The sequence below is a fragment of the Pelobates fuscus genome, chromosome 6 (assembly GCF_036172605.1).
Source record: "Pelobates fuscus isolate aPelFus1 chromosome 6, aPelFus1.pri, whole genome shotgun sequence".
NCBI lineage: Eukaryota > Metazoa > Chordata > Amphibia > Anura > Pelobatidae > Pelobates > Pelobates fuscus.
The window spans coordinates 157,344,713-157,416,801 of record NC_086322.1 but is presented as its reverse complement, the minus strand read 5'-3'; positions in this window follow the sequence as shown (position 1 = coordinate 157,416,801).

The window sequence follows — 72,089 nt, the reverse complement described above, 5'->3', positions numbered from 1 at the left end:
AGATTTCCGCACATGCCCAGTGAAACACCTGGACATGCGAATGGGAATTTCATCCATTCATTCATCAGACAAACGAATGAATGAATAGAAAAAATCAAACGAACAAACAAACACTGAATATCAGTGTTCGTTTGCTCGTTCGGTTTATTACAAGGAGGAAGCTACCGGCACGCAGCTCCCTCCTTGTAATATGTAAAGACAGAAGCGGCAGGGAGCTGTGCTCCCCAAAACTTCATAAGCCCCCATAATAGCATAAGGTAGATTAAAATCTCCCCAATACCCCTACTCGCTATTCCGCGAGTAGGGGCATGTCCACTAAACAGTGAGCAGACTGTGGCTGCTCACTGTAAAAAAAAATGGTAATAAGGGGGGGGGACCTACTGTCCTCCCCCCTGGCCCCCACCCCTGGGCGGCGGGTGGGGGCCATAATGGTAATGAGGGGGGGAACCTACTGTCCTCCCCCCGGGCCCCACAACTGGGCGGCGGGTGGGGGCCATAATGGTAATGAGGGGGGACCTACTGTCCTCCCCCCCGGCCCCCACCCCTGGGTGGCGGGTGGGGGCCATAATGGTAATGAGGGGGGGACCTACTGTCCTCCCCCCGGCCCCCACCCCTGGGAAGTGGGTGGGGGCCTTAATAATAATGAGGTGGGGACCTGCTGTCCTCCCCCCAGGCCACCGCCCCTGGGCGGCGGGTGGGGGCCATAATGGTAATGAGGGGGGGAACCTACTGTCCTCCCCCCGGGCCCCACCACTGGGCGGCGGGTGGGGGCCATAATGGTAATGAGGGGGGGAACCTACTGTCCTCCCCCCGGGCCCCACCACTGGGAGGCGGGTGGGGGCCATAATGGTAATGAGGGGGGGAGGACCTACTGTCCTCCCCCCTGGCCCCCACCCCTGGGCGGCGGGTGGGGGTCATAATGGTAATGAGGGGGGGACCTACTGTCCTCCTCCCCGGCCCCCACTCCTGGGTGGCTGGTGGGGGCCATAATGGTAATGAGGGGGGGACCTACTGTCCTCCCCCCGGCCCCCACTCCTGGGCGGCTTGTGGGGGCCATAATGGTAATGAGGGGGGGACCTACTGTCCTCCCCCCGGCCCCCACCCCTGGGCGGCGGGTGGGGGCCATAATGATAATAAGGGGGGGACCTACTTTCCTCCCCCCCAGGCTCCCACCCCTGAGCGGCGGATGGGGGCCATAATGGTAATAAGGGGGGACCTACTGTCCTCCCCCCGGCCCCCACCCCTGGGCGGCGGGTGGGGGCACTAAGTCAATTCCCCCCACCCATCAAGGTGACTAGGGGTCCCCAAGCCCCTAGTCATCCACCCCCCACCCAAATAAAAATGCCCCTACCTACCCCCCTCACCCTAAAAAATTGTGAGGGGGGAATAAAATTGCTAACCTGTAAAGTAAAATTAAACTTACCATTCGACGTCTTCTTCTTTCTAAAATCTTCATTTTTCAGCCCCAAAAAAGGCCAAATAAAAAACCATCATACCCGTCGAACTAAAAATAAAATAAAAAACCCGAGCGCAAAAAAAAAGGACGAAAAAGAAAAAACCCGAGCGTGAAAAAAATAATCCATCTTCACCCATGGAGGGCTCCGCGCAGACTGATCTCCGCAGGGCGGGGGAAGGCTTATAAAGCCTTGCCCCACCCTGCAATTAGGCTAAGAACAACTTCATAAGCCCCCATAATAGCATAAGGTAGATTAAAATCTCCCCAATACCCCTACTCGCTATTCCGCGAGTAGGGGCATGTCCACTAAACAGTGAGCAGACTGTGGCTGCTCACTGTAAAAAAAAATGGTAATAAGGGGGGGACCTACTGTCCTCCCCCCTGGCCCCCACCCCTGGGCGGCGGGTGGGGGCCATAATGGTAATGAGGGGGGGGAACCTACTGTCCTCCCCCCGGGCCCCACCACTGGGCGGTGGGTGGGGGCCATAATGGTAATGAGGGGGGGAACCTACTGTCCTCCCCCCGGGCCCCACAACTGGGCGGCGGGTGGGGGCCATAATAGTAATGAGGGGGGGAGGACCTACTGTCCTCCCCCTGGCCCCCACCCCTGGGTGGCGGGTGGGGGCCATAATGGTAATGAGGGGGGACCTACTGTCCTCCCCCCGGCCCCCACCCCTGGGAAGTGGGTGGGGGCCTTAATAATAATGAGGTGGGGACCTGCTGTCCTCCCCCAGGCCACCGCCCCTGGGCGGCGGGTGGGGGCCATAATGGTAATGAGGGGGGGAACCTACTGTCCTCCCCCCGGGCCCCACCACTGGGCAGCGGGTGGGGGCCATAATGGTAATGAGGGGGGGAACCTACTGTCCTCCCCCCGGGCCCCACCACTGGGAGGCGGGTGGGGGCCATAATGGTAATGAGGGGGGGAGGACCTACTGTCCTCCCCCCTGGCCCCCACCCCTGGGCGGCGGGTGGGGGCCATAATGGTAATGAGGGGGGGACCTACTGTCCTCCCCCCGTCCCCCACTCCTGGGCGGCTGGTGGGGGCCATAATGGTAATGAGGGGGGGACCTACTGTCCTCCCCCCGGCCCCCACCCCTGGGCGGCGGGTGGGGGCCATAATGATAATAAGGGGGGGACCTACTGTCCTCCCCCCCAGGCTCCCACCCCTGAGCAGCGGGTGGGGGCCATAATGGTAATAAGGGGGGACCTACTGTCCTCCCCCCCGGCCCCCACCCCTGGGCGGCGGGTGGGGGCACTAAGTCAATTCCCCCCACCCATCAAGGTGACTAGGAGTCCCCAAGCCCCTAGTCATCCACCCCCCACCCAAATAAAAATGCCCCTACCTACCCCCCTCACCCTAAAAAATTGTGAGGGGGGAATAAAATTGCTAACCTGTAAAGTAAAATTAAACTAACATTCGACGTCTTCTTTTTTCTAAAATCTTCATTTTTCAGCCCCAAAAAAGGCCAAATAAAAAACCATCATACCCGTCGAACTAAAAATAAAATAAAAAACCCGAGCGCAAAAAAAAAAGGACGAAAAAGAAAAAACCAGAGCGCGAAAAAAATAATCCATCTTCACCCATGGAGGGATCCGCGCAGACTGATCTCCGCAGGGCGGGGGAAGGCTTATAAAGCCTTGCCCCACCCTGCAATTAGGCTAAGAACACTCTGATTGGTGGGTTTAAGCCAATCAGAGTGCTCTTTGTCATTTTACACAGCGTGGGAAAATTCCAAAGAACTTTCCCACGCTGTGTAAAATGACACAGAGCACTGTGATTGGATGGATTTCAAGCCATCCAATCACAGTGCTCTGTGTCATTTTACAAGCGTGGGAAAATTCCAAAGAACTTTCCCACGCTTGTAAAATGACACAGAGCACTGTGATTGGATGGCTTGAAATCCATCCAATCACAGTGCTCTGTGTCATTTTACACAGTGTGGGAAAGTTCCAAAGAACCAACCAATCAAAGTGTTCTAAGCCTAATTGCAGGGCGGGGCAAGGCTTTATAAGCCTTGACCCGCCCTGCGGAGCTCAGTACGCGGTGTGCCCTCGAAGGGCGAACAAAGATTACATTTTTTTTGCGTTTTTTTTTAAAGTGCGACGGGTATGATGGATTTTTAATTGCCCTTTTTGGGGGCTGAAGAAAGAAGATTTTAGAAAAAAGAAGACGTCAAATGGTAAGTTTAATTTTTTTTTTACAGGTTAGTTATTTTATTCCCCCTCTCACTATTTTTAGGGTGAGGGGGTAGGTAGGGGATAGTTTGTTTTGGGTGGGAAGGGGGGGTGTTTCATTTAGGGTCCCCACCCATCGCTCAGGGGTGGGAGCCGGGGGGAGGACAGTAGGTCCCCCCTTATTGTTTTATTAGGGCCTCCACTCACCGCTCAGGGGTGGGGACCGGGGAGGAGGACAGTAGGTCCCCCATCTGTATTTAGGGCCCCCACCCACCGCTCAGGGGTGGGGGCCAGGGGGAGGACAGTAGATCCACCCCCTTATTGTTTTATTAGGGCCCCCACCCACCGCGCAGGGGTGGGTGCCAGGGGGAGGACAGTAGGTCCCCCCATTATTGTTTTATTAGGGCCCCCACCCACCGCGCAGGGGTGGGGGCCAGAGGGGAGGACAGTAGGTCCCCCCCTTATTGTTTTATTTGGGCCCCCAACCACCGCGCAGGGGTGGGGGCCGGGGGGGAGGACAGGAGGTCTCCCCTTATTGTTTTATTAGGGCCCCCACCCACCGCGCAGGGGTGGGGGCCAGGGGGAGGACAGTAGGTCCCCCCATATCCTTTTATTAGGGCCCCCACCCACCACGCAGGGGTGGGGGCCAGGGGGGGAGGACAGTAGGTCCCCCCCCCTTATTGTTTTATTAGGGCCCCACAGGGGTGGGGGCAGGACACCAGCTGCGCGGGGGGAGGGGTTATAAGATTTTTTGTTTTTTACACTGCTTACTACACTGCTTACTACACATGCACCTACTCACGAGATAGCGAGTAGGGGCATATTATTTACTAATACTAAGTAATCTTTACTTAGTATTAGTATATTTGTCTGAAAGACCAATTTAGGTCTTTCAACCTTTTACTAGATAGCTTCCTGATACCGTGGTAATTAGGGAGTTATCTACTAAGCGGCTGCAAGATGCAGCCACAGCAATGAATAGGATCGGAGTTTCATTCATTAGAATGAAATTCCGATACGAACAAAGTACCGAATTGCATCCTAACATAAATGGAGAAACTCTTCTCATTCTGTTAGGATGCAATTCAGCAGTTTTGCCGGCGTTCTGTCTAAGTGACAGGACGTTCGGCAATACTGACAGGAAGCAATACTGATTGCCCTGGACAGCCTTTACTCTGCATTGGGTACGGCTTCTAACCACACACTGGTCTTTTTTTTTTTCACATTTGCTGTTGAGTTTTTTTTTTGGGTTACGTTTATCCTATATCCTGTATGGGGGGCATGGGTGTACTCAGGAGGCCTTACAGAAAACAACCTGGTGTGTTTTCTTGCAATAACCAAGATCAGGCTCTTCTAAATCACAGTCAAAAATCTATATGTGTGTAAAAATGAAAATTAAAAAGTTACCACCACACACTTTCTCCAATTTTTGGGCTCAAATGGTTGTATTACATGCATCAAATACAATACCTCGTGGTGTCTACGTTTCAAATATATACACTTTCATGGCAATAAATAAAACCGGGGTATGTGATAATCCCCACACTAAAGATAGGCCTATCAGAAGAAATACTCTTAATTTCAACTCAAATTATAAGTCATACAATTTTAACAACCTGGAGTGTTTTCTTTCAATAACCAACAACAGACTCTCCTAAAGTCGAAAAGCAATGTGTGTGTAAAAATGAAAATTGAAAAATTACTACCACAAATTTTCTCCAAACAATTTTCTAAAACAATTGCATCAAATGCATCAAAACACTCCATATACAATACCGCGGTGTGCCAACTTTTCAAATATATGCACGCTCATGGCAAGAAAATAAATTGGGATATCTAAAAAGGCCTCCACAAAGAAGATAGGCAAGGAAGATGTCACATTTGAAAAACACATGTCAGAAGTTTGGCATTGCGACCCCAAACAACCCAGCAAACCTATGCATAGGTGGTATCACTGTACTCAGGAGGTGTTCCTGAACACATATTGGGGTGTTCTTAGGCAGTAACACCAAGACTGGTGGTAGAATTAGTGCATGTAAAGTGTCCACCATTTGAAATACCCTAGGGTATCTACTTTTCAAATATATATGGCCGGCTTCAAAAATGTCCCAAACGGGACATGGGTGCATGATGACCAGCTGTGAAAATTCCAAGTACTCAGGAGATGTCGCTGAACACATATTGGGGTATTCTTTTGCAGTAACACCCAACAGGAGCTGAGAATCCATGCCTAAAGTAGAATGTGTGTGAAAAATAACACAAACAAATTACTACCCAAAAGTTTGACAAAGACTGGTGGCAGAATTAATGCATGGAAAGTGTTAAAATACCACCATTTGAAATACTCCAGGGTGTCTACTTTAACCCCTTAAGGACACATGACATGCGTGACATGTCATGATTCCCTTTTATTCCAGAAGTTTGGTCCTTAAGGGGTTAAAAAAGTTTATGGTGGGGGAGGGGCCGGGCCACCGAGCTGAGCGGTCGCAGGGGTGACCAGCTCTCACACAACATGACCCAATGGACCTATTTATCGGCTTTTTTTGGGATAAAATATACTCACCACCTGCGGCCCTTGATACAACGGGCTACCGGAGCCGAGGAGAGGCTTGCCGCGAGGGTTTTAGTCCCTCGGAGGAGGGGCCCCTGCTGCACCAGGCGGGGGCCTGCCTGGCAGTGAGTGGAGTGGACGGCCGCCACTCCACTATTCTGCCCAATGGAGCCTGCACGGAACACCGGCGGACTCGGTCCTGATCCCCCCCCCTCTGGACCGGGGGGGTGATCCCAGTCCTGGCCACAAGCCATACTTGGAGACTCTGCCCGATCACCGAGCAGGCCCAGAGCTCAACCTAAGATGGCGGAGGGAGAGAGAGCGGGAACCAGATTGCAGAGTACGCTGCAGTATATATGCACCATCTGGCCTGGCACACGCGACACACCAAGCAACCCAGTCCTTGCAACCCAGCAATACACCAAGAGACAACCACCCCGAGACACAGCGCAATGCCCCGATGAGTATAAGGCAGGCCTACACACCAGCCTGGGGCAAGAGGGACACCCCCACCCCTGCCAGAGCGGCAGCACCTTGGCTTACTTCTGCATGCTCCCACACCCAGCGACGCTCAGGAATTGGATGACAAGCCCGGAGGGGAGGCAGTGGCAGTCTGGAGATGGAGCCTCACTCAGGAGAACTACACTGCTTAAGAGTTGCATGGACTTGCTTCCACTTTTTGGGACTATCTGTAATGTATTGTCACACCATACACCAACTCCCATCACACCACTATGCAACACGTTAGCATCTTACAATACTGAAAGTGCACCCATCTAGAAACACACACGTGCTAGTTACTTTCAGAGCACTCATTCCTCCTGAGTCCTGCTATTGCTTTACTACAAGGCAACTTAGAGCTCTATGTCTATACACTCTGGCACTCAGTGGCTTTGTACTCCTACTCCTACGACCTACTCTAAAGCAATAGGCACACTTAATCTGCCATGTTCATATTTTACCTGTGTATCCTTTAACTGTTTAAACTTGTACTATACATTTGATATGCAACACATTAGGACAGCTCCTAGATAAGCAATGGTTCGACTAGCATATTTTAGCAAGCCTCTAATGTGCATCCGTGTTTAAAACTGTTAAACCTAATTAGCTCCTGACTTTCACCACATTGTCTATCATACCCTTACGCAACTGTAAACTTGACTGAAACTAAGGTTGGAGACATGTTTATTTAGCCTGATTCATTTTAAAAATTGTGCTGTCAATGCTCGCCATGAAACTGTTTACTCTCTGTTATGCCATCACCTTGTATCTGCTGTCGTGGCGATATAAGAATGTTTGTCAATCTAAGCACTACAAAAATAAAGAATTAAAAAAAAAAAAAAAGTTTATGGTCTGATGGGGGTAAATTACATTGGCCAGCTTAAAAAATGTACCAAATAGGACATGGGTGCATGATGACCAGCTGTGAAAATTCCAAGTTGGAAAACTGGAATGCACACCCTCCAAAAAAGATCTTTTAGCCCCCAGAGGACCAGACACACCTATACATGGGTGGTATCACTGTACTCAGGAGATGTTGCTGAACACATATTTGGCAGTAACCCTTAAAGTTCTCAGTACATGTATTCTTAAATTGCTATGTGTGTCAAAAAAATCACCAATATTTTTTTTTGGCATAGGTTGGTGGTAAAATGGGTGCATGAAAAGAGTCAAAATACCCCAGGTTTAATACCTTAGGTTGTCTTCTATGTCTTCTTTTAAAAAAATATATACATGTAAAGGGTTATTCAGAGATCCCTGACAGATATCAGTGTTACAAAAAAAATGATTTGGAAATAGCAAAGTGCTACTTGTACTTATAGCCCTATAACTTGCAAAACAAAGCTAAAAACCTGTTAACATTGGGTATTTCTAAACTCAGGACAAAATTTAGAAATTTAGAAACTATTTAGCAAGAGCGTTTTTTTGGCGGTTGTAGATGCATAACAGATTTTCTTTTAGTAAATTATATGATATGATGAAAATAATGGTATCTTTAGAAAGTCTATTTTTCTAGTTTACCTAAGTCATTTGCCATTTGGCTTATCCCTTCTGGAACATCAACCCTTTTACATATCTTAGTATCATCAGCAAAAAGACATATCTTACCATCAAGACCTTCTGCAATATCACTAATAAAAATATTAAAGAGCGTGGGAAAGATATTTTGAATTTTCCCATGCTTTGTAATTTGACTCATAACACTCCGATTGGTTACTTAATCCACCAATCAGAGGCTCTGTGTCATTTTACACAGCGTGGGAAAGCTGAATAAATGGCACACTCACAGGACTCTATACAGGATTATTAAGCCATAATCATCGCACCTATGATAAATTATGGCTTGAACTATCTTGCATGTAATACATCTATCTCATATATTAGTTTCCCCTTTTTTGTTGCATTACTGAAATAAATGAACTTTTGCATGATATTCTAATTTTTCGAGTATCACCTGTGTATATATATATATATATATATATATATATATATATATATATATTCTTGTTGTATTACTGTTTTGCTTTTTTTTACATTTATACAATTTAAGGAGATAAACACATAAAAGATATACAACATATACAATCAAAATGCTGCACATAAAAAAACTCTGGGCATTATTAACATTTCAAATTTCTAAACTGTCCATGTTGCTTGGAGTATTCCTTTAAGACATTTGAAAATTGAATGTCTTCACATTTGGTGTCATGCACAGCAAGATGGCCCACAGCGCCATTAAACCATCCTATCCAATTACTGAATTGGCTATATTATAGCTGGATTATTAACTCTGATTGTTTCTACTCTGATTGTAAACTATACATTCTAAGCTATTTGTCTGCAAATGTTTAGGGTAATACAAATTTGTTGTTTTTTTCAGTTAATTTTTGTTCTGTTATTTTGAAAAACATCAAATTGTGTTCCGAAGAATTACTGTCATGAAGGCTATTCCCCAGCAACTGCTACTCAGGAGTACACAAGCAGCTGCTGGTCAGAAGTTTAACAACTGTTTTTATCATGAGATTAAGACTTTCACAAAACAAGGCCAATTGTACATTATTCCTATTACTTGACAAATTGTGAATGCTAAACATCACCATTCTTGCACTACAGGATCCCTCTGGCTTGTTCTGTGCATCCTTGTACTACGGACATGAAATTATCTTACTAACTTCATTACCACTAAGTGAGAAGAAGATATTAAGAAATGTTATTGTTTGTAATTTGGAACCTGCAACATTGAAATGTAGCAATTGTTACGTTCAAATAATATCTTTTTAATGGATATATAAAATATGATTAATAGATATTATATATTTAACAGTATACATTTGAACTAAGATTATATACTTTGAGATGGATACCCTCTCTCTTACTTTACCCTTGTTTATTAATATTATCTTCTTTTTTTATATATATAAAATGTTTTGAAAATTCTTTAATAAAAAAACTATTTGAAAATACATCACACGACATCAAATTATCAACTGACCATTGGAGTCATGGCCATAATATGCATTATTTATGTCTGGGGCAACTGCAATGGCAGATTATCATTTAATTAAGAGTATACAATAATTCTGTATATAATTTATACTTGCATCAGGATGTTTAGAGCATAAACTGAGAAACACTGACCAGATAAATAGAACATGTATGTTTAAAGAAGAAATATTGAAGAAATATTGCACAAATCATTATTTATTTTTGTTACTCAAATGCATAGTATAAGGTATTTGGAGTGTTCCTTTAATATATTCACAAGTGCAGACATGATAGCAATCCATTGTTCCCTATCTGTTGACAAAGTCTTTACACACCTCATTCTTCAGATACTGCACATTTCATAGTTTTACTAAATTACTTACTATTTCTGCAATTATACTGAGTATTCTAATAGCTCTGTAGTATTGTAAATATAATGCGGTAGATGATAACAGAAATGAATGAAAGGAACAATACTGTCGGCAGAGCTGTATAAGCAAGGAATTTTAACATAATTAAAGGAATTGTCCCAATAATATTAAAGCAATTTGCCAGCTAAACAGTAAAACAATTTACTGTTCAACTCTGTTTAAAATGCTAATACAATCCTATTGAATATTATAATTGTTGACTTCTTCTGATTTGAAACAAATCTTTAGATTCACTATTCTTTTATCCAAAAATCTATTTTATCTTTATAAATATTGTCTCTTCTTTTCCATTCACAACTTGTTTCAAAACTACCAAAAGCCCTTTGTTAATCTAAAAAAATCATTCAATACATGCCATTACAGTACAAAGCAATGCATTTTTTTCCTATTATACAATGTACAATGGGAAATATTAAATCTGTACTTTCTGTGTAAGCCATTCTTCTGCAGCTGGGGAACAAACAATCTACCATTAGGCATCACAACCTCTCTCAGTTTTGTTATTCTTTTGCCCTATTCATTTGTTGTTACTTTCTCTGTATACTAAGTCTGCACTGTATTCGACTTCAAGAGGTTTATTTATTTACTGAAAATGATTACCATCTCTTCCTTTTCACTTTAACCTTGCATTTCAAATATTTTTCTTTCCAACTCATTCTCCTAACACTCATAAATGGAAAGTGCTTTCAAAAGACAAAACAGACATGTTTTGAATTGTGTGCTGGTCATACCAGTGTCCACTCTAACCGGTATATTTTTAAATAGTATTTCATAGTTTATATCCATAGATAGTATGTCATAGGTTGTAGTTCTTAAAAGCAAGCAATATGTTTGTTTTGTTTAGATTTTTTTCTCCTTTTGATTTTTACAGGTTTTCAAGTTTATAGTTACATTGCTCAGACTTGTTTTTGTTTTTTTGTATTTTTTCTGAAATCTGCTATGAGACAGATGCATATTTCTCTGTAAAGTATATGTCATCCATGTATTTCTAACAAACAGAAATACTGAAGGTTATTTAGATAAATAAGATGTCATTCAGTCAAGGCTCAAATAGTTAAAATACATAACACAGCAACTGACATACTGTAATATAACAGTTTTGCCCCAATATCCATTTAACCCCTTAAGAACCAAATTTCTGGAATAAAATGGAATTGTGACATGTCACACATGTCATGTGTCCTTAAGGGGTTAAGGGGTTAACCATGTAAATACTAATGGATTTGCAAATAAGTGACCAACAGAATGTATTAGAAGCTAAGGGCACTGTGCCAGAATCATCTGTAGACAGTTAGCACAACAGGACATTTTGAACAGCACAAAGGCAAAACCTAAATACCTGGAAATCTATATTGGCAATCAACAACACTATCCATGTCCTTATCCAGTGCTTAAATTTATTTTATTTCTTTATTTATAAAATATTTTACCAGGATGGATACATTGAGATTTCTCTGTTTTTCAAGTATGTCCTGTTTGTCCACAAAACATTGCATTGTTACAATAGGATACAATATTACAAAAATACAATATACACACACATTTGTGTGAGAGCAAAAAGACCGTATATGGAGTAAGAGATAAGTATAAGAGTAGTTGTGGTATGCCAAACTGACGATGCGGTAGGGCCTGTAAATAAAAAGAGGGCCCACCCGAGGGTAAAGGGAGAAAAAAGGAGGATATGTTGAGTAGTGGGAGTGGAGGGAGGGCCATGCAAATTGCTAGACCATGGACGTGTGGAATAAGGTAAGGGTTCCCTTTAAGTAGGGAAAATACATGCCCCTCCCACAAGTACAGGCCAAAAAGTCTTGATATTTGTGTTAGGGGCAAAAAGACCAAAAATGAAGTAAGAGATAAGTATAAGAGTAGTTAGAATATAAGGGCGGTTGAGGTATGTCGGAACCTGCGATGCGGTAGGGCCTGTAAATAAAAAGAGGGCAAAAATAGATTTGTGCAATTTACTACAGTCAACAATATACATGTATCTTATCCAGACATTTCTTTAAAGGCATTGCATATTTCTTGAACTGGTTTCGGATAAACCTGCTTGAACCCATGGAAGCCGCCCCTAAAGAGTGATCAGAATAATGGAAGGGTTAAGGCCTGGTCTTCTTGATTAATGTTCTGACACAATTTATGAATGAGATATATTTTGTGGTTGTGTAATAATTAACTTTAAGGTGGCAAAAGTAAACAGTAGTAAAGAAATTATAGCAAATGTTATTAATATGCTGTACTAATACTTTGCCAGAGAATACGTAAACAAAAGGGGTGTAGATGAGCCTTTATCGTAATTGAAGGAAAACTGTAGAATGTATATGTAGGGTGGACTGTGCATGGGTGAAACATAAAGAGTCTAGCCTCTTGTTGGCCCATGTATCATTAAATAAGCGAGGAAAACGTAGGTTTTGTGTGCCCCGATAGGAGTTATAAGGCAGAGTGTTTCCTGTTGACTAAACTGTCGTGGTAAACATAGAAGCAACAAAGGACCACTTACCTGTGACCTGAAATTAGTAATGAGTGGCGAGACTTAGGTTACAGCAATCACTGGGAGACCACTAAGGGTCCAAACTTGAAATACCTTATAACATGGAGGAGGAATATCGTACAATTGATAATCTGGTAACTGCCATACATGTGAGCCATACAATGATTAAGGTAATGTAGTAAATATATAAACCAATATATACCTTGCAAACATTGAGGGGTTAATACCGTAGATGACTGGGGGAAAGCCGTAGAAAAAGATTAATATAAGCAATTAGACTAAACCAGTTGGCCTGAGCAACGGAAGAGTAGCAATATGGGATAAGCAGAAATTGTAAGTAACTAGAATCAGTATCAACCAAAATATTTGATGAACAGTGTTTACATAGAAAATAAAAAATTGGACAGATAAATTCAGTATATATGTAATTGAGCTAACAAGTGTTTTGGAAGCCAACCATCAGCTGAATATATCAGTAGTGAAATTTGCCCTGAATGATCAAACATGGTTTGTAGAAACAGTTACAAAGTCACATAGTTACATAGCTTAAAAGAGACTTGCGTCCATCAAGTTCAGCCTTCCTCACATTTGTTTTTTTGCTGTTGATCCAAAAGAAGGCAAAAAAACCCAGTTTGAAGCACTTCCTATTTTGCAACAAGTTAGGGGAAAAAATCCTTCTTGATCCTATAATGGCAGTCAGATTTATCATTGGATCAAGCAGTTATTACCCTACATTGAAAATGTATATCCATGAATATTCTGTTTTTGCAAGTATGCATCTAGTTGCTGTTTGAACATCTGTATGGACTCTGATAAAACCACGTCTTCAGGCAGAGAATACCACATCCTTATTGTTCTTACTGTAAAAAAACCTTTCATTTGCCTTAGACTAAATCTTCTTTCTTCCAGTCTAAACGCATGACCTTGTGTCCTATGTAAAGTCTGGTTTGTGAATAGATTTCCACACAATGGTTTGTATTGGCCTCAAATATATTTGTATAATGTTATCATATCCCCTCTCAGGCAACGTTTTTCTAAACTAAAGAGGTTTAAATTGGTTAACCTTTCTTCATAGCTGATATGTTCCATTCCTTTTATTAATTTTGTAGCCCGCCTCTGTACTTTTTCTAGTGCCATAATATCCTTCTTTGGAACAGATGCCCAAAATTGAACAGTATATTCAATATGTGGTCTTACCAGTGATTTAGAAAGAGGCAAAATTATTTTCTCATCCCGAGATTGAATGCCCTTTTTCAAGCATGATAATACCTTACTGGCCTTAGCCACTGCTTATTGACATTGCAAATCGTTACATCGTTTGTTGTCTATAACAATTGCCAAGTCCTTTTCGGGTGTTGTTATCCCTAATTCGCTTCCATTAAGGGTATACGTTGATTGTGCATTCTTTACGCCGAAGTGCATAACTTTGCATTTTTCAACATTAAATGTCATCTGCCATTTGAGTGCCCAGTCCCACAGTCTATCTAAATCCCTGTGCAGCAAAGTAATATCTTGCTCACATTTTTTTACCTTACAGAGTTTTGTGTCATCTGCAAACAATGAAACATGACTTTCAATGCTTTTTTTCAAGATCATTTATAAACATGTTAAATAGAAGTATTCCCAGAACAGAGCCCCGAGAGACACCAATTGCCTCCTCTGTCCAGCTTCAAAATTTACCATTAATGACAACTCTTTGTACTTTATTTTTAAGCCAATGTTCTACCCAAAAACAAGCATTTTCATCTAGACCGATTTCCTTGAGTTTGAACACTAATCTATTGTGTGGAACTGTGACGGACCACATGGCAGCGCGACCGGGTACCTCCATCAATCGCTGCTCCTAGTGCTCACTGAGGACTTACAGCCCTCCACCAGACACCATAAGCACTGTAGACCCCACGAGCCGCCGCAGCCTGGTTGGGATCTCGCTGTCCTCCAACCACCCTAGACACTCCCACACATTACACACAATCCCTCCCTTCATCCTGGGAGATAATTGAGTCAAGTCCTGTATATAACTCAATTATCTCCAGGCAGAAAAGCTCACATTTTTACAAAGTATGAAAAAAATGCTACTAATACAAGATCGTATAAATGACTTATTACTAGAAGAGAAAAAGAGTAATCTACAATCTCTAAAGATTAATTGGTATTATAAAGGAAACAGGGCAGATAGGTTGCTTACTAACAAATTGAAAAATAAAAAACAAATGAGGAGGATTCATAAAATCGAAACAGAAAAGGAAACATTATTATGCCCGAAAAAAATCGGGGCAGCTTTTAATGATTATTACAGTCGATTATATATTTTAGACACTGTAGGACAACAAACTTCCTCAGCAGAATTTTTCAAAAATAATAAAATGCCTAAATTAACAAGAGAACAACGGAATGAGATTAATAAACCAATAACTTCAGAAGAAGTCAAAGTAGCCATAAATAAGTTACAGATAAGTAAAGCGCCTGGTCCAGACGGTTATTCAAATAAATTTTATAAGATATACAGAGACACCCTTTCGGCACGATTAGCCAGGATATTCAATAAAATAGTGGAAAAAGCTGTTTTCCCAAGGGAGATGCTTCAGGCGAACATAGTTCCAATTTTGAAGCCGGGTAAAGACCCAGCTAAACTAGCGAATTATCGTCCAATATCTCTCCTCAATGGAGACGTTAAGATCTACGCCTCGATTATAGCAAATCGGTTAAAAATTTATATTCCTGCTTTAATACATCAAGATCAGACCGGATTTATTCATCGTAGAGTAGCTGCGGGAGGCCTTAGAAGAATATTGGACATACATGATGTTGCGATTAGGACAAAGGCACCCCTTCTGACCCTGTCACTGGATGCCGAAAAAGCGTTTGACAGGGTCAGATGGGACTTTTTGGGAAACGCTCTGAAGTCGTTTGGCTTAGTAGGAGCGGTCTGGGACGCCATTATGGCATTATATACTGTTCCCTCGGCCAGGACCATAGGCCCAGGGATAGAAGCAGACTGGTTTAGTATCAGAAACGGCACAAGGCAAGGATGCCCTCTTTCCCCGATGCTTTACGTTTTAACTATTGAGTTTCTTGCAGAGACTATAAGGCAAAATGGGAAAGTTAAGGGCTTCCTGTTTAATAATTTTGAGCATAAGATTAATTTATATGCTGACGACGTAATACTTATGTTGCAGAATCCAAGATCATCCTTGCCGGAACTGATGTGAATATTGAGCTATTATAGTGAACTCTCAAACTATAAAATAAATACCAACAAAACCACAATAATGACAACTAACTTATCTAGGGAAGAAAGAGACTTCATTAAAAAGTCCTATGATTTTGTTTGGGCAAAGGAATACATTTCGTTCCTTGGCATTAAAATACCAAGAGACATAAAACAAATTATTGAGGTTAATTTTCTTCCTCTCATAAAAGAAACGAACAAGATTCTAAAAGAATGGGCAGGCAGAGAGATCTCCTGGACAGGCCGCATAAATACCATCCGTTCATATATTCTGCCTAAATGGAATTATCTTTTTAGAATGATCCCTATACAAGTCCCAAACCCATGGTTAAAAATGATACAGGCAGCCTTCTCCAAATTTATTTGGAAGGGTAAGAAACCGAGAATAAGTTTACAATTACTATCTAAGAAAAGAAAGGATGGGGGCCTCGCTGCCCCAAATATAATAGAGTATCACAATGCACGTATGTTGGCACACACTGTGAATACGTTAAGCACGGACCAAAAAGATCAAGCTTGGTATCAAATAGAGCAAGCAATGGTAGAGATACACAGCTTATCTGCTTTTTTCTGGACAACAAGGAAGAAAGATAATAAAAATAGTTTAGTCTATCCAGAAAACTCGACAGTGATTGACAGCCTATGGAGATACTGGAATAAAATTAAGAAAAATTAATAAAATAGAATACAGATTATTTCCCTTTATATCTATAGAGGTGATTAATAATAATATTGACGATATCAATATTAGTGGCTGGACACATAAGGGTATCGCGTATATTCAACAGATTATCGACATAGAGGGAATTAAGCCATTTAACCAATTACAGTTAGAGTTTGGGATTGACAATAGGGAGATATTTACCTATTTGAGAATTAAGTCTTATTTGATGAAATTTCTGGATATCAAATTTAATAAAAATATAAGTAATCTTAAGAAAATTATTGAAACATACAGAGTCAAAGGCCATAATTCCAGATGCTACGAGTTTTTAAAGACCCCCCAGAAGTCCCCTCTTTGGAGATCTAAGATTAAGTGGGAAAAAGATCTACAAACTATAATTCCTGAGCAAGATCTGATAAATGCGATAGTTAAAGTAAATAAATTGATTCATTGCTTAAATATAGTAGAACATTTTTATAAACTCCTAAACAGATGGTACATGGTCCCAGATAAATTGGCAAAAATATACCCAGATCAGAATTCCGTCGGTTGGAGATGTGGAGAAGAGACAGGAGACTATCTCCACATTTGGTGGCATTGCAGATACCTAAAAAATATATGGCAGAATGTATATAGGCAGATCCACAATGTGTGTCAGCTATATATACCTTTCACACCACAAAGTTTTCTGTTACATTTGGGGTGGTCTCCCATGCCAGTTGAGAAAGGCATGATGATAATTCACATTTTAATGGCAGTTAAGATGGTTTTGGCTAGACACTGGAAGAGTAATAAAACATTAGAGTGGAGTGAAATAAAAAAACAAGTAATTTATCAATGTAGAATGGAAATGGGAATAATTTTAGGTAATTCGGTTGGTTTAAAGAAACTCAGCAGATGGGAAACCATTGTTGACAACTTCATTGCCAATAAAGATGACAATTTGTGAATATGGAGTGTTTGGGTTCCCCCGTAGTGTGCCTGCTTCTGGATGTATACCAATAAAACTGTTCCCACTCTGCAGGAATAGGTAGAATGGATCATCCGGAAGGTATGTTTCTGTGAATGGAAGTAACATAGTTTTAATATACCACTATGGTAATACATGGAACAAATGGGGTATATGGATATGCTCATCTAAATGTGAAAGACAGTTGTAATATTGTTTTGATGCATGCCCCTAGCTGAACTGGTATTACAGTGGTAATGTATGTAATTGCATGTAATTATATGTAAAATTCGAAGAAATAAAATAAAGAAAAAAATATATAAGCAATTAGACTAAACCAGTTGGCCTGAGCAATGGAAGAGTAGCAATATGGGATAACCAGAAATTGTAAGTAACTAGAATCAGTATCAACCAAAATATTTGATGAACAGTGTTTACATATAAAATAAAAAATTGGACAGATAAATTCAGTATATATGTAATTGAGCTAACAAGTGTTTTGGAAACCAACCATCAGCTGAATATATCAGTAGTGAAATTTGCCCTGAATGATCAAACATAGTTTGTAGAAACAGTTACAAAGTCACATAGTTACATAGCTTAAAAGAGACTTGCGTCCATCAAGTTCAGCCTTCCTCACATTTGTTTTTTGCTGTTGATCCAAAAGAAGGCAAAAAAAAACCCAGTTTGAAGCACTTCCTATTTTGCAACAAGTTAGGGGAAAAAATCCTTCTTGATCCTATAATGGCAGTCAGATTTATCATTGGATCAAGCAGTTATTACCCTACATTGAAAATGTATATCCATGAATATTCTGTTTTTGCAAGTATGCATCTAGTTGCTGTTTGAACATCTGTATGGACTCTGATAAAACCACGTCTTCAGGCAGAGAATACCACATCCTTATTGTTCTTACTGTAAAAAAACCTTTCATTTGCCTTAGACTAAATCTTCTTTCTTCCAGTCTAAACGCATGACCTTGTGTCCTATGTAAAGTCTGGTTTGTGAATAGATTTCCACACAATGGTTTGTATTGGCCTCAAATATATTTGTATAATGTTATCATATCCCCTCTCAGGCAACGTTTTTCTAAACTAAAGAGGTTTAAATTGGTTAACCTTTCTTCATAGCTGATATGTTCCATTCCTTTTATTAATTTTGTAGCCCGCCTCTGTACTTTTTCTAGTGCCATAATATCCTTCTTTGGAACAGATGCCCAAAATTGAACAGTATATTCAATATGTGGTCTTATCAGTGATTTAGAAAGAGGCAAAATTATTTTCTCATCCCGAGAATGAATGCCCTTTTTCATGCATGATAATACCTTACTGGCCTTAGCCACTGCTTATTGACATTGCAAATCGTTACATCGTTTGTTGTCTATAACAATTGCCAAGTCCTTTTCGGGTGTTGTTATCCCTAATTCGCTTCCATTAAGGGTATACGTTGATTGTGCATTCTTTATGCCGAAGTGCATAACTTTGCATTTTTCAACATTAAATGTCATCTGCCATTTGAGTGCCCAGTCCCACAGTCTATCTAAATCCCTGTGCAGCAAAGTAATATCTTGCTCACATTTTTTTACCTTACAGAGTTTTGTGTCATCTGCAAACAATGAAACATGACTTTCAATGCTTTTTTCAAGATCATTTATAAACATGTTAAATAGAAGTATTCCCAGAACAGAGCCCCGAGAGACACCAATTGCCTCCTCTGTCTAGCTTCAAAATTTACCATTAATGACAACTCTTTGTACTTTATTTTTAAGCCAATGTTCTACCCAAAAACAAGCATTTTCATCTAGACCGATTTCCTTGAGTTTGAACACTAATCTATTGTGTGGAACTGTGACGGACCACATGGCAGCGTGACCGGGTACCTCCATCAATCGCTGCTCCTAGTGCTCCTAGCTGCTCCTAGTGCTCACTGAGGACTTCCAGCCCTCCACCAGACACCATAAGCACTGTAGACCCCACGAGCCGCTGCAGCCTGGTTGGGATCTCGCTGTCCTCCAACCACCCTAGACACTCCCACACATTACACACAATCCCTCCCTTCATCCTGGGAGATAATTGAGTCAAGTCCTGTATATAACTCAATTATCTCCAGGCTGAAAAGCTCACATTTTTACAAAGTATGAAAAATACCCCAAAACACAACATACCCCCACATCACCTGATAGCCCTGATCTGGGTGACCAACATATCCAAAAATCACCCAGATCAGTTCAGGGGTTCAGAAATTTAATGGAAGTCATGTATTTGACCGTCCTCAGGCATGGTCCTATGCCCAAAACAGTTCCAGAGAATTAGGGCTTGTGGTCGGTCTAGTTTGGTAGTTGTTCCCTTTATTCAGATGAATGATCTCACCGAACAGTGCCCTCCTAAGCTGAATAGAAACTAATGCAGGTGATGCTGGAAGTCCAGCGGTGTTCGGGAGTTTCTGTATCCGATTTTAGTTCCAGGAGATACATGCCCAAACACCGCTGCCTACGTTCATGCAAACAAGATGGCCGCCACCTCGTGGTTGTCTATAGGAATTGTGGCCACCCAGATGAACAATTAGAACACTGCGGTGAGAAGCGTTCCAAGTTGTTAATAGGTGTTAACAAGCTCCAGTTTGGTCTCTGGTTTGTGCAGCTGTTCATAATTCGAAGTGCCGCTTTGAAAGTTCGAAATGTGGCCATATAAGTCCAAAAAGGCACACACAGAGATTTCAACATTATATTTCACCAGGTCCATAGTCTGTGGGCAGAAGTCTGGCAAGCAGGCTCCTCCAGGAGCTCATGGCAAACTCCTGTATAAAGGGGAGATTGTCACAGGAACTATATCAAATGCCTTGGCAAACTCCAAAGAGATCAAATCCACTGCAACACCCTGATCTATACTTCAATTTACTTCTTCATAGAATGAAATCAAGTTAGTTTGACATGACCTGTGCTTCATACAACCATGCTGATTTTTTTTCTGATAACCATGTTCTTCTCAAGGAATTCTTGAATATTATCCCTTAATAACCTTTGAAATATTTTTGCAGCCACAGAAGTTAAGCTCACAAGTCTATATAGCTTGGTTGCTTCATCTAAGTGCTGCTTCTAAGTGTGTGGTTGGAGATATTCTGAAGAGTTGTACAGAAGCTTCAACTGTCTAAGATTTGTGCTAAGAGTTTTATTTTTTACTGTTACAGGTAAGATTCATCTGTAGGAAAAAGTTACTGATTGCACAAGGTTTGATTTCCTGTTGGTAATTATAAGGCATTTTATTTGATTAGTTAGCTACTTGCTATTGATTGCTGTTTAATTAGCTATTGTTTGCAAATAAGCAGAGGCCTACCCAGGTGTTAGATATTCCTAATGGGTGGTGATTTTAGGAGTTATATAAGGGTTGTTGTCATTAGCTTGGATAATATAGCTTGGTTGCTTCATCTAAATGCTGCTTCTAAGTGTGTGATTGGAGATATTCTGGAGAGTTGTACAGAAGCTTCAACTGTCTAAGATTTGTGCTAAGAGTTTTCTTTTTTACTGTTACAGGTAAGATTAATCTGTAAGAAAAGGTTACTGATTGCACAAGGTTTGATTTCCTGTTGGTAATTGTAAGGCATTTGATTTGATTAGTTAGCTACTTGCTATTGATTGCTGTTTAATTAGCTATTGTTTGCAAATAAACATTACTAGTGGGTGGTGATTTTAGGAGTTATATAAGGTTGTTGTCATTTGCTTGGCTAATATAGCTTGGTTGCCTCATCTAAGTGCTGCTTCTAAGTGTGTGGTTGGAGATATTCTGGAGAGTGCTGCTTCTAAGTGTGTGGTTGGAGATATTCTGGAGAGTGCTGCTTCTAAGTGTGTGGGTGGAGATATTCGGGAGATAAACTGGAGGTAATCTGAGGTATTCAGGAGGATAAATAAAAAGTTAAGATTTGTTTGATTTAAATTATTCACCCCATTGGAATGGCAGACTTAGTTCAGTGTAATAGTTGCTATGCATTTGTTTCACATTCCACTTTTTGGAGGTTTGGTTGTTGTCTAATCTGTAGACAGTTCTCTATCTTGCAGCAGGAGATTGTATTTTTGAAGTCTGAGATTTGTAAATTATCAGGCTGGAACTGCTGCAATGCCACTGCCGCAGAGGCATACTAGGAATGGCAGATGGATTACTGTAGGATCTGGTAGACTTAGAGTTGTGGATAAAAGGCATATTGCACAGTCTGTTGCTCTACATAATTCATTTTCTGCACTTTCAGAGTGTAATTGTGTTATGGAGACAGGCACTGAGGGTAGTGGTGTTGTGGAGAAAAGCTCAGGCACTGAGGCTAGTGGTGTTGTGGAAACAGGCTTGGAGACTATGGTGAGGCCTAATAGAAAGCAGTTGTTGTTGGGGGATTCCATCATAAGAGGTGTGGAGATGGACAATGGTGGTCTTGTGAGGTGTCTTCCCGGAGCTACTGCTCACAGAGACAGGAGACATATCTGTAATATTGTTAAGCGGGCAAAGCAGGAAGGGGAATTGGATGTACTTGTCCATCTAGGGACAAATGACTTGGCTTGCAATGAGGTTTCAGTGGTTAAGGAAGTTGTTCGTTTTTTTGCCAATGATATACGGCAGGTTGCTTCCACACTGTCATTCTCGGAAGTTCTGCCTGTGCATAACACTCAGAACGATAGGCGGATGCGTATTAGGGACTTTAACTTGTGGCTTGGTGAATGGTGTTGGGAGCAAGGATTTGGCTTTATTTCTCATGGTAGCTCTGTTTGGAATGGAAATAAACTGTACAAAAAAAGATAGTTTGCATCTTTCTCAAAAGGGAACAAATGTTCTCAGTAAGCAGTTCAGAGGTTTTGCTAGGATGTATTTAAACTAGGAGGGGGGGGGAAAGGGTGATAAAACATCAATCCAATTGCCCCCCAAAACAAGGAGAGAAGGTGCCTGTAGCAAATGTGTTAAAAAATGATAAGCTTAGAGTCATGTCTACAAATGCTCGCAGTTTAGGGAATAAGATCCATGAACTTGTGGCAATATGGCAACTATGGCAACTGATAGTGTAGATTTAGTCGCTGTTACTGAGACATGGTATAATAAGAAAAATGACTGGGACATAGCAATACCAGGGTACTCTTTATATAGAAAAGACAGGGAAGGCAAGAAAGGGGGAGGGGTGGCCCTGTATGTGAAGGATAGCATAAAATCTAGCCTAATAAAAGTTAGTGAGGCGAACATATAGTACGTTTTGGTTACGTTAGAATTTGGTAATCACACAGTAACTCGTGTAGGTGTGATTTATAGGCCCCCAGGACACATTGAAGAGTTATATAATCTACTAGTTGAGGAAATAGCTAAAATGACAATGAAGGAGGAAGTTATCATCATGGATAACTTTAATCTTCTTGATGTGAATTGGAAAACAAAAATAGCTGCTTGTGCCAGGAGCACACATATTCTAAACTCCCTACTGGGATTGTCTCTAAAACAAGTCGTTGAGGAGCCAACTCGTAAAGAGGCCATACTAGATTTAGTGTTAACAAATGGAGATTTGGTATCAGATATTACTGTAGGTGAAAGTTTAGGATCCAGTGATCATCAGTCAGTCTGGTTTAATATAAGAACAGTGACTGAGTCACACCACACACAAAAAAAGTTTTAGACTTTAGAAAAACAGACTTTTCTAAAATTAGAATATGTGTAAAGGAATCATTAGCAGACTGGAGCAATTTAAATGGAATCCAAGAGAAATGGGATTATTTAAAAGTTGCACTGCTGAAGGCAACAGCAAATTGCATTAGGCTTGTCAGTAAAAGCAAAAATTTCAACAAACCACTGTGGTACTCCGCAGATGTGGTCAAAATAATAAAAAACAAAAAGTTAGCATTTAGTAATTATAAAGAAAAACAGAGTGAGGAAGAAAGAATGATCTATAAGATTAGGCAGAAAGAGGCTAAGCAAGTTTTAAGAGCTTCCAAATCACACACAGAAGAGAAAATAGCACAGTCAGTAAAAAGGGGGGCCAAAACATTTTTTAGATACATAAATGAGAAAAGAAAAGTAAAACAAGGATTAGTTAGATTAAAAACAAAAGAAGGAAGGTATGTAGACGAGGATAAAGGTCTAGCTGACTGCCTCAATTAATATTTTTGTTCGGTATTTACAGATGAAAATGAAGGAAAGGGACCTCTGTTAAAAAAAGGATAAATTAGTCATTTATTACACGTGAGTTTACAGAGGAAGAGGTTCTATTTTAACTGTCAAAAGTAATGACAAATAAGTCAATGGGACCTGATGAAATACACCCAAAGCTATTAAAAGAGCTTAGTGGTGTACTAGTAAAACCATTAACAGATTTATTTAACCATGTTAAAGGATAGGATTGTTGAACATCTAAAAACACATGGATTTCAAGATCAGAGACAACATGGGTTTACTTCAGGGAGATCATGCCAAACTAATCTTATACATTTTTTTGATTGGGTAACTAAAATTATAGATCAGGGTGGTGCAGTAGACATTGCTTACCTAGATTTCAGTAAGGCTTTTGACACTGTTGCACATAGAAGGCTTATCAATAAACTGCAATCTTTAAGTTTGGATTCCAATATTGTTGAATGGGTAAGGCAGTGGCTGAGTGACAGGCAAGAGAGGGTTGTAGTCAATGGAGTATATTCAAAGCTTGGGCTTGTCACCAGTGGGGTACCTCAGGGATCTGTACTTGGACCCATTCTCTTTAATATTTTTATTAGTGATATTGCAGAAGGTCTTGATGGTAAGGTATGTCTTTTTGCTGATGATACTAAGATATGTAACAGGGTTGATGTTCCAGGACGTATAAGCCAAATGGCAAGTGATTTAGGTAAACTAGAAAAATGGTCAGAGTTGTGGCAACTGACATTTAATGTGGATAAGTGCAAGATTATGCATCTTGGATGTAAAAACCCAAGGGCAGAGTACAGAATATTTTATAGAGTCCTAACCTCAACATCTGAGGAAAGGGATTTAGGGGTGATTATTTCTGATGACTTAAAGGTATACAGACAATGTAATAGAGCAGCAGGAAATGCTAGCAGAATGCTTGGTTGTATAGGGAGAGGTATTAGCAGTAGAAAGAGGGAAGTGCTCATGCCATTGTAAAGAACACTGGTGAGACCTCACTTGGAGTATTGTACACAGTACTGGAGACCGTATCTTCAGAAGGATATTGATACTTTAGAGAGAGTTCAGAGAAGGGCTACTAAACTGGTTCATGGATTGCAGGATAAAACTAACCAGGAAACGTTAAATTGATGTAGATTAATTTAGAAATAAACAAATATGTTTAAATGTCTATCTGTTCCTGTCCAAATCTGAGATGATTAAATTGCGTATACGCAGAAGTAAGTTCACACTGACACATGGAGTTCAGGTTAAAAGCACTTCGAGAAAATGTAATGGCATCTGGCAAAAAACAGGCTTGCAAGCCCTTATAAGAGCAAAATTACATCATCATTGAATATCAAGATTACAGTAAATAAACATCATTAATTGGATTAAGTGTTAAGTGGTTAGTTAAATGCCCTCCCATCTGTATTAGTAATTGGCTCAGGGATTTGAGTGACTAGTGGGGCATCCTCCCATCATGGGATGTCGTAATTTCTGACCAGGATTCAGTCGCCATTGCTCTTTAGCATGAGGCTCTTCTCGATGGGAGGGGGAATCTGGCAGCTAGCCATTTTGAGTACTTGGCACCGTTTTTGGGTAGTTAGTGATGTCAGACTCGTGGTCAGATTCAGTGTTCTTTTTATGAATAGGACATTTCATTAGGCCAGCTTTCTCATGGCCTTGGCTATACTTTGTTGCATGTTACAGGAGCTCAATAATTCCGGTGTTAGTCATATCTTTCTAGAAAATACAGTCTCTATTCATTATACTAAATGCTGTTAGGAAATCATGTCATGTAATGTAGTTAAAATGGAGAATCTGTCATGAAATGAAGTTAAAATGGAGTTAGTACAATAATTCAATACAGGTTTAATAAAGATTTTTTAATAATTCTACATCAGTCCCCCCTATGAAATGTTAGATTCTAAAAAAGATAAACTTTATTGGTTAGTTCCAGAAGACATGTTAGCCCAAAGGCACAAAACCCTATGAAGTAACGGTTCTTAAAGTCTTCTTAGTTCTTCAGAGGGACATCATAAAATAGACAAGCTTACATTACCATATGGACCTGTGTTATCTGGAGTATAGGCACAACAAGTCATGGTGACAGGTAAACGTTATTGGTTGCAATAGATATAATAAATGCAAATCAAAATATTATTAGCAGTGACGGTTGGGAAAATGGACTCAAACTTTTCTTTAACTGCAAAATCATCTGGTACCCCCCTTGGCACACCTATGGCATCAATATATATGTATATATGTGTCAAACTTCCCTTTAGAGGGGTGCTCCTCTTTGTGTTCTGAAGCATGAATGTGGTGTGTCAAGAGTACCTTGTCATGTTGTATGTGTATGGACATAATAACCTTGGCTAGGGCACATTTGCTTATTCATCATAGTATTAAACCTGTCCCACGCTACATCAGTGTAGGTGGACTAGGATCATTTAGTCAATATTAATATCACCACAAACTCAGGATGGGCAAATAATCCTGAGGAAGCTTGGCGTTTGGATCTCTTTAGCTTCACGAGGTCTCCTTTTGGGGTCCTCGGATTTCCATCGATGGCAGGTGGTCAGGCATTATTATGGCCATCAAACACCTACTTGTTGGTATCTTTTTGTTTTTTTTAACAAGTCATTTTTCCTTTAGAGTCAAAAGTTTGTCAAAATCAACAAATGTTACTTCCCATGTTGCAGAGAGAGTCTTGAATCTGGAGCAGTGAATCCACTGGGTGATCTATGCAACTTTCACAATGCACTATTGGGTATATGGTCTTGGTTGTCACATTGATGACCGGCTAGGCTTCTGGCCATCCTGGCAAAATGTCTATTATAACTAGTGCATATTTGACCCAGCAGCTCTTTGGCACCTGGATATAGTCACTTGGATTCTTGAAAGGGATAGTGAGAGTTAGCTAGGTGCTTAGGATTCTCCTCCTCTTCTGCCGGAGCTGTCCTTGGCACAAATGACACAGGATCGACAGTAACTGATGATTAGAGGAGTAAGTCTAAGCGCTTCAGAGTATTTAGAGATCAAAGAGTTCATGAGGGTCTTGGATAGGTATAAAGTTCCATGGGCCCACTGCCCAGTACATGTTTTGGGGTAAACAGAACTTGAGAGTGTTGGAGTACAGCCCGTCTTCAAGGGTTGCCCCTTTCTGTTTTCCAGCTTTGTATTTCTTCAGGATGAGCAGCTGCTTGTCATTCTTTCAGAAGCTTGAGATCTGTGGATAGGATCTACATGGTGAGTATAGAAGTTTCTTCAGCGGACACCCTTCTGTCTACTTCCCTTGGTGCACTTGTGGCTTGGTTGGCAGCTTGGTCAGCTGAGTGGTGCTTCTTATCTTCCAGATTGATCCAAAATAATGTGCCGCACCCAGGGTATATCTTGAGTGTAGGTATTGGCATGTCTTTCTTCAGGCATTTTGCATGCCACTGAGAAGGCTGTCAATTCAGCGTCTTGAGCAGATGTGGGTGAGGAAAGTGAAGATGCTTGACGTACCTGATCTTCTGTAGCAACAGCAAATCCAGTATGGTACCTTTCCTCTTTATCCGCAAACAGAGTGGAGTCAGGATCTGGTAAAGCTACTGCATGCCTTGTTGAGAGGTGTCCTGTTTCTTCTTTCATCTGTTCAAAGCAACCATGAGGAGCAGTAGAAGAGGTTTCCTCACCTATTTCTGTGTGAGATTGGGGGTATTTGTCTTTCTATTTACAGTTCTCTTGCTGGCCCCCCTCTGTAGAGAGCTGATATTGATTATTAGTGTTTCAAGTTTTTTGTTCTAATGAGTCAGGTTCCTTTCATGAGATTTCTGGGGACTTAGTGAAGAAAACATGAGGGACAGCCACCTCCCAGTGATGATACAGGTGTCTTACTTCCATGGGAATCTGGGTCAGGACCGCACTATTTCCTTGAGAGTGCCCAAAACAGGTCTTTCATGATGAAGTGCACCTCCACCAGTCTGAATAATTTTTCGTTAGTGTGGTATTCCCCCCTGGGAAGTGGCGGAAGAGTGGCCAGAGCAACTTTTCTTCAAAATATAATGTTGTCAGGTAGAGGCAGAGTTGTCTATGGGCGGAGGAAATTGGTAAGGAATAAGAAGGGAGGAAGCATATAAAGGATATAGATATGGTGGTGGGGAGATGGAGGAATGAGTAGTGGATAGAGCGAGAGGGGAAGAAGGTGGAGTAGGAAGGACAGGGGAAGTAGGAAGAGGAGAAGGTGGAGTAGGAGGAGGAGAAGGTGGAGTAGAGGGAGGAGTAGGAGGAGGAGGAAGGAGTAGAAGGAGGAGAAGGTGGAGTAGGAGGAGGAGTAGAGGAGAAGTAGGAGGAGAGAGGAGAAGGTGGAGTAGAGGGAGGAGTAGGAGGAGTAGGAGGAGAAAGTGGAGTAGAGGGAGGAGTAGAAAGAGGAGGGAGGAGTAGAGGAGAAGTAGGAGGAGAGAGGAGAAGGTGGAGTAGAGGCAGAGTTGTCTATGGGCGGAGGAAATTGGTAAGGAATAAGAAGGGAGGAAGCATATAAAGGATATAGATATGGTGGTGGGGAGATGGAGGAATGAGTAGTGGATAGAGCGAGAGGGGAAGAAGGTGGAGTAGGAAGGACAGGGGAAGTAGGAAGAGGAGAAGGTGGAGTAGGAGGAGGAGAAGGTGGAGTAGAAGGAGTAGAAGGAGGAGAAGGTGGAGTAGGAGGAGGAGTAGAGGAGAAGTAGGAGGAGAGAGGAGAAGGTGGAGTAGAGGGAGGAGTAGGAGGAGTAGGAGGAGAAAGTGGAGTAGAGGGAGGAGTAGAAAGAGGAGGGAGGAGTAGGAGGAGGAGTAGAGGAGAGGAAGGAGTAGGAGGAGGAGTAGAGGAGAAGTAGGAGGAGAGAGGAGAAGGTGGAGTAGAGGGAGGAGTAGGAGGAGAAAGTGGAGTAGAGGGAGGAGTAGAAAGAGGAGGGAGGAGTAAGAGCAGGAAGAAGGAGTAGGAGGAGGAGAAGGTGGAGTAGAGGGAGGAGTAGGAGGAGGAGGGAGGAGTAAGAGCAGGAGGAAGGAGTAGGAGGAGGAGAAGGAGGAGTAGAGGAGAAGTAGGAGGAGAGAGGGGAAGGTGGAGTAGAGGGAGGAGTAGGAGGAGAAAGTGGAGTAGAGAGAGGAGTAAGAGCAGGAGGAAGGAGTAGGAGGAGGAGTAGGTGGAGTAGAGGGAGGAGTAGGAGGAGGAGTAGAGGAGAAGTAGGAGGAGAGAGGAGAAGGTGGAGTAGAGGGAGGAGTAGGAGGAGAAAGTGGAGTAGAGGGAGGAGTAGAAAGAGGAGGGAGGAGTAAGAGCAGGAAGAAGGAGTAGGAGGAGGAGAAGGTGGAGTAGAGGGAGGAGTAGGAGGAGGAGTAGAGGAGAAGTAGGAGGAGAGAGGAGAAGGTGGAGTAGAGGGAGGAGTAGGAGGAGAAAGTGGGGGACTGTAGATGAAGGGGAGGGATTGGTGGAAGGAGTAAGCGGGGGTGGGCAGGTAAGGGAGCAGACAGGTGATGTAGCAATGGAGGATACATCAGAAATCAAGACTAGGTAGAAATGCAATGGAGGCTGCAAATAGCCCATGTACAACAACTATTAACTGGCCCTATGCTTTCCCTAGAGAAAAAAATTAAAAGGCTAACATTCTCATCTTGTCTGCACAGGCCTCGAACGCTTCACTCCGTGGGTGCCCCGCAGTGGCTAGCCCACTACTTCTCCCACACCAGACTTGTGCCCGTGGAGACAGACGCTATCCCTGACTCTCGTTCTTTATTTTATTTTATTTATATCTAACCTCTCAAAATGTAATTCCTACTTATATCACAAATATACATTATCACAATTTTATGTCTTGCAAATGGGATAAAATTTATTCTACTCTTCACTGATAATGTATTTTTAAAACATACAAAATAGACAAATAACATTGTCTTCTGCGAAATAAATGAAAAAGATATTGGAGATTTTGTTAGGCTTATAAATAGCTATACATTAATTCACATTTCTTGTTTTCCAGTTTCTGGCTGTTAATGACAATGTACAATGTAATAGAGCAGCAGGAAATGCTAGCAGAGTGCTTGGTTGCATAGGGAGAGGTATTAGCAGTAGAAAGAGGGAAATGCTCATGCCATTGTACAGAACACTGGTGAGACCTCACTTAGAGTACTGTATACAGTACTGGAGACCATATCTTCAGAAGGATATGGATACCTTAGAGAGAGTTCAAAGAAGGGCTACTAAACTGGTTCATGGATTGTAGGATAAAACTTACCAGGAAAGGTTAAAGGATCTTAACAGGTATAGCTTGGTGGAAAGACGAGACAGGGGAAATATGATAAAAGCATTTTAAATACATAAAGGGAAACAACACAGTAAAAGTGGAGACTATATTTAAAAGAAGGAAAACTACCACAACAAGAGGACATAGTCTTAAATTAGAGGAACAAAGGTTTAAAAGTAATATCAGGAAGTATTACTTTACTGAGAGGGTAGTGGATGCATGGAATAGCCTTCCAACTGGAGTGGTAGAGGTTAACACGGTAAAAGTGTTTAAGCATGCGTGGGATAGGCATAAGGCCAAGCACTTGCTGCTAATAACAGATCTAGAATCAATACACTATAATGCCCAAAGTCTCAACTTCTATGCATATGCAATAATAAAATATCTGGGCTTACAACAAAAAAAATTATGTTAGTCAGTCTTTAATCTTGGAGGCAATCATTATCCAATAAAGACAGATTGGAGCACACTCCCCCCTTATCCATTTGTTAATAGTTAGGCTTATAATGTTTACTGGTTCTTTTTCAATTAGATCAAAACATTTTTAGACCAATCCTTAATTGTATCACCATTTGTTCAAGAAATCTTTGTTTATTAGAAATTTCTTTTAGTAAATATTCTTTAGGATAACCCTTCTTCCAGCATGTTATCAATTTTTGTACACAAAGGTAAAACACATTTGTTACTTACGCGTGAATCGATATATATATATATATATATATATATATATATATATATATATATATATTCTATCTACATATTAACCATCACTTGTCACAGACACTTTTCTGATATAGGGAAACTAATAGTAGGATTATTTTAGTAATTGTAACTTTCTTGTTCATAATATGCGGGAATTTAAGGAAAACAGCATGTCTTAAGATAGGATGAGCATGACACGATATATGGGCGGATATGACCTCACTGATATGGTAAGGGCAGAGTGAGGGCAGGAGCCAGGACTGACATGTCACTTAAGGACAACCTTCTTTTGTTCTAGGGGCCATTTTCTTTTAGGGCATTTCAGCTTTACACTAAATTATAGCTTAATAAAATAAATCAGAGAAGCAACGTTCTGTTCAGCAAAAATGAAATACCAAATATGGACAGACTTGACGGATTAAATAAGACAAATTCCATTGCTAACACTGGAAAGACAAAAACTGAACCGCAAGAATGCCACCCCCCTCACCCCTCCCCCTCACCCCCGCACGGAAACCAGAAGCGAGAGAGAGAGAGCAAGCATGCCTGCCCCCCCCCCCCCCCCGGCCAGAAGCCAGAGAGAGAGAGAGAAGGAGGGGGGAAAAGGGGAAGAGTGAGACAGGCAAGAGAATTTACAGGCATAAGATTTAACCATGTCACTGCTGGAAGGACAGTAACAAAACAGAAGGATTACATTACAATTATTGCAAAAGCAAAGAGACACAACAACACAACATTTAGTAATACTCTCAGTGAAACTGGGCTTTTACCATCTAATGGCTAACACAAAATACAAAAACCCCACAACATTTAAGATTGGGGACCAGGGATGGTGACCGTCATTACTGACGGGATGATGGGAGTGGTCACCTCCTGGACGCCATGACAGGGCTCTGGCTGGGAGAGCTTCCCAGTAACACAATTATTATGATATACATACATTCTTAACCCTTTGTGATCTAGTTCTTCCTCAACCCAACCTTCCTGTTGAATAGCTCTTGCTACTCTGTACCAGTAAAGCATTATCTGTAAGCTTGTTTTCTTCTCTGTCAGTAATCTACGCCAGCTTTCTGGCTGTAATCTACCACATGAAGGCACAGCAATCTTACACACCTTAGCAATCTCTTCACCCTCTCTGTCTTCAACTAGATCACACGCTAGCCAGCCCTTACCGGGCTTTCCAAATCCCTGTCCCATACCCCCTATAAAAGGCGTCCCAGATATAGGGGAAAGAAGATGAAACAGAGTGTCTACAATGGTCGACTGCCACTCAGAAGGGTGGGTCCCCCCAAGTGCGTCTTCCCAAAACGTAGACTAATCACTAATTCCGCCTAGGAGCGAGGTGAGAAGTGTGTGACCAATCACTTCTCTCACAAGAGAAATAGGAGTGGATAGTGTAAATAACACAGGAAGTAGAGTAAAAAGTTAAAGTGAAGTGAAAGTAGAGACAGACACAGGAGTTTGAATGACTCCCAAATAAAACAACAATTCAATTGAAATACAGTGCATGCATCACAGTTCAAATAAAATCAACAGTAATCCCTTTCCTTTACTCATGTGGCCAAAGCCACCTCCCTCAACCTCGTAGTGTCCCCGCTCGGAGAACAACTTTCGTAAGTCTCACTACCAGCGGCCAAGGATAACAGCTAACACCGGCCCGAAATCCATATGCCTCCCTCGTTACAGCGGTCCGATACTCGTGACCACCACTATCCTCACCCTCGTAGCGCCCCTATGAACCCACTCATAAGTCTCACTACCCCGTGGTGATGGAGACAGCAATGCCTGCCCGAATCCACGCACCACAAATAAAAATTGGAATGCCACCAGCCTCAGCGCTCGAAGCTGGAGGGTACCACCTCTCTGCAAGCAGAGCTATGTGCACAATGAGGCTAACTAGGCTATCAAAGTGACACCATGGGGAATCCCCAGGAAGCAATGAGTCTACACCCCTCCACAGATCCCCCCAACCTCTTTTTCCTTACTGCTGCAGCTACCCAGCACCTAAAAGAGGTAAACAGGCAAAGAAGACCCCCAGGAAAACTTCCACAGGTCCACCCCCCTTTTTCCCTACAGCCACAGCCACGCGGCTCCTAAAAGGAGTAAACAGGCAACAGAGGACCCCCAGGAAAACTACCACAGGTCCACCCCCCTTTATCCCAAAAGGGGTAAACAGACAAACAGAGGACCCCCAGGCAAACTACCACAGGTCCACCCCCCCTTCATCCCAAAAGGGGTACACAGATAAACACTCTACCCGGGCACTTAAGCTAAAGACAGACCAATACAAACACACCCAGACAACAGATAGACTAAATGCAGGTAAACAAGTGAGTAACAAGACACCGGGCAAGATATTACCTGTCTTTGATGTCCTCCCGGTAGCAGTCACAGACACCTGGACGGGTCAATCAAAGGGGCTGGAACATACCGGCTAGGCTCTGCAGAAGTCTCTACCGTGTACAGGGAGGTGATCAGTCTCCTTTCCTTCCCCCAGGATTCCCCCGTCCAACAGCATCTTCCTTAGGACGGCTTACCGGCCAGAGGCCATAGCCCGGTGCCCCACGTTCTGGACGCCAAATTGATGTAGATTAATTTAGAAATAAACAAATATGTTTAAATGTCTATCTGTTCCTGTCCAAATCTGAGATGATTAAATTGCGTATACGCAGAAGTAAGTTCACACTGACACACGGAGTTCAGGTTAAAAGCACTTCGAGAAAATGTAATGGCATCTGGCAAAAAACAGGCTTGCAAGCCCTTATAAGAGCAAAATTACATCATCATTGAATATCAAGATTACAGTAAATAAACATCATTAATTGGATTAAGTGTTAAGTGGTTAGTTAAATGCCCTCCCATCTGTATTAGTAATTGGCTCAGGGATTTGAGTGACTAGTGGGGCATCCTCCCATCATGGGATGTCGTAATTTCTGACCAGGATTCAGTCGCCATTGCTCTTTAGCACGAGGCTCTTCTCGATGGGAGGGGGAATCTGGCAGCTAGCCATTTTGAGTACATGGCACCGTTTTTGGGTAGTTAGTGATGTCAGACTCGTGGTCAGATTCAGTGTTCTTTTTATGAATAGGACATTTCATTAGGCCAGCTTTCTCATGGCCTTGGCTATACTTTGTTGCATGTTACAGGAGCTCAATAATTCCGGTGTTAGTCATATCTTTCTAGAAAATACAGTCTCTATTCATTATACTAAATGCTGTTAGGAAATTATGTCATGTAATGTAGTTAAAATGGAGAATCTGTCATGAAATGAAGTTAAAATGGAGTTAGTACAATAATTCAATACAGGTTTAATAAAGATTTTTTAATAAATCTACATCAAAAGTATCTTAACATGTATAGCTTGGAGGAAAGACGAGACAGGGGGATATGATAGAAACATTTAAATACATAAAGGGAATCAACACAGTAAAGGAGGAGACTATATTTAAAAGAAGAAAAACTACCACAACAAGAGGACATAGTCTTAAATTAGAGGGACAAAGTTTAAAAATAATATCAGCAAGTATTACTTAACTGAGAGGGTAGTGGATGCATGGAATAGCCTTCCAGCTGAAGTGGTAGAGGTTAACACAGTAAAGGAGTTTAAGCATGCGTGGGATAGGTATAAGGCTATCACTTAAGATAAGGACATGGAATAATTAAGAGTAGCATTAAAGTAAGCAGTGTGGAAGCTGCCAGCAGGTGATTTAGGATAAGGAGCCTAACCTTAGTAATTAATGAGGATATACACCAAGTCGAGAATTTAGATAATGTTACTATACCGAAATAGTGATAGCATCTAATCACTAGTCAAGTGTCCAAGACCCGGACTACCCTGAATATAGAAACATATACAAGAAACAGTATTCCTATATAAGAAATGGAATAGTAGAACATAAGTGCAAAGTGCATAGAACATACAGTGTTGACCCTGGTGAAGCAGTATGGGAAATTTGCCTGCAGGTGATTTAGGTTAAAGAGCCGAGACTTAGTAGCATGAGTATAGGAATACACCAGGTGAGCATTAGAGGTGTAATTTTATGAAATCTTCATATAGAAATCACGTTTATCTAAGTGAACGTATTAGGAGAATAATGAGTCATGTAATGGATAGTGAAATTGAGGCCCCAAACGAATGAGTGGGACCAATACGAGAAGGACAATTCCTAGCATCGGGAATATGTGTATCATATAAGAGAAAAATGTTACATGGCATTCAAGCCTAAACCCGGGGTGAGGTAGTATAGAATTGAGAGTGTAAGTGATTTATGAAACCGTCATTTATTTATAGGATAGGCTTACACTAGAAGAGTGTTTTAGAGGCTTATTTGAAAACCTGGTAGCTAAATATTGAAAACAAAACAGCGTGCATTTATTGCACTATCTGTTTCCTTACTGTAGGACTTAGGCAGGATTTGTTTCTGTACAGGGTACCTAGTTTTGGGTAAAGTTTTGAAGAGATTTTTTTCAATGTGAAGGCCAAAAGATAGATTGAGGTCTAGCAACATACCTAGATATTTAAAAGAGCAGACTGCTGTCAGTGTGCTATTTGAATTTGTTCTGATACACAATTGTTGATTTTGTAGTAATTTAGGTACAGTTCCAAAGATCATTGTAACGGTTTTGGAAGTGTTTAGGAAGAGTTTGTTATCCGCTATCCACTTTTCTACCTCTGTGAATTAGTTTTGGAGCACAGCCTCAAGCTATGGTAGCTTGTATTCACTAGCGTAGATTACAGTGTCGTCTGCATACATGTGTAAAGTTGAGGATTTGCAGACGTTAGGCAGATCATTTATAAATAATGTGAATAGCAGGGGGGCGAGTATAGAGCCTTGGGGAACAGTGATTTGGACGAAAGCTGGATTGATCAGGGGTCAGATAATTTTATCGTTGATAATATTCACATACTTGCACGTGGACACATTTTTCCAAGATTTTTAACAATACAGGAAGCAATGATATCGGGCGATAGTTAGCTACCAAAGCATTGTCACCACTTTTATGGATAGGTTCAACTTTTGCAGTCTTCCAAAGTTTGTGTGTGTATCCTGACACCATGGATTCATTGATAAGGAAAGGGACAGGTTTAGCAATTGCTGGCGCACTGAGCTTTAGCAACATTGCTGGGATTTGATCTGGTCCACACTGGTTTTTCATTTTTAAATTATTAAGATGTTTATTAATGACACTAACAGCACAGGTCTAAAATGTAATTTCTCTATATGAGGATTTTAAAGATTTGGCAGGGCCTGGTCTTTATTTGCGGTCTGAAAATGAGTGTCATTTGTTATCTTAGCAACCAGGGTGGTAGCACATCCAACAAAATAATTATTAAATGCATTTACTACATCTAGGGGGTGTTGCAGTGTTTGGTTGTCCATTTTGACAGTGGAGTGTTGGGAGTGGATTGTGGGGGTTTGCATGCTATTTATGCTTCTCCAGAAGTTTATTGGGTTTGATAGGTTGTTGTTCAAATTTTCACTGAAATATTGGGCTTTTGTCATTTTTGTTTGTTTTGTGCATGCATTTCGCCAATGTCTGTAAGTACAGGGATCGTTCATGGAGCCAGAACGCTTGACCTGTGACCACAGTGAATCTCTAAACTGGTACATTTGAATGAGGTCAGCTGTAACCCAGGGCAGGTGTGTCCCTTTTAGTCACACTTATATGGTTTCAATTGATCCCAATATGGCAGCTAGATCACTCCATCGATACTGCACAAGGAGCAACACCACTCTTTTATCTGATGTTTCTTCCTCTTGGACACAGTTATGCAAAAAACATTTAATTTTTATTTTGTTTTAAATAAAAAAACTTTTTTCCTAAATAGCATTTTTTTTTTTTAATGGCATTATTTTATTTTATAAATATATATTTTTTAAACACAGAAGACATTTATATTCCTTTTTATTATTAAGTAATTTAATATGCATGTTTATACAAAAGCACATGGATTGAAAGTGCAGCAGTGCTCCAGATGCCAATCTGACTTTGCTGTTGCTACTTTGTTAAGGCTCCAACATTCCAATGATGCATTTCACACGTAGTGCTTCCTCAGATCAATAAGAAGACCACAATCCTTCCTTTCTTTATATACTAAAATAATGAGAAATTATCATCCTCTTAATCGGAAATATTGAGTTATTTTATTTAATCCTGAAGGGGCACAATAAAACTATCACACATCAGTGTAGTTATTCATATTAAGGAAATCATATTTAGTATCACTTTTCATGCAATGTTTAAAGAAAGTGACAAGAATGATATGCAATCACAAAAATCCAAACTAAAGGGAGGAGCAGGATATATATATATATATATATATATATGTCCAAAAGTTATAGAGGATTAAGAGCATTACATACACTCAATATTGCACAAAAAGTTGTAGATATTACATAAAAGACATAAGTTTAAACTGCAATGTACGGTTTGTTGTGACACCTTTCTGTCATGACCAGCATTACGTTTTTCAGCAATTTGAGATATAGTAGCTTTTCAGTGTGATTGGACCAGACGAGCTAGTCTTTGCTCCCCATATGCATCAAAGAGCCTTGGGCTCCCATGACCCTGATGCCAGGTCACTGGTAGACCTTCCTTGCACTACACTTGATAGTTACTAACCACTGCGTACTGGCAATACCTTACAAGACTTGCCATTTTGGAGATGCTCTGGCCCACTCATCTAGCCATCACTATCTGGCCCTTGTCAAAGTCACTTAGATCTTGGTGCTTGCCCATTTTCCCTGCTTTAACACATGAAAACAACTGACTTTTCACTTGCTGCTTAATATATCCCACAATTATTTAATGTTATTCACTTCAGCTGTTAGTGGTTTTAATGTTGTGGCTGATAAGTATAAACTTTACTCTAAAGAGACAGAAAGCCATACCATGTTACCTTGTTATATATAAATATATTAAATAAAAAAGAAACAATGTTTACACAAAAAAAAAAAAAAAACTGCAAAATTGTTCTGGATATATATATATATATATATATATATATATATATATATATATATATATATATATATATATATATATATATATATATATATATATATATATATATATATATATATATATATATATATATAAATAAAAGAAACCAAGAGGGCTGCACTCGCCTAAACATGCATACATTATAGGGTGCTGCCGGGGCCAAAATAAACAAAATACAGAATCCAGCGCACTCGCTTATTAACTAAACAGTGATTTCAAATCTTAGATATTGTAATAGTTTTATTTAAAAACACCTCAGCTAGGCAAAAAATGATGGGGGTTTAGTTACATTATATGATCATACATTGCATATATGATCATATAATGTAACTAAAATCCCATCATTTTTTGCCTAGCTGAGGTGTTTTTAAATAAAACTATTACAATCTCTAAGATTTTAAATCATTGTTTAGTTAATAAGCGAGTGCGCTGGATTCTGTATTTTGTGTATATATATATATATATATATCATGGCTTGTGATAGTCTTGTGATAGATAAGCATTAAGCAAAATTTCTGAAAGTGAAAAACAAGCAAGGTTATAACCATCCCTATCTACATCACGCTAAAGCACTGTGAATTCATCATCATTGTTATGTTTTGAGAGAATGTAACGAAACACTTTTATTAAACCACTCAATTCCAATGCTAAGGCTGGAATATAAGTAAGGTGACAACATCTGTAGTTTTAATATAAAGTTGCAGTTTGTATTATTCATTTCTGATGGACAATACTGAGATAAAAAAAAATCTACATTCTCTGTATTAACTACGCTGAGCATTATTAACGACTTTACACAGTACTATGCAATTAATGCTATTACAAAAGCTGCTTCTTGCGAGATTAAACATATGATTGGTCTATTATGCTGTATTTTAGTATTATTTCAAATAACTATCAGTATGCCATTAAATATAATGATGTGAGCAATGATGATTATACATTTTTAAATGATATTTATTTTCATGTAACATTTGAAGAAGAATTTCATTTTGATAATTTTAAAATGTATACAATTATTACAATCTGCATATGCAAGTTAAATATTAGCAATTTCCGTTTTTTTAATCTATGATTCAGACATAAAACTACAACTTTAATAACTTAACTAAATACAGTTATTGGTATAAATAATAACTAGCATTATACTGTAACTGTATGTAGTCAGAAAGTTTTTTTTTTTTCCCAGAAGTCTTCCATATTTTATGTCTCCACTAGGAATCTTCACATTTTTGAACATTTTTGTCAATACATTACCTTGCTTTCCTGTAACTACATTTTTGGCTGCCAGTAATAATCCAAGGTTGTACTTTCAATGATAGAATGGACAACTTTGCATATTGAATCTCCTGGTCTCCTTGAAAATGTTCAGACATCAGAGCCATTTATTTATATTGTCAAGGCAAGGTCCTCAATGAAAGCATATTCATCTTTAGCTGATGTTGAACTGCACAAAAACAGTTTTTTTCCATTTTCTTTGAATCAAGTTTTGCTTGGGTATTGTACATGGAATATAATTTAAAATACTGGCTATTTTTGATTTGAGAACTTATCTAATTCCTACTACCTGTGCTGTAATAATTTAAAATGAAATTGTGATATATATAGTGTAGATTGGATTAGCCGTATTAGTTCAGTAGATTTGACTAGCTGCATTAGTCCAGTAGACAAGATTTAAAAATACCAGAACAATATGCAATGATACCTTTTTATTGAAATAAAATAATACTTAAAAGAAAAGCTTTCAAGAGTTGTCCTCTTTTCCTCATGCTTAAGCAATACTGATCAATATGATAGAGTTTAACTCTTAAAACAACTGATGTTCTCAAATAACATCAGTTGTTTTTACAAGAACCAAGTTTAGTTAATCCATGCTTAGTGCTTACCTTGGTGCAGTAACCAGCTGCAGTTATTTCAAACAAGGAGAAGCACATTCTTAAGATTTGTTTACACTTTTCACTGCTTTATGAAGTCACTTATCAGACAGTCACAGCATATCAACAATTCAATCTCAACAGGAGACTTGTCTCAAGACATTGTATTGCACACAGAACAAATGTAAGCACCTTCCCAGATATCCATAGAGGCTGTCCATGAAAAGATGGCAGACAGGGCTAGCGGGGTGAAGAGACACAGAGTGGGCAAATTAAGAAGAGGCACACAGAGGGCTGAGGGGGCAAAGAGGTGCACAGAAGGGCCGTGGGTATAAAGAGACACACAGAGGGGCTGGGGAGAGGAAAACAATGCACAAGGGTGCTAGGGGAGAGAAAGAGACCCACTAAGGTGCTAGGGGTGGGGGGGGGGGTGGAGGGGGGTAAAGAAGCATACAGAAGGGGTGAGTAAGACAAATAAGAGAAACAAAATAGTAGGAGAAATAGAAACAAAAAGTTGGCAATTTAAAAAACAAATATGGAGGGGGGCACAAGAAGCTGGTCTTGACTACGGTGCAAAGTAGTCTTGCTCCAGCCATGAAGACAGATCCCAAGTAGACTGTACCCCAGACATATATACTAAGGAATTAAGAAATCTAGACAGATATCTCCTGCACATTTTTAGTTTTCTTCTAGAGTGCAGAAGGTGTTATCTAGATATCTTAATTCATTTTTGTGGTCTGTAGAACAAGTAACATAGTGTTGAACAGGAATACATTGGCCACTGTGGAAATTTAAAAACATGGTACCACTGGATACGTGGCTGCATGTGACATAGCCACTAAATTTTATTTAACATATCCCTTCTTGATGGATACATAGGGTATCTTGTAACATTGTACAGAATCACTGCATACCATTAGATTTTTTATATTCCTATTTGTTCTGTAACTTACAAAGTGATGTTCCAGAAATACTCTGGGTAAACTTTTAGCATATTGTAATAATCCCCAAAATATATTCATGAATGTCCTTATTTTTGGTCTCCTATAGTGACATGTTAGAGGCAGAAACATCATCTTTTGTTGTGAATTCTCAACTTGTTATTCTTTTTGTGTTACTACAGACCATAATTTAGCCACTCTTCTTTTGGCTGACTCCAGGATTTGTAGATAATATCCTCATTCAAGAAATCTACTCATCACATCTTGTATTGTATTTACATGGTGGTTCGATCACTATAATATCTCATAACTCTCATGAATTTTGATATGGGTAGAGAGTCTCTATGTTGTTGAGGCTAAATGTATGGATTCCAATCTGTCTGTTTATGATGATATATGTTAATAGCTCCTGACTGATTCCTCTTCTGCAACTGTCACTAGTCTAATACTATCCTTACCTTTTGTGTCATTTTACCCCACTCCCTCTAGCATGTAAGCTCATTGAGCAGGGTCCTCAACCCCTCTGTTCCTGTGTGTCCAACTTGTCTGGTTACAACTACATGTCTGTTCGCCCACCCATTGTAAAGCACTGCAGAATTTGATGGTGCTATATAAATATCATAATAATAATAATAATAATAATAATATATATATATCCATCTATCAAATCTTGTTTTGTGTTTTAAAGACTGTGACAAATACCACGAGAGCCATATTAAAACTCCCACAAAAGACTATATCACTCCCCTGGTTCCCGGTTCCCCCTCCACATAACCTAGCTAAGCGCCCCACTCTACCAGTCCACAAATCATTACAGAGAGCCAGAGTATCTCAATACCTTCAGCAGGACTTGTCTTTGATTCCTCAGGAACTCTTGCCTGGCCGCGAGCACCACCCGGCCCTGTCATATTGCTTCCCAGTTTTCATCCCTTTCCCAATGGACTGGGAGAGCTTTTTAGAGGAGAGCTACAATTCATCAAGGTGGACAATCAGTACCTATAAGCCAGGGTGAGCTCCCTTGATTTAACCCACCATAGGCTCTGGTAAATGACTGTCCATATGCAGCAAATGCCTGGAACTGATTTTGGCTAGAACTTGTGTAACGGTCAGTCAGAACTTTTTACATGTGGCAATTCTCAAATTCTCCATGGATCTGGGTGCTACTTTCACAGAATGGGCACTCGGATCAGACATATCCAGAGATGTATAATGTTTATGGATTTGGAAATGATTCAGTAATGTTTTGGGGAAATACTTTTCTCCCTTAAGCCATTTATATTGAATTGTTTGTATCAATAAAGATACTGTTTAAGCTCCCTAGAAGATCATGTAATTTTACTAAATTTGTTTTTTTCTTTGACACTTGCAATGTCAATTCTAAACACCATCCCTTAATAGGATCTCATAATTTGGAATCCCTCAATGATGGCAAACTAATTTCATCTAGCACTGGAGGAGTTAATTTCATCTGGCACTGGAGGAGTTAATTTCATCTGGCCCTGGAGGAGTTAATTTCATCTGGCACTGGAGGAGTTAATTTCATCTGGCACTGGAGGAGTTAATTTCATCTGGCACTGGAGGAGTTAATTTCATCTGGCACTGGAGGAGTTAATTTCATCTGGCACTGGAGGAGTTAATTTTTTTTCTCCTTACTTTATTCATTCAAGCCAATTGAAAAAAGAACCCCCCCCCCCGATGTGATTTGAGGTTAACACTGACATAATTAATGGGGCGGGCTCTCATGACCATACAACATAGTGGCCAGTTGAGTCTCACTCCAACTCTTGAGAAAGGCGCAAGTAAGCACCGAAGTGCGCGTTGAGTTAGAGATCACACTTGTGGATATTACTTTTTAGGACATCTTTTGATGTCTTGACATTCTTATACTTAGACATATTTGTTCATAGGTATACTGGAGTTTTGCAGCCTAGTCAGTTAGAATAGGGGTTGCCTTGAAGCAACGAGCAGATTAGTATCAGGCTTTACTCGTAGTATCAGGTATTTGTACCAACATATTTTCAGATTTAACTCCAGCTACAATGATTGATGGTGGTCTCTCTGCTTTTTTTTAACTTAGAAGGATTATACAGAATGCTCTCCTTATAGGTAGCACTTTGATGGGATTTTTCTCGCTTGGAATTCATAATACAACAGCGATAAGGGGAATTTGCCTATATTTATCATACTTTTATCATCTTTTGGTTTTTGCTGTTATATCTAACTAAGTGCTACATCACCCATGGCTCTCTATATTAGCATAGTAGAGTGCTGTCAGGATCTGCCATTTTTCTAAACAGCTAACACCAGGAAAAACAAATAGCTTGAGGGCTGGTTGGTGTTTCCACCTTCCAATCCTCTAGCTTGAGTGCAGTGCTATACAGATTTTAAATGGATATATATGACTTACCCCTCTCAATTTGTCTTGTTTAGGGGGTATACATAGAAAACAAAAGAATATATACAAAATAATTGTGCAGTATTATATATAGTCCGTGATTGATTATTTATGTGAGATTAAAATTACTCACAATTTTTAGAGCCTTTTTAGATTTTAGGCTCTAAACTTCCAGGCTTCCCTGTCTTTAAGGTAGACAACTTAAACCCCTTTTGTTGTTATGAACTTCTTGCCTCTATTTTTCTCCAAAATGTGGGTATAAGAAGATAAAAAAGGAACCCTGGTTGTAGTATTTTAAAACCTTCTTAAGTAAATGTGTAAGTGGTTGAAATGGTGCTCACCTTTTCTAGAGCCTTAAATCACTGGCTCTGAGTTTGCAGGCTTAGTGTCATTTGGGGTGACACTTCCCCTAGATACCTTGAACTCATGAATCCTGCACTCCTTCCGGTAAGGGGAAGTGTCACCCCAAATGACACTAAGCCTGCAAACTCAGAGCCAGTGATTTAAGGCTCTAGAAAAGGTGTGTGATTTCTTTACTCGTATAGGGATTCAATTAAGTTTGTGTTTTTAATTATGACACCTAGCCTAATACCTGTTTAGTTAATTTAAACAAGGGTAATAAAACTAGTATGGGTCTTGTTTTTTGCAAGTCTAGTCTAATCATTGTCTGCATCTTCATTTTGGGTTATTCCCTAATTACCCTACAATCAATACAAACTTGGTGTCAGATTTCCTCTCGCTAAGTCTATCTTCGGTGTGTGAAATGAACCTATTATTGCCAATTTAACCTGTGTTTGTCACATTGTGTGTCTGTAACAAGGCCAAACATTCAAGGGTGTGTAAACATTTGATCAGGGCCAACTGAGCCAACGATAAAAATAGTTTTTAAAAGTTAAGAAAACTTTTAAAAAGTAAAAAAAAATTGGAAAAAATGTGTATTACCTCTACACTTGGTACAGGCTAGTGAAAATATTATACCATGCTAAGGTTTAAAATATACCTTTTGAAACACCCTGGGGTGTCTTCTTTAGGAAATGCTATGCCTCTATCAAGTATTTGGAAAATATAACCTACTAAAAAAATTCTGAAGTGGGGCATGGACCAGCGTAAAAATTCAAACTTAGATGGCTGTGTCTCAAATGTGCCCCTTCAACATTGTCATATACCTAGTAAAGGTACATATGGGGGTTTTACTGTACTCAGATGACATAGCTGAGCAACATATTATGTATTATACTGCCGCAGCACACATTAGGTTTGCAAAATATATATTACAAACACATTGTGTGTGTCAATAAGGCATAACAAATGCTTATTACCACTACACTTGGTACAAGCTAGCGAAATAATGATTTCACGCTAAGGTTCAAAATATACCTTTTAAAATACCCTTGGTTGTCAACTTTAAAAAATGGTATGCCTTTGCAGGGTAGTTGGAATAATCAACCTACTAAAAAAAAAAATCAAAGTGGGGTATGGACACAGTGTATAAATTCAAAGTTTGAAAAAACTTAAATGGCTGTGTCTCCAATGTGCCCCTTCAACGTCTACATATACCTGGCAAAGGTACATATGGGGGTATTGCTGTGCTCAGACGACATAGCTGAGCAACATAGGAAGAATTATAGACCCATAGCACACTCGAGGTTTGCAAAATATACAGTACAAACTCACTGTGTGTGTTAAAAAGGCAGAAAAATGCTTATTACCACTACATTTGGTACAAGTTAGCGGAAAATTTATTTCAGGCTAAGATTCAAAATATGCCTTTTGAATTACCCTGGGATGTCTTCTTTAAGATATGGTATGCTTTTATGGGGTAGTTGGAATATGTAGCCTGTTATAAAAACTCCAAAGTGGGGTTTGGACACAGCGTAAAAGTTGAAAGTTTGAAAAAAACTGCAATGGCTTTGTCTGTAATGTGCCCCTTCAACATCCACATGTACCTGGCAAAGGTACATATGGGGGTATTGTTGCACTCAGACAACATAGCTGAGCAGCATATGAAGTATTATAAAGCCGTAGCACACATAAGGTTTGCAAAATATACAGTACAAACTCACTGTGTGTGTTTAAAAAGGCAGAAAAAAATCGTATTACCACTACACTTGATACAAGCTAGCAGAAAAATGATCCCACACTAAGGTTCAAAATCTGCATTTTTAAATACCCTTGGGTGTCTTCCTTAAGAAATAGTATGCCTTTTTGGGGTAGTTGTAAAATATTTTAAAATAGAATACGGACCCATCAAAACCATGTATGAAATTTACACTTGAAAATCTGAAATTGACAGGTCTTTTTTACAGCACTGTAACTTCACAAAATAGTGTCTAGGTCATACATTGGGCATATTGTTTTTCTAAGAAGAGGTAACTGAGCATACTTAGTGTGGATTTCTGACAGTGGAACTTATCAAATGTACAAAGTACCCAGCAAAAATGCAAGATGTATGTAAAAAAAAAAAAAAAAAAAAAATTCTCACCACTAAATTTGAAATAAATTGGTGAACACATAGTGGCAAGTTAAGGTATATTATATAGCTAATAAGATACCGTGGAGTGTCTGCTTTCTCAAATGGAAGAGCTTTCTGGGGTTATTTGAAAAGTAAAATGGCAATAATGCCACAAAATCAGACACAGGACCATATATGAAAATTCCAACTATAGAAACTGAAATAGCATGGTCTCCTATATGGCATTGTAGCTTCACAAAATAATGGCAAAGGCATACAATTGGAGAATTGTTGTACTCAGCAGATGTAGCTGAACACAATATGGGGTTCTGTACAGTGATAGCACACACCAGCTTTACGAAATACGATTTACAAAACCCTTGTTATATGTGTATATGTCAAAATAGAAAAAAAACACAATTTTACTCAAATATTTAGAGGAGATTGGCAGTGAAATGGCTATGTAAAAAGGGTCAAAATTACCTTAGGTAAATAGCCTGAGATGTCTAATTTATATAAATACCGTATATACTCGAGTATAAGCCGAGTTTTTTAGCACATTTTTTGTGCTAAAAAAACCCAACTCGGCTTATACTCGAGTCAATTGTCTGTATTATGGCAATTTGCATTGCCATAATACAGACAGGGGGAGAGGGGGGCTGGCAGAGCTGTAACTTACCTCTCCTGCAGCTCCTGTCAGCTCTCTCCTCCTCCGCGCCGTCCGTTCAGCACCTCGGTCAGCTCCCAGTGTAAGTCTCGCGAGAGCCGCGGCTCTCGCGAGACTTACACTGTGAGCTGATAGAGGGAGCTGCATGGACGGCGCGGAGGAGGAGAGAGCTGACAGGAGCTGCAGGACAGGTAAGTTACAGCTCTGCCAGCCCCCCTCTCCCCCCACTGAACTGCCAATGCTGGACCACCAGGGTAGGAGCCCCCCTCCCTGCCATGTATCAAGCAGGGAGGGGGGACGAAAAAAAAATAATGAATAATAATAAAAAAAAATAATATTTAAATAATAAAAAATAATACAATAATAATAATAATTAAATAAATACAAATAATAATTAATAATAATAACAAAAAAATTTAAATAATAAAAAAGTAAATAATAAAAAAAACACCCACCCCCCACCAAGGCTCTGCAACTCTCACACTCTCACACTCTCACACTCTCACACTCTCACACACTCACACACTCACGCTGCACTCACACACTCACGCTGCACTCACACACTCACGCTGCACTCACACACTCACGCTGCACTCACACACACGCTGCACTCACACACACGCTGCACTCATACACACGCTGCACTCATACACACGCTGCACTCATACACACGCTGCACTCATACACTCACACTGCACTCATACACTCGCACTGTAAATAAATATTCAATTAATATATTTTTTTTAGGATCTAATTTTATTTAGAAATTTACCAGTAGCTGCTGCATTTCTCACCCTAGTCTTATACTCGAGTCAATAAGTTTTCCCAGTTTTTTTGGGTAAAATTAGGGGCCTCGGCTTATATTCGGGTCGGCTTATACTCGAGTATATACGGTATATACTTTTGTGTGGCAATTTTGTTTTCTGTGATTATTATTAAACTTCCAAGACAAACATACCAACTTCTAAAATAGTTTCACATTGAAATTTTATTTTAGACCTTGTAGTATGCGACCTGTAACTTTCAAAATAAACTGAAATCCTACACATATTATGTACTCTGTAAATCAAGACAGATAAACTAATTTATTTTGAATTACTTTTCCCAAGCTGGACATATTATGCACAGGTTATTATTGCCAAAACCTGGAGGAAAAAAAACATGTTTTTTTTTTCCCAATTACTTTGCATTTTTTTGTAATAAATGAGAATTTATATTTGTATATGTCACATCAAATTAAAGCCGTCCTGACGTCTAAAAAATGGTATATAATATGTGTTGGTATAATAAATGAGAGAGATGCAAATTGCAGTTGAACACAAACAGAAAAAATGCAAAAATTGCTTTTGTCCTTAAGGGTATGTCCAGTTTCTGATGCTGTGTCCTTAAAGGGTTAAATGAAAATGAAAGTGCACACATAGGAAAAAAAGGTGTTTTTAAACTCTTTACATAAAATAGCAACTTTCACAATATAAATACCAAACATCAATAGCCAGGTATTGTATCCAGAACTCAACATAGAAACTGCAAACCTTCAAGCTTTGTAAGTCAGTACTGTGGGTCATATAGGTGCTGTGACGAAGTGCCCTTCGCCACTTGGGCCTGGAGAGGACTGCTTGCCAGCCTCTTGCCATGTGATTATGGTACCTGGGAGATTGGCCCCTTTAACAACAGTATTCGGCCAACAGAGTGCATGTCACTCATTCTGGCCCTTTAAACACAGTGGGGCCATTTGGTACTTGCCCTGTGTGAGCGGTGATACCCCCAGATAGCTATGCCATGGAGCCTATTCATATAATGAAAAACTATGGGAAAGACTTTAGCGCCATGGCAATTGAACTGTGTGAATAGGATCTGCGCGCTATTCGGTAGTTTTGTGCGTTCAGATCCCAGCTATCTGGGGATATGTTACATGTCTGTGTGTTATGTATAAAAAGTAACTTTATGTATTTTAAAGTGTTTTACTGTCTTTGTGTAACCATGTGCTCAATGGAGTCTGCCTCTATCCCTGGATAATTGGATTACTTCCCCCCATTGTCTCCAGGATAGAGGCCTCTGTAAAAACCTGTGTGAGCCAGATTTTGCCATGCTGCCAGCCAGGGCCCAAAAGATACTTTTACTAACCTTTGAACCCCTGGTCTGATTCATGCCAATTTTTAATATGTTGTTCCCCATGAATGGATTGATTGTGGATATGTATTTTTATGTGAATGTGATGTATGGTTTTAAAGTTACAGAGTATGTGTGGAAACTGTATTTTTACTGTATGTAATAATTATGTTAACTGTTTATCTGAGGGGAGGGGATGTGTGGGTTGTACTGGTACTTGATTGGTTATTTTATGCCTCCCCCTGGGTGTGTCCTGTATGTGCACAACCGTAATAAAAACCAGGCTGGGTGTGCCAGGACCTCAGACCACTGCTTGACCCTCAACACGGAGCCTTGTCTCGTTCTTGGGGGGATTCACTGTATGCTGTTGGAGATTTATTGCTAGGAGTGTAAGCTGATGTCTGCTTTTCCTGTTCGTCTGCTAACAGCTATTCGTGAGGTTCCAGTTTGGAGTGCTATTTTGTATCCAGTTCGGGAGTTTGGTGTTCTGCAGTAGCTGTGCCTGTCTCTCAGAAAGGGGCATATCGCCTAAATGGATTTTAACCCCTTGTCTGCTTAAATGGTCCGTTACAATTGGTGGCAAGTGGCGGGATCGTTCCTATAGCCAGAAGGACAGCTACAGGAAACACCATTTCTTTGGATTTACAAGTGGGGGCAACGCATGTCCCAGTACAGCGACTCTAAAAGCAACAGAATGGAACCAGCAGTGTTATACGAGGAGGAGGACCTGGATCGCCGGGATGCATTAAGGAAAAGCATCTGGTACCAGGCCCTGGATAATGTACAATACCAGATGGGTGAGAGTCTCCCCAGCGAAGAGCAGCAGTTGCAGAAGCAAGTGGCCCTGCGGATGCCCTTCCTGGGAGAGCAGCCCCTGGAGGAATGGGTGAAGGAATTGGAGCTTCGAGTATGGCAGGAGATTTGGCTGGAAGATGCCTACCAGGCCCTCTGGTGGTATATGGCACAGTATATACCCTGGACAGCCGAGCATGACAAGCCAGAGGGAGAGGAGTTTGATGGTCCTGGCTTGTTATGGGAGTCCTTTGCAGAGACGGACTTCGGGAGCCCTGCGCAGACCAGACTTCAGGACATTTTCTACACAAGGGAGGCTAGGCATGACTGGGATAACCCCCATGAGGTAGGGCAAGACCTCCTTCACCTAGCAACCATGGAGTGGGAACTGGAGCAGGACTACCGAGGTCTCTTCCACTCCATTGAGAAGATTCAGCAGGACAGCAAGGTGACAGATCCAGTTCCAGACCCATTCAGCTAGGAAGATATTGTTGAGATTTACTGGGAGGAACCCCAGGCAGCAGGTGGAGATGGGACCAAGGTCTCTCCACCGGTATTGCAGGGAATTGGGAGCCCAAGCTCCATTCCCCAGCGGCAGGCTGAGTTACAGGGGGCAGAGACAAGTGGTCCTGTCCCCCAGCAGCAGTGTACCTTGCAGGGAGAGGAGAGCAGCGTCCTCCCTCCCCAGCGGCAGGGTGAGCTACAATGATGCTGGGCAGTCGGCTCAGATCCCCAACGGCAGTGTGATATGCAGGGAATTGGGAGCCTAGTCTCCATTCCCCAGCAGGAGATATTGCAGGGAATTGGAAGCCCAGTCTCCATTCCCCAGCGGCAGAGTGTCCTACCGGGAATAGTGAGCCCAGTCTCCTTTCCCCAGCAGCAGGACTCTGTATTGGGAGCAGAGACAGTCGTTCTCCCTCCCCCGCGGCTGGAAGTATGTATGGGAGAGGAGCTGGTTACCCCCTCTCCCCAGCGGCAGCTTAATGTACCAGGGGGAGACAGTAAGCCCCACAACTGTGCAGATGGAACCGTGGTCTCTGCACATACAGCACAGGGGGTAGGGATGGTCGGTCCTGCCCCCCCAGCGACCGGGCTGTTTAGCCAAAGAGGAGACAACCGGTCTCTCTTCCCAGCGGCAGCCTAAGTTCCAGGAGGAGGTGATGGTGGATCCCTCCACCTTACAGCAACCAGCGTCCTCGGGAGTGGAGGAAACGGCCTCCCTCTCCTCCACCAGCCAGAGGTACCTGAGGTAGTGGACCTCATAGATTTGTCCTGAAGACACACACAGATGGCAGGTGGAGATGGGACCGAGGTCTCTCCACCGGCCCTACAGGGATGCTGGGTACCCGGCCCACATCCCCAGCGGCAGTGCTTCTCACAGGTAGAGGAGACAACCAGTCTCTCTTCCCAGCGGCAGCCTGAGTTCCAGGAGGAGGTGATGGTGGATCCCTCCACCTTACAGCAACCAGCGCCCTGGGGAGTGGGGCAGCCGGCCTCCCCCTCCCACCGCAGCAGGAGATACCGGGTGAGGGGGAAAACAACCCTAACCACACTGGCACAGATGGGACCGCAGTCTCTGTGCCAGTCCTACAGGGATGCTCGACAGGCGGTCCAGATCCCCAACCTTCCCCGCAGAGATACCAGGAGGAGGTAAGCAAGCCTTCCCCTCCCCTGCTACATCCCGACCGGGTCCTGGGGGCAGTGGATGAGCCTACGATACCCACTGACCCCCTTCCAGCTGAAGAGCTGGCATCCAGGCAGAGTGTTGCTAGCCTCTGCCCTCCCTTTTTCCCTGGTCCAGAGCCTGATTTACCGCAGGCTAACCCAGCGGAAGAGCTGGCAGCAGAGCAGAGCGCCCCTGGCCTCTGCCCCCAAAGTAACCCCAGCTGTCTGCCTAGCTGCGCCAGGGAGACCGAGGAGGCTGAACAGTCCCACTACAACCTGGAACCTACAGGCCAGTACCATTTATTGTGGGGGGGTTACTCTGTGAACTGTTTACTGTGTGTGGGCTGCCCGACTAACCTTGGTACTGACCGGCAGAAGGTCAGGTACCTGTTTAGTCTTCCCCCCAAAGGGAAGATGTGTGACGAAGTGCCCTTCGCCACTTGGGCCTGGAGAGGACTGCTTGCCAGCCTCTTGCCATGTGATTATGGTCCCTGGGAGATTGGGCCCTTTAACAACAGTATTCGGCCAACAGAGTGCATGTCACTCATTCTGGCCCTTTAAACACAGTGGGGCCATTCGGTACTTGCCCTGTGTGAGCGGTGATACCCCCAGATAGCTATGCCATGGAGCCTATTCATATAATGAAAGACTATGGGAAAGACTTTAGCTCCATGGCAATTGAACTGTGTGAATAGGATCTGCGCGCTATTCGGTAGTTTTGTGCGTTCAGATCCCAGCTATCTGGGGATATGTTACATGTCTGTGTGTTATGTATAAAAAGTAACTTTATGTATTTTAAAGTGTTTTACTGTCTTTGTGTAACCATGTGCTCAATGGAGTCTGCCTCTATCCCTGGATAATTGGTTTACTTCCCCCATTGTCTCCAGGATAGAGGCCTCTGTAAAAACCTGTGTGAGCCAGATTTTGCCATGTTGCCAGCCAGGGCCCAAAAGATACTTTTACTAACTTTTGAACCCCTGGTCTGATTCATGCCAATTTTTAATATGTTGTTCCCCTGAATGGATTGATTATGGATATGTATTTTTATGTGAATGTGATGTATGGTTTTAAAGTTACAGAGTATGTGTGGAAACTGTATTTTTACTGTATGTAATAATTATGTTAACTGTTTATCTGAGGGGAGGGGATGTGTGGGTTGTACTGTTACTTGATTGGTTATTTTATGCCTCCCCCTGGGTGTGTCCTGTATGTGCACAACCATAATAAAAACCAGGCTGGGTGTGCCAGGACCTCAGACCACTGCTTGACCCTCAACACGGAGCCTTGTCTCGTTCTTGGGGGGATTCACTGTATGCTGTTGGAGATTTATTGCTAGGAGTGTAAGCTGATGTCTGCTTTTCCTGTTTGTCTGCTAGCAGCTATTCGTGAGGTTCCAGTTTGGAGTGCTATTTTAATTCCAGTTCGGGAGTTTGGTGTTCTGCAGTAGCTGTGCCTGTCTCTCAGAAAGGGGCATATCGCCTAAACGGATTTTAACCCCTTGTCTGCTTAAACGGTCCGTTACAGGTGCACAAAATCAACATGGATGAAAATTAATAAATAACTCACGTTCCAAACACTGCTAGATGATGAGTCCAAGTTGCTGTTAAAGGACCACTATAGTGCCTGGAAAACATACTCATTTTGCTGGCACTATAGGGTCTCTAGGTCCCCCCCACCCTCATGGCCCCCCTCCCGCCAGAATCTATGGTGAGGAAGGGGTTAAATCTTACCTGTTTCCCCCCGCCAGGCTCCTTCGGTGCGGGGAACTCTCCTCCTCCTTTTCACCGTCATCGGCTGAATGCGCATGCGCGGCAAGAGCCCCGCGCGCATTCAGCCAGTCCATAGGAAAGCATTCTCAATGCTTTCTTATGGACGCTGGCATCTTCTCACTGTGAAAATCACAGTGAGAAGCGCGGAAGCGCCCCTAGCAGCTGTCAATGTGGCAGCCACTAGAGGCTGGATTAACCCATTTGTAAACATAGCAGTTTCTCTGAAACTGCTATGTTTACAGCAGAAAGGGTTAATCCTAGATGGACCTGGCACCCAGACCAGTTCATTAAGCTGAAGTGGTCTGGGTGCCTATAGTGGTCCTTTAAGTGGCAGTGTCCACCTATACAACCCAGTACTAATTTATTCACCAATCTTACATTAGGATGACTGTAGCAGGCTAGCTACCCCCTAAAGTATGTTTAAATGCTATCGTGGCAGCAACTAGGCAAGATTATTTTTTTTTCCTTTATACTTAACAACAAAATCTCCCCCTCCCCCCCCCCGCTAAATAAAAGGATTTTCCTTCTACACACTTAAATAAAAAAAATAAAAAAAAACTTAGAGACACTGTAGGTACCCAGAGCACTTCAGCTCATTGAAGTGTTCTAGGTGCAATGCCTCATGTCCATTAACCCTACAGTGGCAATTATTGCAGTTTCTCAGAAACTCCAGCATCAGATTGTCCCCATAGGAAAGCATTCAATAATGCTTTTCTATGGGGATTTCCTAATGTGAGTGTGGCCATTGCCGCGCATGCGCATTAGGTCTCCTTTGCCGGCTGACGTCAGTGTGGGAGGAGCGTGGGTAGAGCCTAACCCAGCACCGAGGGACATTGGTGCTGGATTCAGGTAAGTGACTGAAGGGTTTTACTCTATTCAGCCCAGCAGAAGGGGGTGGGCGAGGGAGGGGGTACTGCAAGAGCCTACAGTGCCAGGAAAACATTTGTTTTTTCCTGGCACTATAAAATTCCTCTAAACAAATGTAAATTGCTAATTCCAATTTGATGATAAATTGAAGTGTGGCTAGGATTACGTAAACAAAGCAATATAACTTCTGAATGGCAGAGATTAGAGCAGTGACACAGCAGTGGCATTATATATACACAAAAACATCTTATTAAGCTAACGTAGTTTTAGTGCTTAGAGTATCCCTTTAAGACTGGCCCTGGTTACTTATTTCACCAACAACCATTTGCTAAACAGAACTCTTCTAAAGAACAGGAAATGCCTCCTTTACTCTATCCATAGAGTAAAATAATTTCACTCTTTTCATCTAAAACACAAAATAAAAATCAAATGTCATTTTAAAGTTAACTCAAATGTTATGTCCTGCAATCATAAATATAGTAATTTAACTGAAATGAAGGACAAATTCATTGGTATACATTATGTTAAAGATGATCAAATATAAAGTTTAATGGTTTGCTATCCATCCAAATATTATTACATTTGTGAAGGTCAACAACTCTTCATTCAACTTTTTAGTTGATATGAATGTCCACTATTATCTGAAATAAAAAGTAAACCATCTTATTTAAGCTCTAAAATGGCTGTAAATAATTTTCTGTTAAGAACTATAGAAATGTGAATAAATCCTAGAGGACAATTTCATTCTCTCGTCTGGTATTCAATGTTATTCTCTCAATTTACCACTGGTTAAAACAACCAATATGCTGCAAAAATGTTATGAATTGAGGATGGAAATAAAAACCATCAGAAAGCAAAATCTACAAATATTGAGTAAAATTACAACTGTCTGTGTCTCTTGTGGTCTATATATCTATATTTTTCCTGTCCATTAAGGACCATTAAACTTGCACTAAATATGCATAGTCTGCATATCTCTCAGTAAATGAATACTTGCATGCTGTAGGTGAGACTAGGAATGAGTGACCTTTGCTACAGAACTAAAATAAACATTGTGAGATAAATATTATGAAAAAATACAGTTTGGACCTCTTGATACTCTTTTACTATATTATTTAATTGCAATTAAGATTATTTAAAAATCAGTTTAAAAACAATGCTTCTCAGGTGAATGAAAATGTATTTGATTTACCACACATATTACAAGAGCAAAGCAAACAATAGACAAGCTATACACACTGGTCAATTACCATTAAGAGGAACAGAGCCTCTTTGCAATTGGGGCATAGTCCTAATATTTTATGTCATCAAACCCTCTGTTTGCATAATCCCTCTGCAATTTGACCAATGAACTCTAAGTTTACTTCTACCTTTAGCAGTAATTCTAACCTCACTATGACAGAGCGTCAATACATGGAACTCAGGTTCCAGTAATAGACTGGAATAGTAGAACAAAAGTTAGGTACCAATAAGGACACAGCAAGGGGTCGGTGCATGCAGCAAAGGTCCCTAGGTAAAGACAGTACATGAGATCAAATACTGTGTATTTGTATTGTATCAAATATAATGTAGATGATGTATGTATGTTTCAGATGATCTACACTTGTAGGTATGCATACTTATACAGATTTTAAAATGAAAACATTATTTACTTATGACTATCGATTCGTCAGAAGTTGGGAGGAGTTGGCACTGTAGTAATGAAGAAATTGTTTTACACAAAGACCATTTATTTCTCCCCTTTGCTTAGTTTAAATGGTTTCCTTCAGATTTACCAAACATGTTTTGTAAAATAAATTATACATAATTTCAATAGAACTTTTCGTAAAATAAATGTAGTTCCTATTAGCATGTCCCAATTAATATGCTCTATGGTAGTACATTTGGATCATTATAAAAAAAAAAGTACTAATAGTAGTAATAGTGAGAAAAAAAAGTAGTAATAGTGAGTCTGAATTATGTCATTATGCAATAACTTGAGATAATTCCATTTACAGTAACCGCAAACCATGCAAAACCTTGGCAGAAAAAAATGATCAATCACATCATTGGTGAATCCCTATACATAATATGATGAATGAGAGCTTGTATATTTATGTCCAATGAATGTAAAATATAGCAAGATTGACAAGCACTGCAATTTGAAATTCTGCTGCCTGTAAGCATCTGTACCCTATGAATTATAAATAGGATTCATGTGTCCAAAGGTAGCAACTAAGGTACAAAGTGCCATCTAAGTAAATGAATTAATGTGAAACAGATGTATTTGAATTAAGGGCTCACAGGTGCTGCCAAAAAGCCAACTGTATAGAATATGGATGTTGGTTAAACATCTGGCATCTGTATTAAATTACTTTAGCACATATTTACTTGAATACAAGGAAAAGTGATTTTCCATTTTATTTAATTATTGAAAATCGCCAACTCTTTAAACAGATTTTAGTTTTTCATTCCACATAATATAACACCACACTTTTATTATTATTCATTTTAATGATGATTCACACAAGGCAGCAATTGTGTTAAAGAAACCCAGCAATGCATTTTTTTTTCTGTAAGTGTCCATAGAAAAAAAAAAAAAAAAAAAAAATATATATATATATATATATATATATATATATATATATATATAGTCACCAAAATAAATCTACACAGTACTGCAAAAATATTATGGACTTAATTTACTAGTTGCCATTATAAGCAAATAGCAACAAAAAAAAATTGCATTCAAAAGTCATATAACTGACTTAGCCATGTACTAGCATTGTTAATGGAATGGATTTTGATATGGAGTGGAAACAAAGGGTTATTAACCAACATCTGAATAGTTGGCCATTCAAATTGAAATCAAAGTGTATTCATATAAGACCAAATTAACTGAACTGTAGTTATCTATGCTTCCATTTCATTTACTTTGGCAACTATTTTTGTACTTCATTTCAAAATTCATTTTGATTTTATGACTATTCTCTCTCTTTGGTGAATTCAAAGTAAACTTAGTACATATTGGTCAGATATTGTAGAAGAGGTCTCTGTCAACTGAAAAAAATGTTTATATGTTTCTGGATGAATACATGGAACATTTAGTATTTCATTTTTTTTCATCTCAAAATAAAATTAAATGCACGTTTTAAGGTCATCCCATATAATCACTGAATAAAAACAGTTCAATACAGAGACATCTTGAGAGTCAACTCTGTAAACAAAAAACTATATGGTTTATTTTCTAAACACTCAATTCAAATTATAGGTGCAGGAGGTGAAGGGTATGGGGAGGACAATTCCATCAGAAAATCTATTAGGGGAATGAGAAGAGCACGATCTCCCTGTCATGATGGTGCAACTTTTAAAACCATGTTTTATTGGTTAGAAAAATGAGAAAGGGAAAATAATATATTTTCTGCATACCTATTGAAACAATTGCATTTCAACAAGACGATGCATACATATCAGTGGAAAGACCACTATTAAATTATTCATTTTTGGGATACATTTCTTATTTGTATATATTAACCTGTTAAGGATGCATTATTCCATCACGGATGTCCTTCCCTTAAGGAGCCATGACTGAATAATTTAATCATGCTGTATTTTACTCTTTCCCTGATAGTACCAGGAAAACCCCAGGTAACATTAGATATTAGGTGCCCTATTAGGTGCCCTATTTCAGTGGGGGTTATAATTAATGGCCCAGACTGACAGATGAGCTGCATGCAGCCCTGACAGGCAGCACTGCATGCAGTTATTTAAATGGGAATTTAAATCCCCAGAGACAGCAATGTGGTGTGAGCAGGGTAACATACCTGCACACACTTGGGATATCCAGGTGTCACTCAATAATTTTGACTCCACTCTTTTAGCTGGAGCCACAACTGGCTAATGATTTGTATACAATGCTAAAAGTCAGTGCTGTATACATCCATATAAATGTATTGAGAACACCTTGGCTGAGTGTGTTCACTATTGATTCTGTGTATGTAGCTCGCATGTGGGAGACCCACAGGGTATGAACAGACTCTGAGAGGGTTCCCTCCATGCCCCAATGCCATTTTGATTCATGCTGTGCTTTCCCGGTTGTAAAACACTAATTACTGTGCAATGTATTTGCATTTTTAGTATGATAGATAAATATAGTCCTCTCATCCTGAAAACAGCCAGTAGATGGTGGCAACATACTTATTTTTATTGTTTTATGTTAGCATTCAATTTGCTAATATCATTACTCATTTTATCAGAGGGAAACCCTTGGGGTTAGGATTAGTATTATGTTTGGGATAAGAATTAGGTTTATTATTATGTTTATGATTAGTATTATGGTTCAGATTAGGGTTCGGATTAGGATTAGTAAATCAGCAAGGAAATTTCCCTGCTGATGTCAGTAGAGATAATCCTTCTGACACTATAGGATTTGGGATTAGGATTTTGTATAGAATTAGGTATAGTTTAGGATTAGGGATAGATTGTTACTTTGCAGAGGTATACATATGTTGTATCATATTGTTGTACGTCAATGTTACTGAGTATAGTTAAGATATTTATTACAGTGGCAGACATGAAACTTAAAAAATAAACTGCAAAATACAATGTATATATAAAAATTTAAATTAAGACCACTGTCAGGAAACACTAATATGCCCAAGACACAGAATTTAAGTAACAAATAAAGAAAACCCTAAAACGTATTACCAGGGCTTAAAATGGACGGATTTAACGTATAAAAGGAAAAACACAAGACAGGCTGAGGTCAAGAATACAGATGTAGCATAAATGGTATGTAAGCCAAAGTTCAAGGAATATAGAAGTCAAAATAGTCAGGAGCCAAGCCAAAGGTCAAGGGATACAGAGATCAGAATAGTCAGTAAGAAAGCCAAGGTCAAATTCACAAGAAACAATACCAGAAACGCACTTTTGGATTACCAGAATGGAAACCACAACAGGGTACAGAGAAATGGTCATAACAGGTTTAAATAGTCTAAGGTGCTCCTTGATTGGCTGCAGGGAAGCATGTGACAGTGAACGTGTGTGTGTGATGTCACACACACGCTCCAAATGGTTAGGGTTAATCCAAAGGGTTAATTATGAACCTTAAAAGGTTCTAACTTGCAGCGGCCGGCGTCTCTAATGTTTACAGACCTGGCCGCTGTGTAAGGGGAGGAGTGTCTGTTAGTGAGGCCAGGGGGGCGTCGCAGGAGGAGGTGCGTAATTGGCAGGATTCCCATTGCCACGTTGGGAATGTCGCCACAACAGGATGCCCCCGCTGGGTCCCAGTCAACTCTCGGACAAGAGTGGACCTGGCGGGCCCCTTGACATAAGGTGAGTATTCAGCGGCATTCCCCTTGCGATGGCGGAATGCTGCCACAACAATATGCGTTAGCCTAGACCAATACTGCTGTCTGGCAGGAGCGCACCCGGTGGGCAGCGTGACAACCACAAACTTTTAAAAAATAGTGTTAAAATGGTACCGCAATGGCAAGCAATGTTGTGGACCTTTATCACGCCACGGTTGATAAAAGCTTAATAAAAGTCATGGTTTGTGACTGAAACATTGCTTTGTGAAGCCCTGTGAAATGCGGAATTATACGGCTGTCTATTTTTAAATGTTAAGTTCCTGGACCCTTTCATTTGGATATGAAAATGAGACCAAGGCCTATCAAATCAATTTATCAAAAGTCTAACTGAAACGGTCTGGTCTCTTATATGACACTGTAGCTTCACATAAATGTGGCAAAGCCATTTGTCGAGAATATTGCTGTACTCAGAAGATGTAGGTGAAGACAATAGAGGGATTTGTACAGGAGTATCACACATCAGGTTTACAAAATACACCTTAAAAAACGTATTATATATATTTAAAGGGACACTCCAGGCACCCAGACCACTTCTGCCCATTGGAGTGGTCTGGGTGCCAACTGCCACTACTCCTAACCCTGCAACTGTAATTATTGCAGTTTTTTATAAACTGCAATAATTACATTGCAGGGTTAACTCCACCTCTAGTGGCTGTCTACTAGACAGCCACTAGAGGTCACTTCCTGATTTCTAGCAAGGATTTTCCTTGCTAGAGTGTCGCTGGACGTCCTCACGCTGTGTGAGGACCTCCAGCGTCGCTCATTTCCCCATAGGAAAGCATTGAAATTCTTTTCAATTCTTTCCTATGGGGAGACCTAATGCGCATGCGCGGCATTGCCGCGCATGCACATTAGGTCACCTCGGACGGTGGGCGGGATCAGTCTCGCCCACCGGCCGACGGAATCAGAAGGAGGAGCAGTGCGGAGGAGGAGACAGCGACGAGGGACATCGCCGCTGCCTCAGGTAAGTGACTTCAGGAGTTTTCACCCCTTCAGTAACCAGGGATTGGGGGGTGGGAGGGAGAGGGTACCTCCAGTGCCAGGAAAACAGATTGTTTTCCTGGCACTGGAGTTTCCTTTTAAGTTAAACATCTGAAAAGAAAAAAAAAACTTTTTGTAAATCAGGACCAATAATTTATTTTGAATTACTTTTCTTATGCACTTCTTATGCACTAATTCTGCACACATTTATTATAGTAATTTTCATTTTATTGCATTACTTTGTATTTTTATAAAATTAGGCTATTTATATTTGTATATGTCGTATCAATTAAAGCCCATTTTTGTTCTTTATAAATTGGTATATAATATGTTTGTGCAATAGATGGAAATTGCCATTTAACCCACACAAGTACAAACCAAGGTAACTGAAGTGGTTTTCTTTAAGCGGCTAAATGGTGAGGTCAGTGTGCTTAAATAGGCCTAAATTCCATGCTACAATTGGCCTCATCAGTGATAGTGTAACATTTTGCAAACAGAAAACTTTAGCACCTAAGGAGCACATATTTATTTTGAAAGGCAGTTCCCCCGGATTTTCTTTTTTTCCTATGTCAACAATTAAAGTGAACGGATAACTGAATGGTAATTCCTGGGGCGTTAAACTCACCATGGATGATAGTGCTACATAGGTCCACTTTTTGGACTTGGAAATATACATCAGAGATGGACAGATATGCACTCACACTTGTTTTAAGTCTGTTGATGTTAACAGCTTTATTTTTTCGGACAGCTGTCATTATGGTTCATGGCTGAGAAATATTCCTATGGGACAACTTATGAGGGTAAGAAGGAATTGCTCCCATTTGGAAGAGTTCACACAACAGGCAGAAAAACTTATGGGGTACTTTAAAGAAAAAAAAAAATATTCTGAAAGTATAATGAAAAAAGCATATGAAGAAATGCACCATATGAATAGGTCGGAGCTAAATCGAGGGTAAGCAGAAAGAGGAGAACACGAATAAAACCAAAGAAAGTACTAAAGATGTGCCATTAATTTTTGACTATTCAGGCAATAAAAAGGCCTTACGAAAGATTCTAAACAAGTATTGGTTCATCCTATCAGAAGATTCCCAACTGCTAGGTATCATTGGAACAAAACCACATATTATTTATAGAGGTGTTCCAAGTATTAAATCAAAATTAGTGAAAAGTTGCTTTAATACAGTAAGTGGGAAAAGAGAGCATAATTTCTTAAACAATGACGAGGGCTTCTTTAAATGTGGCTATTGTCTGGTATGCAGGAGTACAGGAACTCATAAAGAAACAAAAAATTATTTTATAGGTGGTAATACAGGAAAAGGGTATAAAATAAAACATCTTATCACTTGCCATACAAAAAATTGCATTTACTTATTAACATGCCTCTGTAATCTTCAGTATGTGGGCAAGACAACTAGACAAGTACATATAAGGGTGGAAGAGCATATACGGAATATCAGGAAGGGCTTTAAAGAGCATCCCCTGTCCTCGCATTTCCTTAAAGAACATCAAGGAGATCCCAAACTATTGACCTTTTTAGGGATCAAAAAAATAAAAAAAGATTGGAGAGGTGGGGATTTTAATAAGTTGCTAGCACAACAAGAAATTAGGTGGATTTTCAAACTTAAAACTTTATACCCCACCGTATTAAATAGTGACTTAACTGAGTTATGCCACTTTTTATGGATTGAGTAAGTATAACATTCTATGTTGGGGTTTTTCTACCCTATTTTGTGATTGCATAAAACCAACGGCTGGTTATACAATTATTTATTGAATAGATTCAGATTTTGCATCAATCTCCAACATATTATATGATTTAGGGATGTTATATTTGGACATGCCCAATAGAGATTTGCATCTTCATTTTAGATTGTCTTTTTGAGTGCAAATTCTTTTTATTTAGGCGATAATCCCCCTTTTCTTAATTATTTTTATTTAGGTGATAATCCCCCTTTTCTTAATTATTTTTATTTAGGTGATAATCCCCTTCTTCACTTTAGAAGAATTTTATTTATTTATTTTTTTCCTCTGTATCAAGTTTATATATAGCCTGAAGGCTAATACACTTCTATTTTCTTACAAGACATATTTTTAAACTTTACCATGTTTAGTAGATAGTCTCCTTACTACCCTAAAGCCAATAGGAATGTAAGAAGAAAAGACAAATGTTAATATTAGATTGGTGATTGCAATATAAGGTAGAGGACAATGTACTTATCTAGAGAATAATTATGTTTTTCTTTATTTCCTCATGTGTATACTTTTTATGTTAATGGATGAGATGTATATATGGTGATCTGGAACTGGTTAGAAACATAAGAGCTCTATTAGGACAAACAAGTGTGAGCAAGAGATGAGGGATTTACAAGCTATGTGAATCCAACCAATGAGAAACGAAGGGGGGCGGAACTTTGGATATAAATGGACAGCAAGCAGCATGAAGAGGACGTCTGAGGAAGCCCAGGTCACATGGGTGAAACGCGTTACTTCATAAGGGGCGGAGCCAGGACCAGGAACAAGGAAGTAACAGGAGCAATTTACTTTTAAACATGTGCTTTTGTGGGAACTTGTTTGTCACAAGCCCACATCTTGCTGAGTAAGTAGTTTTAATTGTTTTACAATAACTATATCTATCCTTTTATACTGTGCCATTGGTGTGCTTCTGTAGCAGTACTTACCCTCTCCAGGGGCAGAGCGAGGTCCTCCTTCTCCACCGCACACGGTCCTGAAACTGGACAAACCGCGCACGGCTCGTCCGACGGGGAGGCGTGCACTGCCCATGAGAAGCGGCCACGTGACGCGCCTGGCACTGGGAGCTTTTAAAGGGACAGTGGGAGCAAAAAATAGAAGAGGTCTCCCATTGGGCCATGTCATTCCACATTCCCCATACACTCATGTTTTGGGGGCGAGGATATGACAAGGGCCAATCAAATTAAACTAATAGGTATTTATACTCACCTTTCCCTTAGCTCCCTGCCCTATCGTGGTTTCTGATTCAGTTCCCTTTAGTGCTTGCTTCGTTAAGTAGTCTTTTTTTCGTGCTTGACCTTGGCTTTGTACCTGACTCCATTTTTCTCTTTATCCTTGCTTTGTCTTGTTCGCCGGTTTCCTGACTCTTGTGTACCAGTCCTTGGCTAGTTCTTGTTTACGCTGTCTCTCTGTTCCCTTGACCTTGGCTCATTCTTGACTCTGTCTTTTCCTGTCCATGTCAAAGTCCAGCCATTTTAAGGCCCGGTAAGACATATCTTGTTTTCTTGTCTCTAGTTGGACTATTCTTGCGTGTGGGGGTATACTACCATGACAGCTTCTGCTTCTGTTTCCTATACAGTGCTGCAGAAGAAAGTTTGGTCTCTCTGAGGAACCATATTGTGGGAATATTTCTCTCTCCATAGAAGCTTATTCCACCCAGAGCCAGGGTCCATTAGGCTCTGGGAAATGTGAGTGTGAACTCCCAATTTTCTATTTAGGTGTGCACTACAAGAATATTTAAAAATCAGATGGTCTGCTCTATATTGTCTGTATATATATATATATATATATATATATATATATATATATCTCTTTTCAGATGATTTTTATTAAGGTTTACTGGTGAGATATATATATACTTACTAGCTACACATAGTAATACTCTAGCACAACATATTTTTCTGGATATTTATATGTTTACATTTCTGCTCACTATATAGCAGGCATTGGGAAGTCCTGCTGGTACACTGCTGCCTTATACAATTTTTTTTTTATTCTTTATTTTTGTTGTGCATGTAATAACAGTCGGCTCGCTCAGCCACAATATCAATTGCAAGCATATTAAACTGGTATTGTAAACATAAAATGGCATACAATTATACAACACAATTTTTGTGTAGATGATGATGTTAGGAATAGACAGTGTAGAGACATAATCTATTGTAGGTTTCAAGCTTTTCCTGTCTATGGTGATTGTGTAAGTTAAGGTTCAACGTTTATAGTACAAGCTAGGCAAATTAGAAGTTTAACGCTGACATATGGGCAGGTGTAGATATTCAATGTTTATAGTATATGCTAGGCAGCTTAAAGTAGACATTTTTATGAGTGTCATGTAAAATTAGTAAACGTACTAAATGTGTTATAGGCATGCGATTGGCAGGCCATGTATTAATACTAATCAGTTTTAAGCTGAGTGTCATGGTAACCTCCAGTACATACCCAACATTATACTGTTAAACATTTGAGTCATTGTACCAACATGAAGTATAACCATCGCTCATTTTAAAGCATACTAGGAGTCTGCTTGGGCCCATAGACTGAGTGTGTGATTATTTACGTATATAGAGTACTGATGTGTATACGGACGCTTTTAGGAATCAATAGCTTTGCTAAGATAAATATTCAAGTAATGTTATGTACCACCAGGCAGGTTATGGCTTACTGGGTTCTCGTCTACAATAATCTGGGTACTAAGACTGACATTTACTGTAACCTTGACTGTGATGTTGGCAGCAGGTATGTCCGTTTAGTGGCAACCAGATCGTCTTCTGGTAAGGCTGTCGGTGATAAGTCCTGCGGTGTGCGCTTTAGATGCCTTTCCTTGTGAAGAGCTGAGGTGGCCGTCGGCTGTGGCTTCAGGGATGGTGTTAGTAGGCAACCTGTTCTCCGGCATAGGAATAATCCTCACAGGGTACCCCAGAGTCTATTGAGTCCCGAGGACCCTCTGCAGGTCAAAGTGTTCGTGGGTCGCCGTGATCTAATTACCCGGTCGTTAGGTGAGTGCGGATGTGGCGCTTTACGGACCACAGTGTCCATTTGCGGGTAGCGGTGTGATGGTGTCGTTGTGTGGGTATGACCTTTCCAGATATTTTAATTATAGGGAGCTCCGGTGGGGTGTGCTCAGGTGGGGTAGGCACTGAGCCTGCTTTTCGATATTGCCGTTACAATGTGAGTAATCTGTAGAATTGCAGGCTGCCGTCTTCCCTTCTTGGCTACGTTTGTATTCCAGGAGTGGTCATGGCTCTGGCTGTGTGTTGTGTGCGTTATGTTTCAGCGCACCATGCGGGGTTCTTCTCTAGCGGCCTGTTAGGTGCATCGCTGTCGGCCATTTTGTTGAGGCCGCGTGGTAGCCGCTAGCAGTCGGTGTTGTGTCACCCAGGAGCCGCCGGCCCAGAGGGGGGGAGTGAATGGGGCCAGGAGGGCTCCAGCTGCGTTACTCAGTAGATGGGGTGGAAAGCGAGGCAGCGGCCGTCCGCCCCACTCCCCTCCTGGGTAGGCCTCAGTCCCCCAGCCCCGGAGCATCTCACCAGGACCCAGATTCACCCGATTTTGGGTGCTCCAGCTGCACCGGGACACTCCAGGACCATGTACCACGAACCTCCAGGGTGTTCCAAGCTGAGAGAGGTGGGTATTTCCCCATTTTTAGCTGAATTCCTCAGGAGCCATAGTGACTTGCAGCCTGCTAGCATGGCCGCCCGGCCCCGCCCCCACCTTTTGGTTTTTTAGTGAGAGCCTAAACTTTCTTTTTTTACTTGTTTTCTGGATATTGGATTGTTTTACACATATTTGGTGATTGCTGCTGATTTCTAAGATCTCTATTATCATAAGTGTTACACTTTATAACAAACCCGTTTAGCACTATCCACTACTTTGGATTAACTGAATGGTAAGATTTAGATAAAAATAAACAATTTAGAAAAACCCTCCAACTCTGTTCTGGTCACAGCAATTTTGTGATAGATGCCTCAAAGAGATCTAGAAGGAATTCTAAATTGTACATGACTGCTAATCTATCTAAGTCTATTCACATTTACAAATAATGGAAAGGATAGACAGAAGCTTTAACCTATATATATATATATATATATATATATCCCAAAAGTTCATGTAAAAAAAATAATAAAACATTACATGGTACATATGTTCCACAAATCAGTAGAAACTTCAATTAATTATAATCCTATAGATTGGATACCTGTGATGCAAGTAATCGTGTGGTGGAAAGGAAACTTTTTCTCAAATTAGATCCACAAAAATTAGATTAAAGAGAAAACATAAAAGAGTCACAGTGCATGTAGCATGAGAATTAAAATATTAAGTTATACCAGATGGTGTGATACCTACCTGTGGATAGTTTGATAAGCTGTCTATATATCCTCCGTGCTTAGAGATACATGTGAATATATTAAATAAAAACAGTGCAATATAAAACACAGTGAATTGTTATAAAGATTTGATTAATAATATACAGGAAGCTAAACTTTGCCCACCTGCTTAGATCAGAGTTTATTAAACATTCATAAATAACAGCCTCAATGATATAATCCACCTACCAAATTAGAAGTGTCCCCACTGATTTCTTGGAGTAGTACCATGTGACAAACACTGCGTTATTAAACATTTGTATGTATATTTCTTTAGTTCTTGAATTACGTCCTCTTGGATGCAGAAGACAACAGAATGGGGTCAAAGTAAGAGCAACCTTTTCATTTTTGTAAAAAACATACATTCAGCATCCTGTAAAGCAACAAATATATAATTTTTTCATGATACTATTTCAGATACATACAGTGTTATTCACAAAAAATCTGCTATTCAGATTGCAAAATCCATTAACAATGTCTGGATTTTACAAAGCAGGCTCTGAATGAGCCTGAATTTGGTCTGGATTGCTAGATGTGTGACCGTTTTCTAAGTCTACTCTAATGTAAGATCATAATAACGGAGAAAAGGTCTCTTTCCTTTTTCATCTTGTTATGTGAGTAGCAACTTGTGTAACAAGCATGGAGAACAGCGGAAACCAAGCCCTACATAAGTATAACTAATGGGAATCTTTATATATTGCTTTAAGATTTCCCAGGAGGGTCGAAACATTGATTAACAACTTAACTTTGTGAATACACTTTTTTCGAAATCTTGTGAGTGCTCCTTTGTTTACTTTTTATTTTCAGCAATTGGAAGCACCCAGGTTTATTATAGAATTTTGTTAAAAAGGATAGTGCCAGTTCATTGTTGACCTTATATAATTATATAATTATAATTATATATATATAATAACTTACCTTTGAAAGAGGGTCTTCATTTCTTACACGTTATAGTGATAAAACCAGAAAAAGAGGGTCAGCGCAGACAGCATGAATGTGCAACAACTTCTACCACATATTTATCAGAATGACAAGTGTACAAATGTTTTGGGCATAGCCCTTTATCAATGCATCTTGTCATTAAAAATACAGTGAAACACTAACCCATTTATAAGAGAGATACAGAAAACCCCCGGTAAATCAGGTAGGTGCGGGACTCTCTTCAATGTCTGACCCCAGCTTCCACGTCTCTGTCATGTGATGAGTCATAACATTAGTTGCAAAAAAACAAGATGGCAAAAGAGCGATTACTAACTGAGAAGGAAGCCCTTTATTGCCAAATTAAAGTTGAAAATCAAACTCAAAAACCACTACGATGGGGGCGGAGCCTGAAGCCTAAGCTGCATGGACACTATTCTCCCGAGCTCCAGCAAAGTGCTACTAAAACGAGTGTAATCATGGCAAACAGAGTGCGGCATACACACCGAAATTCCTCCCTCACCAGCACAGAGGGTGACCAGATGCCCTTCTTGTTCCATAAATCGGGCAGGGAAACACACTGCCGGGCTAGGGCCTACCACAAACCACCAGGCTTAGTAGCCACATCGTACCAGCCTACCACAAACCATCAGGCCCACTAGCCACATTGTACCTCTCGAGAGGCAGGCTTGTACCCTTACAGCACCAGTGAACAATCACATGGCAGTGCATCCATGGGCCGAAAATCACATAAGCCGCAAGCCAGCACGTCCAGAGACTCCCAAGATATAGGAGTTTTACTCTAGCACCCCACGACCTACAAAATGGCGGCCCTGCCAGAGCTTGATGCAAACTCCTCTAGCTCAGAATCAGTCTCCAGAGACCATGTGGAACCTGAAAACCGCAAGACAGCCACCACTGTCCCGGCTGACCTTGATGCACTGACCCCAGCCACTAAGCTGGACATAAAAAACCTGCTAATGGAATTAAAACAGATGTCTACAGCTGATATGAACCTAATCAGAATGGAAGTACAAGCAGTGACCACTAGAGTCCAGGCCCCAAAGGAGGGCGTATTGGAGGTACAGAGGAGTGGCGGATCCAGAGCCTGATCTCGAGAGGGGCACTTGTAGATTATTTAAAGAAATAATCAATGCACAATAACCACTACAGCTCTGTGTAGTGGTTATAGTGCCAGGAGTGCTGGGACCTCCTCCCAGAGCAAGTAGTCAAACTGTTTAAGAACAGTTTGACAACTTACCTGGGGTTTGCTGGGATATGGGGCTATAGTAGGGCATAGGAGCAGTGGTTTGTGTGAGTGGTGCAATGTGTGAGGGGTGCAATGTGTGCGTGTGGGGGATGTAGTGTGTGAATGTATAGGGTGTGTGGGGAAATGTGTGTATGGGGGGCAGTGTGTGGGGCAATGTGTGTATGGGGACTGTTTATGTGTGTGTGGGTCAATGTGTTTATTGGGGGCTGTGTGTGAATGTGTATGGTGTGTGGGACCAGTATGTGTATGGGGGGCAGGGTATGTGTGTGTGGGGGCAGTGTGTGTATGCGGGACTGTGTATATGTGTGTGGGATAATGTGGGTATGGGGCTGTGTGTTTATGTGGGGAAGTATGTGTATGGAGGGGCAATGTGTGTGTGTGTGTATGTGTGGGGGGGCATGAATAACCATGAATATTGTGTAAAACTATTTTCCTGCCTGTGATAATTACGTTAGCCCATTGTGTTCAGTAATTATATCACAGGCAGAGGGGAGGATTTTGCTGTAATGACTGGGAGTGTCTGACTGTATTGTATTGTATTGTATTGTATTTGATTGGCTGTTCCACAAACCATGGGGGTGGTTACCTTGTCTAAAATCCTGCTTAAAAGAAAGTACTTTCGTGTGCATTAAACAGAACTACTTGATCCTTTCTTGAAACCTTGTCTCATGCTTATAAACATATGTATTATAAATATAAAAAAATAATAACAAATATAAAAAAAATTACGTTAACCATTTCATAAGCTAGACGTTTTATAAATGTAGGTCTTATAAATTCTGTCTCCTCCTATGTTTAGCGTACGGCCATCGCGGCCTCAAACCAGATCAGCACTATTGCATTCTAGTAGTCTACACCTCATTCCTGTTAAAAATTCTGTTTTATACTCTCTCAGTAGTGATGTCCCGAACTGTTCGCCGGTGAATAGTTCCCAGCGAACATCGCTTGTTCGCGTTCGCCACGGACATTTAAAAAAAGCAAAACTTTTTGGACTGTAATATAATAGCAGTCAGTTTCCTTCACGAGTGTGCGTTTCAGGGCCTGCCCAGTGCCACCACTCACTCACTGGTGTCCCAATAGCTTGCATTTAAAAAAAACAAAACTTTTTTGACTGTAATATAATAGCAGTCAGTTTCCTTCACGGGTGTGCGTTTCAGGGCCTGCCCAGTGCCACCACTCACTCACTGGTGTCCCAATAGCTTGCATTTAAAAAAAACAAAACTTTTTTGACTGTAATATAATAGCAGTCAGTTTCCTTCACGAGTGTGCGTTTCAGTGCCTGCCCAGTGCCACCACTCACTCACTGGTGTCCCAATAGCTTGCATTTAAAAAAAAAGAACTTTTTTGACTGTAATATAATAGCAGTCAGTTTCCTTCACGAGTGTGCGTTTCAGGGCCTGCCCAGTGCCACCACTCACTCACTGGTGTCACAATAGCTTGCATTTAAAAAAAAACAAAAACTTTTTTGACTGTATTATAATAGCAGTCAGTTTCCTTCACACATGTGCGTTTCAGGGCCAGCCAGGGCACAGTGTCACACCAGTGCAACTCATATCTGGTGTAACAGTAGTGTACATTTAAAAAAAAAAATACAATTTTGACTGTAATAGATGGAATAGCAGTTAGTTGTCTGCCAGCGTGTGTGTCAGGCTCACAGTGTATACTGTGCCCACTTGCCCAGTGCCACCACTCATATCTGGTGTCACAATAGCTTGCATTTAACAAAAAAAATATTTTTTTTGTCTGTAATATAATAGCAGTCAATTTCCTTCACACGTGTGCGTTTCAGGGCCTGCCCAGTGCCACCACTCACTCACTGGTGTCACAATAGCTTGCATTTAAAAAAAAACCAAAAAACTTTTTGACTGTATTATAATAGCAGTCAGTTTCCTTCACACGTGTGCGTTTCAGGGCCTGCCAGGGCACAGTGTCACACCAGTGCAACTCATATCTGGTGTAACAGTAGTGAACATTTAAAAAAAAAAAATTTGACTAATAGATTGAATAGCAGTTAGTTGTCTGCCAGCGTGTGTGTCAGGCTCACAGCGTATACTGTGCCCACTTGCCCAGTGCCACCACTCATATCTGGTGTCACAATAGCTTGCATTTAAAAATAACACAAAACTTTTTTGACTGTAATATAATAGCAGTCAGTTTCCTTCACGAGTGTGCGTTTCAGGGCCTGCCCAGTGCCACCACTCACTCACTGGTGTCACAATAGCTTGCATTTAAAAAACACACAAACATTTTTGGACTGTAATATAATAGCAGTCAGTTTCCTTCACACGTGTGCGTTTCAGGGCCTGCCAGGGCACAGTGTCACACCAGTGCAACTCATATCTGGTGTAACAGTAGTGTACATTTAAAAAAAAAAAAAATTTGACTGTAATAGATTGAATAGCAGTTAGTTGTCTGCAAGTGTGTGTGTCAGGCCTCCAGCGTCTACTCTGCCAACTTCTGCCAGTGTACAGTGCCACTCATATCTGTTGTCACAGTAGCTTGCACGCATAGTACCACTAATCGAAAAAAAAATGACAGGCCGAGGCAGGCCACCCCGCAGGGGCCGTCGTGGTCATGGTGCTGTGATTCCCTTTGGCCCTAGAATAATGCCCAGTGTTCAGAATCCACGTACCCTGAACTGAGGACATAGTTGACTGGCTAACAAAGGACACTCAATCTTCTACAGCTTCCGCTCGGAACCTTGACACACCATCCTCCTCCAGCTTAGTTTCGGGCACCTCTCAAGTTACCACTCGCCCGCTTGCCGCCACCACCAACACTAGCACCACAGCCGCTTCACTTGGTATGTCAGAGGAGTTATTTACATATCAGTTGGAAGAAATGAGTGATGCACAACCATTATTGCCAGAGGATGTAGATAACAGGGATACGTCTCATTCAGGCAGCATTACACACATGGAGGTACGGTGTGATGATGATGATGTTGTACCCGCTGCTGCTTCTTTTGCTGAGTTGTCAGATACAAGTGAAGCGGTTGATGATGACGATGCGTCCGTGGATGTCACGTGGGTGCCCGCTAGAAGAGTAGAAGAACAGGGCGAAAGTTCAGATGGGGAGACAGAGAGGAGGAGGAGGAGACGAGTTGGAAGCAGGGGGAGGTCATCGTAAGGAGCTAGTAGCACAGTCAGACAGCATGCATCGGCACCCGGGGTCAGCCAGACAGCACACCAATCAACGCATGCTGTTGCCATCACCAGAATGCCGTCATTGCAGAGCTCAGCAGTGGGGCATTTTTTTTTGTGTGTCTGCCTCTTACAACAGCGATGCCATTTGCAACCTGTGCCAAAAGAAGCTGAGTCATGGGAAGTCCAACACCCACCTAGGTACAACTGCTTTGCGAAGGTACATGATCGCACATCACAAACGCACAACACATGAGTACAAGCAGCACACAAACTCAAAGCCGCCATCCTCCTCCTGGTCCAGCATCTTCAGCCACGTTAACCACTGCTGTCCTCCTTGCCCCCTCTCAACCATCCGCCCCTCCGTCTCTCGCCTTGAGCAGTTCCTGCTCATCTGCCCACAGTCAGATGTCTGTCAAGGACATGTTTGAGCGTAAGAAGCCAATGTCACAAAGTCACCCCCTTGCCCGGCGTCTGACAGCTGGCTTGACTGAACTCTTAGCCTGCCAGCTTTTACCATACTAGCTGGTGGAGTCTGAGGCGTTCAAAAAATTTGTAGCTATTGGGACACCGCAGTGGAAGGTACCCGGCCGAAATTTATTTTCACAAAAGGCAATCCCCAACCTGTACTCGATTGTGCAAAAGGAAGTAATGGCATGTCTGGCACACAGTGTCGGGGCAAGGGTCCATTTGACCACTGATAACTGGTCTGCAAAGCATGGTCAGGGCAGGTAGATCACCTACACTGCGCATTGGGTAAACCTGCTGACAGCTGCCAAGCTTGGAATGCGTGGCTCTGCAGAGGAGTTGGTGACACCGCCAACACTTGCAGGCAGGCCTGCTGCCACCTACTCTACTCCTCCTACTCCATCCTCTTCCATAACCTCCTCGGCTGAGTTCTCTTCTGCTGCTGCGTCTTGCTCCACAACAATGGCACCCCCCCAGCTCCCCAGGTACTATTCCACATCCCGGATACGGCAGTGTCACGTCGTCTTGGGTTTGACTTGCTTGAAAGCAGAGAGTCACACCGGACAAGCACTCCTGTCCGCCCTGAACGCACAGGTGGAAAAGTGGCTGACTCCGCAGCAACTGGATATCGGCAAAGTGGTTTGTGACAACGGAAAAAAATTGTTGGCGGCATTGAAGTTGGGCAAGTTGACACATGTGCCGTGCATGGCACATTTCAGGTGTTCCTACACGGCCATGGCGCACTTTGCCGATATCCAGCGGCGAAATGATATGCCAGTGAGGCGCTTGATTAGCGACAGCC